At 36.2% G+C, this 72089-nt stretch overlaps 5 protein-coding genes across 5 annotated transcripts in view; 2 read left to right on the forward strand and 3 right to left on the reverse strand.

Annotated features, from left to right (window-relative positions):
• Positions 1-3935: 3935 nt before the first annotated feature.
• On the reverse strand, positions 3936-4820 carry LOC138941646 (stromelysin-2-like). The gene has a single exon (XM_070311487.1). The coding sequence runs from the start codon at positions 4818-4820 to the stop codon at positions 3936-3938; it is 885 nt and encodes a 294-aa protein (XP_070167588.1).
• A 17969-nt stretch (positions 4821-22789) lies between these two features.
• LOC138941647 (uncharacterized) lies at positions 22790-30859 on the reverse strand. The gene is made up of 9 exons (XM_070311489.1): positions 30605-30859; positions 30400-30462; positions 30117-30320; positions 25192-25513; positions 24258-24402; positions 24097-24176; positions 23873-23950; positions 23251-23313; positions 22790-23145 (listed from the first exon to the last, which is right to left on the reverse strand). Exons 1-9 carry the CDS (start codon positions 30824-30826, stop codon positions 22844-22846), a joined length of 1479 nt encoding a protein of 492 aa, XP_070167590.1. The 5' UTR covers positions 30827-30859; the 3' UTR covers positions 22790-22843.
• A 3583-nt stretch (positions 30860-34442) lies between these two features.
• On the forward strand, positions 34443-39689 carry LOC138941648 (uncharacterized). The gene has a single exon (XM_070311490.1). The coding sequence runs from the start codon at positions 34443-34445 to the stop codon at positions 39687-39689; it is 5247 nt and encodes a 1748-aa protein (XP_070167591.1).
• Positions 39690-48622: 8933 nt separating this feature from the next.
• Positions 48623-53869, reverse strand: LOC138941649 (uncharacterized). Its single transcript, XM_070311491.1, has 2 exons — positions 53268-53869; positions 48623-53069 (listed from the first exon to the last, which is right to left on the reverse strand). Exons 1-2 carry the CDS (start codon positions 53867-53869, stop codon positions 48623-48625), a joined length of 5049 nt encoding a protein of 1682 aa, XP_070167592.1.
• Positions 53870-56838: 2969 nt separating this feature from the next.
• Positions 56839-72089, forward strand: part of LOC138941650 (uncharacterized) — an 18455-nt gene continuing 3204 nt past the window's right edge. Inside the window, exons 1-7 of the mRNA XM_070311492.1 lie at positions 56839-57131; positions 59518-59776; positions 59867-59929; positions 60417-60620; positions 60791-61112; positions 61187-61331; positions 62994-63070. Coding sequence (XP_070167593.1) covers positions 56839-57131; positions 59518-59776; positions 59867-59929; positions 60417-60620; positions 60791-61112; positions 61187-61331; positions 62994-63070 — 1363 coding nt within the window. The remainder of the gene's footprint in view (positions 57132-59517; positions 59777-59866; positions 59930-60416; positions 60621-60790; positions 61113-61186; positions 61332-62993; positions 63071-72089) is intronic.

Below are 72089 nucleotides of genomic sequence, written 5' to 3' on the forward strand. Positions count from 1 at the left end.
GCATTATAAGAGTTTTATAAGAGCCTTAAACTATGCATGGTATGCGGACTATCCGTCGATCGATATTCTTATCCGCCCGCTCGATAAGATTAAGCCGGACAAACAAGTTGGAATGTTGCGAGGCTACGATATAGCTGTCCTTCTTGCACAGAGATCCCTACCAGCGGCGCTTCCACTTGCCGTTGCTCCCGCCCATGGGTCTCCCACCAGCATCAGGAAGCCTAAGGCAAAAGCATAGGAAGAATATTCCACCATCTACAATGAGGCGATCCCACTGCAGCATCTCTCCCACCAGCACTTGAAGACCGGATGAGCTCAGTGCAAGTCCGACGTCCAGCATTACTATTCGCAACGGCAAACTGTTAACACGTTTACTATTATCGAGCTCCGAATTCCTTTGTCAAGCGTCAGTAATCCGGCGTTACGCGTCGTCAAACTTCTGTACAAGTGTTTAAGACTCTTAGATATACTCAGAAACGGAGTTTACCAGCCGCTAGCATAGCGACTGTAATAATAATAGAAATTTAACGTTGAGTATAAATAAAGTGATTCTTTTTATATTGCAACGATTCATAATTATTTAACGACCGGCCATTCCTACATCCTCGATCGGCCGTAGTCCACTGTAGTCAGCAGACGCAGTAAATTCTTTGGAGCCTTCGGAAGACCATCCGTAAGAGGAAATCCAGTGTGTTTAGAAAACATCATACAGCACGTATTTAGATACAAAAATCTGGTGAGTCAAGGTAATACCGATTTCACAGCGACAAGTTATAAATCTTCTGGTCCCCGGTAGACCCGGTGAATGCAGTGTGACTGAAAAAGAAACAAAACATCTTAAGAAATAATCATTTTATTCTATTTTAAATACTTAAACTCTAGATTAAACACAGACTCACTACTACTATTATTTCAATTGATATAGTCACGTTTTAAGAGATTACTTAGCATTAGTAATTCAAATTAATATTTTTTTTATTAACTTCGGACACTGAGACGTGACATAGTCTCCATTCTTTTCTATAATGGTTTTCCACGATCTATAAGCTTGTCGATTCCATTTTTGAAGAAAGAACATGGTTTTTTTTGAAAAAAGTTTGTAAGGTGGTTCTCGACAGCTTCTTCGGAATTGAGATTCTTGCCATTTAAACTATTCTGCAAAGACCGGAACAGATAAAAATCTGAAGGCGCAATATCTGGTGAATATGGCGGGTGCTGCAGAATTTCCTATTGCAACTCCTGCAGTTTTCCTGCAGCTTATTGCTTTCAGTCAGAAGATGCGGCACCCTTGTATCAAGCTTGGAAATGTATCCAAGCTTTTTTAAATGACGAAAAGCGGTTGAATTATCGATGTTCAGCCTCTCAGCAATATCCTCAGTTGTAATCCTTGGGTTTCTTTCCTCTAAGGCATGCACAATGTCATCATCAATGCCAGAAGGCCGTCCAGAGCGGGGTTGATCCTCCATGTTGAAATCACCATTTCGAAATCTGCCAAACCACTTTTTGACTGTTCGGAGAACAGGAGCGCGATTCAAATAAACGCTTTGAATATTTTTTTGTGCAATCCCAACACTCACGCCTTTCTGAAATTCATATAGCATTACATGCCGCAAATGCACCTTTCGTTCTTCATTTTTAATGATTTCTCTTATGCACAAATGGACTTATCTGAACAATGTCTGACGCTAAATTGACATAAGACAACGTCATCTATTCGGTATAAGCAACAATTACCACACGAAAACAATAGAACTCCGCCGTGCAGTAACTTAATGCCATCTATGAAAATCGGACACGAACTTATGCAATCATCCAATATTTTCAATATTAGTGAGTGATTTTTTCGGTATTAATTAATATATAATTATAATTAATATATTATTAATAAATATGCATATTAGGTTACACCTCACCGATGACTTTGACCTTGACATATGTTGTCAAGGACATAACCCTGAGTAACTTTTCCTTATAACTTAACTGGCGGTCTCTTATAGTTTCTGAGATATTGAATATTGAATATTGAAAGAGCATGGAGAGATACTCGTGCTAACATTCCACGATATGGCACTCGGAAACAACATTATGCTGGTTATATTGCAGAATTTCTTTTTAAACGAAAATTTGAATTGAACGAACGGATAAAAGCATTTTTTGAAATAATGGCAAAACATTATCCACCTTCTCTGTAAGAAAAGATAAAATATATATGTTCTTACAGGCAGTTTATTATTTTTATTCATTTTTCCTTATTGCAGCAAATAAATAATGTTAACTTTTTTTATTGCATGCAACAATTGTTGCATGGATGAGAACGTATATGCGTGGACGCAGTGAGTTCCGCCCCCCCTACGGGGGGGCTCCACTTCCGGAAAATATAACCTAACCGTACCTTTTTCTGATTTAAAACTAAAATTTGGTTTGGGTTAGAGTAGGATAGTAAGGCCAGTTTTGGCTCAGTTTGTGTTGTGAGTGTGAGAGAGAGGTTACCGTTGGGGAGGAAGAGAGAGAGATAGTTTCGGAGCAGAGTGTAGGCGCCCGAGGGATGGAGATCGGGCTGGGCGGGTGTATGGGGGGGTAAGTAGGGTGAGAGGGGAAGCGCGGCCGGGGGGAGCGGTGGGTACGAGTCGCCGAGAGCGCTCGACAGAGGGCGCTCGGGGGGGTGGCGGTTCCTCCCGATTCGACCTTGATGCGACTCGTTCTTTAGGGGCGCGCGGCGCTTCTAGCGCGCGATCCGTTGTCGCGATTCTTTAGGAGGGCGCGCCGCTTCTAGCGCGCGATCCGCTGTCGCGATTCTTTAGGGATGCGCGCGACGCTTCTAGCGCGCGATCCGCGAGCGGACGGCGGGCGCCCGGCGTCGAGAGGGCGGGGGATCGTCGGTGGGCAGTCGAGCGGACGGAGGGGCGTCCCTCGTCGCTCTCCTCTTCTCGAGGCGCGCGTTAGCGGCGATACGAGCGCGCTTGTCGCTTTAGCGAGACGGCGAATCTTCGATAGGTCGTGGAATAAAGAGACATCGTCGTTCTAGCGAAAGAGGAGAAGTGTTTTTATTGTTTTCTTTTACAATATTTTTAATATATTAATAATACGATAATACGAGTACGCGGATAAGCGTATCACGATTCCCCGAAGAGCAGAGCCTGCAGCTCGCAATCGATCAGATCGTATTTAATATAGTTACGACGGTGCTCTTCGATACGGCTAGACGAATTTTAGGCGTTTCGAGACGAAGTATTCGGAGATTGTTGAGTTTGCCGAATCGTAGCGTCAACTGTCCGATATGTATCGGTGTCAGGCGCGCCTCGTCGCGCTCGTCGGAGCGAAAGTGCGACAGAAGCGTGGGTCGTAGATTGAGCAGTTCCTTCCACGTATCCGGCGTTAGCGAGATCTCTTTGCCGTGACAATCTCTGAGGACGATTTCTACGAAAGAGGGTCGGCTGACGTTAACGCTGATTTCCAGATGTTTATATGCGGTTTTGGTTAATGGATAGCGTCTTCCTAAGATTCTGAGCGGTCGCGCGACCGAGACGTCCGCGTCGCGTCTTAGCGTCCGATCGCGATCTCGTCTAAAAATAGATGCGAGCGATGAGAGAAACGGTGCTAGCGAATTATTAGTTCGAATAAATGTTTGATAGTCTTACCCATTGTCCATTTTAGCTTTTTTAGCGTATTCCGCGCTATCTTCGCGATCTCGCTCGGTTAGCCTCGATCGATCGTCGAATGAGTGTTGTTGCTGCGGTTGTCCCCCCATTGTCGCGTACATCGTCGCTCGTTCTTTCTCGTTTGTTCTTTCTCGCGCGTTAGCTTCGGTGTTCTCCGTCAATAATGAAGCGCTTAACGGATGGACGGTCTTTATATACTCGCGTAAAGATCGCTTCTTCCCCTTTCGCGCGCTTTCTCTTATATATTCTATTTTAAAAAATAACGGTAGGGTTGCTCTAGTCGTTCTCATCGTCGATCCTCTCTTTCTCGATCGCGTCGCCGAGGCGATAGACGCGACTAAGGAGATCGCGCAATTGCCTTAGCAGTCCATCCGTAGGACACTCGATGCCGAGCGCGCGTAGATCGGAAGGACCCGCCGAGGTTACGATATTCGTGAATTCGTTGAAGGCGTAGAACTGACGTTTGGCGAAGAAATATAGATTACCATCGATGTATCGGAAGGCCGACGTTATCGCGGACGGAATTCCGGGAAATATATTTTTTAATGGAGTGTGTCTAACGACTATCATGTGACATTCGTCGATTTCTGCGACTTTATCATCGTCGTATATAGCGTAGGTTTGTCCCGTGTGCATATTTATCGCTGCGTTGATTTTAACGTTTCGGGGAAGTCCGATATCGTGGAGATATCTCGGCCAACCCGATTTTAGCTTAAGACTGGGATATTCCGCGAGGTAGATCGAATCGTTCGCGAATAGCGCGAGATCGCCCGAGGGTCTTTGATACGCGGCGGATAGGCGCGTGAAATTCGCCGGTAGAAACGTCGCGTAATCCGTGAACGTCATGGGTCTACCGTAGCGTTTCTCGGTCATGTCGACCGACCATACGTTGCGGCGATTAGCTATATATAATCGATGATTCATTATCAGCGCGGCGTCCACGCGCCGCAATGCGCAGAGATCCGCGCGCGCTGGGTCGGTTGGCGCGACGCTCGTCGTCGCGAGCGCCGCGGTGGTCGCGGGAGTCGCTGTCGAATAGTTTCCGTCGTCGTGAGATCCGTACAGATTCTGTATAGCGAGAATGTCTTCTATGCTCAGCATAACTGGAAATTGATTCTCGATGTCGGGTATATACGGGAACATTATAGAGTCATTGCGCATGCTGTGCTGTAGACCCAATGCGTGGCCGATCTCGTGCGTTAGCGTTTGTAGCAGGTGATGCGTGTCGGGAGGATTCTTGTTTAGATACACGTGCCACGGTTCGGAATCGTCGACGTGTATCTCCGATGTGAAGTCGATCGTTCCAGAGGGAAAGAACGCGTGAGCTAGGGCTCCTCTCGGACCGTCGAAGGCCGCCGGGCAAATACCGACGTTCCGACGATTGGCGTAAGTGTGCGCGCCCGTTCGATACGATATCAATATATCGGGGCGTAACGGGTCGCGCGCGAAAGTTAGCGACGAGTTCGCCGCCCATAACGCGAACGCCGTTTCGGCCGTTCGCGAAATTTCCTCGCTAGCCACCTGAAAATTCCACGCGAGACGCGTCTTCGGCCATTTTCGCGCGATCGGGAATGTCCGCGAGACCGCATCGCGGTTTGCGCATAAGGTGAAGCGTAACGGCGTCTAACGCGCCGTTTCCCGATAATTGATAGTATTTTTGAAACAGCGATAGCGCGCGACGTAGAGCGTCGCGTTATCGGACGATAGCGATCCTCCATCGTCCTTTAGAAAACCGTACGCGCGCAAGAAACGGAGCCTCGATCCTCTCCGAGTCGAAGGGCGCGGCGACCGTCGCGGCGACAAGCATCGTCGCTAGAACGAGAAGAGCCGTCCTCGCGTTAGTCATCGCGCGAAGCGGGGAAGACGCGGTAAACTATCGAGAGACGCCGGGCGCGATTGATTCGCGCGTTCCGCGAGACGCCTATTTTTATCTTCGACGAATAACGTGGGTGGAGGAGAGGGAAACGCGCCTCTTTCGACATCGAGCGTTCGGAATGCGCGTTATCTAACGGACGCTCGAGTTCCTCTTTTGTTATTTCTATTTTTATTATTCGTTTGTCCTCTAAGAAGGACACTCGATGAGCGATTAAAGATATCCCTTTCAACGATGCGCGTTATCTAACGGATGTTTTTTGTTATTTCTATTTTATTATTCGTTTGTCCTCTAAGAAGGACATTCGATGAGCGATTAAAGATATCCCTTCCAACGATGCGCGTTATCTAACGGATGTTTTTTGTTATTTCTATTTTATTATTCGTTTGTCCTCTAAGAAGGACACTCGATGAGCGATTAAAGATATCCCTTTCAACGATGCGCGTTATCTAACGGATGTTTTTTGTTATTTCTATTTTTATTATTCGTTTGTCCCCTAAGAAGGACACTCGATGAGCGATTAGAAATACCTCCTTCCGGCGACGATAAATTAGAGATACCTCCTTCCGGCGACGATAAATTAGAGATACCCCTTAGATGCCCCCTAGATACCCCCTTCCGGCGACGATGATCTCATTGTTCGCCGAGTATTCGGAATGCGCGTTATCTAACGGATGTTTTTTGTTATTTCTATTTTATTATTCGTTTGTCCTCTAAGAAGGACATTCGATGAGCGATTAAAGATATCCCTTCCAACGATGCGCGTTATCTAACGGATGTTTTTTGTTATTTCTATTTTATTATTCGTTTGTCCTCTAAGAAGGACACTCGATGAGCGATTAAAGATATCCCTTTCAACGATGCGCGTTATCTAACGGATGTTTTTTGTTATTTCTATTTTTATTATTCGTTTGTCCCCTAAGAAGGACACTCGATGAGCGATTAGAAATACCTCCTTCCGGCGACGATAAATTAGAGATACCTCCTTCCGGCGACGATAAATTAGAGATACCCCTTAGATGCCCCCTAGATACCCCCTTCCGGCGACGATGATCTCATTGTTCGCCGAGTATTCGGAATGCGCGTTATCTAACGGATGTTTTTTGTTATTTCTATTTTTATTATTCGTTTGTCCTCTAAGAAGGATACTCGATGAGCGAGTAGAGATACCCCCTTCCGGCGACGGAGCGGTCGCGGAAGGAAGACGCGGTGCGATCGATAAATCGTACCGCGACATCCGCGCGTCGATTTTTATAAAACGCGAGATCCTTTCGAGAAGCGTCAAAGTATTCTCGCTCGCGAGATAACGAAGCGCGAAACGGTGGAGCGCGAAGTGGCGAGAGTTAAAATCGGTCGCGAACTGTTCGATATGGAACGAATCGAACAGATAATTAACGCGGCCGATTATATTAATGTAAACGGAGATTTAATCGCGATAAAGTCCTACGTTCTGGGAGACCTCGCCACGGATTTGCGCGCGGAGGCGCAAGGTGTTATCGAGAAGAGTCCGGATTCGTTTAGACTCGCCTTTCAGTTGAACGAAGACGTAGATATCGCGCGTTTAATGTAAGTATTCGATCGGAATTATAATAAATTATAATGTTTTAATAACGTTTTACTTTTACTAACTTTTACTTTTACTAACTTTTACTTTTACTAATTTTTACTTTTGTATTTTAGACAAGAAATAGAGGGCTGTATAAGAACGGCGCGAGAATCGCTCTACGATTTAATAACTAGAACGAGGACTATGCTCGCACAGGCGCAAAGCATTCATAGCGCGTTGCGCGACGCTCGCCGACGCGACGTCGCACGAGCCCCCGAACGGTTCGACTTAATCGGTCGGCTTCACGAGCGCGAGTGCGACTTCGCCATCCCCGAGTTAATCGGTCCGCTTCGCGAGAGCGAGCGCGACTTCGCCGTTCCCGAGGTTAGGCGAGTCGTCGCATCGCCGATCGACGAGGAGCCCGAATCGCGACCGATCGGCGAGGAGCCCGAATCGCGGTCGATGGAGGACGAGGCCGAACCGGCGACGGTCGACGAGGGTGAATCGCGGGCGGGTGTACGATTGGCGAACTACGAGCCCGAATCGCAACCGTTCGACACGGAATAATTTTACGCGTTAATGAAACGCATTTGTAAGATATGATTTTTACGAATAAGCGCTATACGTTAAGCGAAGCGTCGACTCTTTACGCTTCTTTTTCCTTCTCCCGTATACTCTCGCTCTCGCGCTTCTCGTAGTAACCATCTGTGTCCGCATTAAGTTTGTAACGGTAGGACCGTTACTACGGGCCTGACCTGTTGTATCCAACAAATATATATATGTCTATACACGGCTTGCTTATTCACCCAGCCCTACCTGTCCCGCCGCCGCCTCTCTCAGCATGCGCTCTCGCTCACAGATACACACGCTCTCGCTCTGCATGCGCTCTCGCTTCTCGACTCGCGCTATCTCTCTCACGGTCCCCACGCAGAATCGACCCCACTCCCGGGCCGACAGTAGAGTGGGAGGCCCCGGCCGGGTATATAAGCCCGTCCGGCCGAGGAATCGGGACCAGATCCCGTCCTGCCATCCAGCTCCTAACACCGATCTAACCAGTACCTAACACCTCTTAGGGCAGAGGTTGTACTCAGCCCCGCCGGGTTGAACCGGCTCTCTATACCTCGGGAGTGGTGCACTTGGACACAGTACAATTGGACACGGTGCAAATGGACACGTTATAAATGGACACGAGATTGTGCACACGGTTCAATTGGACACAGTGCATTTGGACACAGTAATTTTGGATACAGTAGCTTTTGGACACATAAGAAAATACGCATCGTTTACTTGGACACCGCTCAATTGGACACTGTTCATTTGGACACCGTTCGTTTGGACACAGAAAGATGCGCACCGTTCATTTGGACACCGTTCGTTTGGACACCGTTATTTGCCCACCGTTCGTTTGGACACCGTTCATTTGCCCACCGTCCGTTTGGACACCGTTCATTTGCCCACTGTTCGTTTGGACACCGTTCATTTGCCCACCGTTCGTTTGGACACCGTTCATTTGCCCACCGTTCGTTTGGACACCGTTCATTTGTACACAGAAACATGCGCACTGTTTGTTTGAATATGTAACAGATGGAGAGAAATAAAAATCATTTTGGGAAAATATAATCAGTATTCTTATAACACTTTACCCTTACGGAAAAATACACTCAACTTTTGGGTGTTGACCATTAAAAAAACATCAAAAAAAACCTTCAAAGTTGGGTGTGATTTCGGACCATTGATTGAAGGTTAATCTTTAAATGATAGTTAATTGATGGTTAACCTTCAATTAATGGTTAATCCTTAAAAATGACGGTAACCCTGAAAATAAGAATCCTCAAATGAAAGTAACACCCAAATGAGAGTAAACCCCATATTTGAATGTTCTCAATTTGCATTCGATAATATATGCAAAATCATCATCAGATGCGGGATTTATATACATATACTCTTATTAGGGTATTACTCTCATTTTCATTTCAGATTCCCTAAACAAAGTAGTAAATGAATGATAAAAAAAATCAACTCTGATTTCTTATTTTTAATTACATCTTTCAAAAATTCAACTTTTATTTCTCTAAATACGATGGAAAGTATAATTTATAAAACAAATCATATAATATCAAATAAAATATATCAAATAAAATAAGACGTAAAGTATTTTGTATACATTTAAAATAAAACTTGTATTTAAAATCTAATCTTGTATTTAATCTAATTTAAATAAAAGAAAAATAATCTTTTCGATTTTTTTTAAAGTTTGCTGCAAGTTTTGTACTTATATATATATTATAATAGGCATTGTATGTTGAATCAATCATATTAAGCTTTTTCTGAAGTCGAGACTTTTTTGAAGTTCCGTGCGACATTCTTACATTTATTAGTTACTGCAGTATTGAATAACTGTTCCGCATTGTTCACATTTTTAAATGTGAGTAGTACATAATCTGTAAACAAATATATAAATTATTATTAAAATTTTATAAATTCATTTTAATTTTAACGTAGTTTTCTTGCACACAAATACTTCTTGTTCGCAGTATACATATGTATTAATATTACAGTGTTAATACAAATTAAAAAGAATAGCAATTAATTGATTAAAAATGCGATAAATTAAAAAGAATCCTTATAATGTTTACCTTTTATTGCATTAAATTTATGATCTTGGTCCAAAGGTTTTTTTTTCCTCTCTATTGAACTTTCTATTGATTTTATGTTGTTCTTTTTTCCTGTTCTAGATGAACACGCAATCTCTTGTGTTGAAAACAAATGACCCATTAAATCGCAGGTCATTTTATCAATATCAGAAGTCCGAATTTTCCGCATAATACTTTCCGGAATATTGACTCCTCGACTAAGTGATATCATATTCTATATAACAGATGATAACAATAAAATATAGTGAAAACTCTCAAAGAATTAAAAATTGCAGATAAATTCTCATTTTCCATTATAAAAAAATATACGAAAATTTGCATACATTTTAATTTTGCACAAGATACGATCAATTTACAGCGAATATATAGTACATACCTTGTCTACACAAGCATTATTCGCACTTTGCGGATTCTCTGCAGACGATGCCATATTTACTTTCACATCTGTTTCGACTTTCTGCAAAATACATAAACATACAGAATTTCAATTTGTACATACAAGATATTAATTTATAACAAGTAATACATATACCTCTCACTTACACAAGTCATATCATTGACAATTTGCAAACTTTTTGTAGGCGATGCAATATTAATTTTGACATCTGTATCAATCTTGACTTTCTGTAAAATATTTTCATTATTGCACAAAATTATTTCATTTTTATTAATTGACGTATCAATGGGAAGAACTTTCTCAACATTAACCTCATCATTTATTTTCTCATTATCTTTTTCTAATTGCTGCACCTGTAAAATGTATATTAGAAAATATAAAGACAAACATTTTCATAACTAATAAAATAAACTTTTAATAGATGTATAATTTATAATATAAGTGATATTCTTACCAAATCATCAGAACGGACAATCCTTACATTTTAGGTTAAATTTTCAATACTTTGTAATTTTTGTATCACCCGGTCTGCTACAGTTTCTATTTTTGTTATTTCTGTAATAAAATTTGTATTAATTTATAATAACAATTATATTTTGAATGTATAATGTTTATTTCGTTTCATCGTTCACTACTGTATTCATTAAATATTAGATAACCCGGGAAAAAATGGCCCATATATAATTATATATGAAATATGCTCATATATAAATATATACAAATATATATGATTATATATAATTATCATATGATGTATATATAGTTATATATAATCCTGTATGATGTAATATATTGTCATATATAACCGTATATGAGATTATATATATTTATATATAATTTTATACAATTATATATATATTTTATATATAATTATATATGAGCATATTTCATATATATTTATATATAATTATATATAATTATATATAATTATACATGGACTTTTTTTCCCGGGAATATTTATAGTTTTTATACTTTTTAATACTGAGTTTGCTATTAGACTTTCTTGCTGTTGCTGAGTACCATTCATATTGAACGTTTTTGTTTCTTCCTTTTTGTTCGATGGCTTGTAATTTTCATCGTCAGATGAAATTAATGTTCCGTCTTCATCCGAAGAAGTACACCACTAAAAATGAATGACATTGAAAAACAAAAAAATAGAATGAATATAATAAGCACATTGGATGCTTTGTTATTTTAATGCATTGATTCGTGAATCTATGTGATCAAGCGATGGTCGTATGTGACCATAAATTGCACAAATATCGCAAGTTTGCAGCATGCAGATAAAAGATAGTAAAAGACATTTACTTACATTTTTTATATAAGATGTTTGTTTTTTTAGATTAGGCAACATATTTTGTTGTATCAACGCTCCAGCTTTCATTTTAGATCGTTTGTTAATCTGTAAAGATCGAGAATATATAAAAATATGAATATACTAATATAAGTATACGAATGATTTATAATAACATTGACATTTAATCATTATATTTACTTTCAATTCAGTTTTTCGTTTTTTAGTACATTGGTTATATTCATCATCATCAGACTCATGGTCATCAGTAAATGATTTTTTCATCAATTTCTTTCTATTCACCCTTACATGGATTTTTAATATTAAATTTCTGTATTTCTAATAACTGTTGATGCATATCTGTCCATTCTAGAAAAAACAATGTTCACCGAGTATCGATGTTATTATTGCAATTACATGAGCAAATTTGGTTATATTGTAAATTTTCTAATAATAAGTAGGCCTCATCAAATATTCTTGAACGCGTTCACTCGCTCATTCACTCGTCCGCGTCGGCTTGCTTATTCGCATGCAGTGTGATATACTCGATTCATTAATGCGAACATCGGAGCCCTTATTAATTATAAGATTTTAGTTGCTATATAAGTAACTTTTATTTTACAGAGATTTTATAAGTTAATTTCTATTTGGTAAAAATTTATATTTGATTATATAAATGTATGCATATGCATTATATAAATGTATGTATTGCATATATATATACCTCCAAATGCAAAAATTTTGATTACCGTCGTATTCCAATCTTTTTCTGTTAACGTTTTAATGATTTTTTTTCATTTTCATCGCACTTTTAATTTCACAAGAGGGCCATGATATTTGAACAGAGTTTCCTTTATTTACTAGTTCTTGTAACATTTCATCGTTGTACTTTATTGTTAACCATTCTCTAAATCCCACAGCGATACTATTATTTTCATTGACGAATTCGACGAGCAAACAATCATTGTTATTCATTATATACAAATAACGATGAAATCTCAACTATATAAAGAACCGAGAAGAACTTCCAAAACAATTGCACGATGCCGACTACCGAAGTACCGAGTACTGCCGAGCAATGTTGTTAGATGGGCCCCTTTTTTGTGCACGTACGACAAATCCAGTATCAGTAAAATGCTTCGAGTAATAAAAAGTTATATATTTAAAATTAAAGTTTTTACAAATGAAAAATCAAAAACCATAAGAAAAAAAATAAAATTTTTACAAACGATAAAACAAAGGCTATAAGGAACCCTTTTTCACTCGATCGAAGCATTTTATTGATATCGGATTCGACGCATGTGCGCAAAAAAGGGGGCTCATGTAACAACACTGCTCGGCAATACTCGGTATCTCTCGATAATTGGCATGAAATTATTTTGCAAGTTTTTGTCGGTTTTCTTTATGTTTAAGATTTCATTGTTATTTGTACATAATGAATAATGATGATTGTTTGCTTGTCGAGTTCGTCAATAATTTGTGTCCCGATCACGTGTTTGTTGGTGAATAGTGAAAACTGAAAACCGGATCGTTATTATAAAATATACAAACGCTAAAAGTGACAAACAAACAGGTGTATTAGCTACGCAATGAACAGTTATTGCAAGTTGTATTGCAAGTTATAAGTTATTCAGCGTTTTTCATATTTACGAATTGTTATGAATAGTAGAGGACTACATATAGAAAATATCTTCAAGATGCAAGAGAAGAAGTTCCAGCAACAACTATTCAATCTCGACGAAGGAACGAAATACAAGCTGAATTGATTTTCAATAATCAGGTATACTTATAAAAAATAATAGGATTATAAAATTATATATATAAAACAACCTCAACATGGATATTTATTTTATATATATAAGAAATATTTTAATTTATATAACATATAAGAAATCTTTTTGTAAAATATAGCACAATATTTGCTAACAAATTATTTCAAAAGTCAATCAAAAAGTTTGTTTATCCGCATTTAGTTACTTTTTATGAAATGTTTTTATTCGGCTTTGTTTTTGTCTAAACAGTGTATATTTTCAACAAATTATGTAAGTATCTAATAATTTGACTATATATTTATTGCAGGAAAAAAATAATGCAGTAGAGAATATAATTGGCATGCACGATGAAGCGCTTCAACAGTTTGAAGAAATTAATGAGCATTCCTCAATAGATGAAAATAACAGTAGCGATGATGAAATCTATAACAACCAAAAGTTAATAATGCCAATGATGAAGAAAATATTTTTGATGATGCACATGGTGAAGATGGCAATAATGAAGAAGTAAGAATTGGATTACTCTCAATATAAATTATGTTTACTATACTACTGCTAATTTTTTTGTGTTAGAAAAACCGAATTTTTGTACTTTGTGTTAATTTTAACATTTCCTTTAAAGCAATTAATGTATGAAATTATATGATATTATATTATGATATACTTTTAATTTAAACTACATGTGTTTTTATGTATGAAATATTTCATATATTTTATTAAAATTTCATATAACATCTCTAATTACATTTTGCTAATCAGAATGGAATTTTGTAGATAATTTTAGAAAACAATTTCTTTGCAGATGAGGCAACCGATTTATGAAAACTGTCCATTAACCCAAGATGAAAGTGATCTCCTTATCATGAGCTTTATAATCCGTCATGGCTTAACAGATCTAGCATTTGATGATCTTCTAAATTTAATAAATTGTCATCTTCCAATTACACTAAATTTTTCTCGGCACTTATTCTTAAAAAAATTTCCGAAAACCGCAAACATGAAAACAATTTTCTATTGTCCGGAATGTTTTGTGGAATTAAATTTTGAACAAATGACTCATATTAATTGTACGTCTTGTAATACATGGTATATGAGAATTGATTTAGTACGTGGTGGGCATTATTTTGTACATTTACCGTTAAAAGATCAATTACGTAATTTATTATCAGGACCGCTTTTTTATAAATTGCAAAGAAGTTGTGCAGAACAGTCTAGTATACTTTCAGATATAACTAGTGGGGAATCATATCGAAGACTGCGTAGAAATGGAGTTATTAGAGATTATGATATAACTCTTCAGTGGAATTCTGACGGAGTGGATACTTTCAAATCTTCAAAAGTATCCATGTGTCCAATCCAAGTGGCAATCAATGATTTACCGTATTGTCTACGTAAACATCTTACTTTCAAGTATCTGGTGTTCAGCAAAAAAACCCGTAATGGATTTATTTTTGAAACCGTTCGTAGATGACTTAAAAGATTTACATGAAAATGGTTTTCATTGTTTGCCCTGGTTTAGATGCACCTGTTCATGTTAGAGTACATACAATTGTTGCACCTGTTGATTCAGTTGCACGATGTGCACTTCAGAATGTACATCAATTTAATGGTAAATTTGGCTGTTCATTTTGCCTATGTCCAGGTGATAGAGTGAAAGTAGGAAATGGTTACGCTCGTGTATATTTGGAAAAAGGTAAAGCAAGAACAAAGAATCAACATTTAAAAGATTCTCAAAAAGCGGTTAGAAAAAAAAAGGTTGTTCGTGGTGTAAAAGGCATGTCTCATTTAATGTTTGTACCTGGTTTTGATATTATACAATCATTTCCTCCGGAATATATGCATTCCATACTTCTAGGTGTGGTAAAATCCTTTATCATCGTTTGGTTTACAAATTGTCATAATCCTTCGTATATTGGTACAAAAAAGGATATTTTTGACAAAAAATTAACTTCAATCCGATCACCAAGTGAAATAACACGGACACCAAGATCAATCAATGATATTAAAGTTTGGAAAGCTTCCGAATTAAAAAATTTCCTTCTTTATTATTCTATGCCATGTTTAAAAAATGTACTTTCAAAACCTTACTATAAACATTGGTCGCTTCTAGTTTTTGCAATATATAAGTTTTTATGCGAAAAAATAACAAACGAAGATTATGTACAAGCTGAAAGAGCACTTCAAATATTTGTTGAACGAATTCCCTTACTATATGGTGCAGAATGTATGAAATATAATGTTCATCTATTACTACATATACCAAAATCAATTAAATATTTTGGTGCTTTATGGGCTTGGTCAGCATTTCCTTATGAGAGTTATAATTATGTATTAAGGAAAATGTTACACAGTTCACAATTTGTTTTGAAACAGATTTGTAAATCTTATTTAAGATTGCAAAACATAAAATATAACGACACATTTAATAAAAGAAATTGCAATCAAGAAGGGAAAAAATTATTTAATCATATGTTAGGTCATAATAAAAATAAATACGGTCAAGCGCGAAATGCTAATAATGATATTGTGAAAATTATTGGTACTGGAAAAAACATACTCTTAAATTTAGTTGAAAAAATTTCCATACAAGCTTTGATTAACGAAAGGATTGAGAACAATAATGGGAAATCGTATCAGCGATTTATATACAATGGTATCACTTATCATAGCAATTCTTACAACAGAATGTATAAACGGAATAATAGTATAATACAAACAGAATTAGATGAATTAATGACGATTAAATCAATTATTTCAGTTATTTTAGAAACTGGTGCTACTGCATTTGTAGTTGGTGGTAATTCGATTGAAATATTAGAAGATATAACATTATGCTCGCATTATAATATCTCATCAGCTTGTTTGTGACAGACTGTATCTCAAAAACGAGATACCTCATAGACACCGGATCGGACGTCAGCGTCTACCCACACAAGATGATGCAAAGGAAACAGCGAGAAGAGGCCTATGAACTCTACGCAGCAAACGGCACAAAAATCGCAACGTATGGCTACACAACAATAAAACCCAATTTCGGCCTACGAAGGGAGTTCCCATGGCGGTTCATCATTGCCAACGTCACGCAACCGATTATAGGATCAGACTTCCTCTCGCATTACCACCTGCTCCCGGATATTCGAAGAAGGAAATTGATCGACGGAAAAACCGGACTGATCGTGTCAGGAGCAACCAGCAATGGCGAGACAGGCTCCATAAAAGCAGTACGGAGCAACACAAAGTATCACCACGTAATATCGGAGTTCCCGAGCATAACACAACCAACGGGAATGAGAAAGACGGCAAAACATACCACAAGGCATTATATAAAAACAACAACAGGACAACCCGAAGCATGCCGTCCACGCAGACTAGCACCGGACAAACTGCAAGCCGCAAAAGCAGAATTCGACCTGCTGTTACAAGAAGGAATCATACGACCATCGAAAAGTCCATGGGCAGCACCACTACACATGGTTCCCAAGAAAAGTAATGCATGGAGACCATGCGGGGATTACCGAAGGCTCAATGCAAGAACAACGCCGGACCGATATCCAATACCGCATATCGAGGACTTCGCACAAACATTACATAACAAGAAAATCTTCACGACCATCGATCTTGTGCGGGCATACAACCAAATACCCGCACACCCGATGGACATAGCAAAAACAGCGATAACAACACCGTTTGGATTGTTCGAATTCGTATTCATGCCGTTCGGCCTACGAAATGCAGCGCAGACATTTCAACGCTTCATAAACGAAGTGTTACACGGGTTGGATTTTTGCTACGCTTATATAGATGACATACTCATAGCATCAGCCACGCAAGAGGAACACGAAGAGCACCTACGACAACTCTTCACAAGGCTAGACGCATATGGCATCCAAATAAACACGAGCAAATGCATCTTTGGGGACAACGAAGTAAAATTCCTCGGCTATCTCGTTTCGGAAAAAGGAACAAGACCTTTACCGGAAAAAGTAGAAGCCATACAAAGTTTCCCGAAACCAACCAACGTCAAACAACTACGACAATTCCTGGGAACAATTAATTTCTACCGGCGATTCATCCCAGGGGCCGCAAAGGACCAGGCCACGTTAAACGACGTACTCAAAGGTCCAAAAATGAAAGGAAAAATTCCGATCATATGGACAAATGAGTTGGAACAGGCATTCGACAACTGCAAGAATAGCCTCGCTAGAGCCACTCTTCTGATACATCCGGACCCGTCAGCAGAGCTAGCGCTGGCAACCGACGCATCGGATACAGCAATAGGAGCGGTACTACAGCAACGGACACAAGAAGGATGGCAACCGTTGGCATTTCTGAGCAAAAAACTCAACCAAGCGCAAACAAAATACAGCCCATACGATCGAGAGCTATTGGCAGTGTACACGGCAATTAAACATTTCAGACACATGGTAGAAGGAAGACAGTTTACAATCTACACCGACCATAAACCCATCGTATACGCCTTCAACCAAGATCCACTGCGCAGCTCTCCACGACAGGCTCGCCACCTCGAGTACATAGGACAATTCTCCACCGATATCCGACATGTATCCGGCAAAGACAACACAGTAGCGGATGCACTATCAAGAGTAGAGGAGATACACAAAACGGTCGGAAACGAAGAATTAGCAACAGCACAGAAAGACGACGAAGAGTTGCAAATAATTCTAGCCAACAATCAGGGACTGAAACTAACCAAGATACGGATTCCTGGCACTGCGACAGACATCTATTGCGACACAGCCACACCGATAACACGCCCATACGTGCCTAAACCACTAAGAAGGCAGGTCTTCCAGGCCCTGCATGGCTTAGCACATCCGGGAACTAAAGCATCGGCAAAATTGATCTCGCAACGATACGTCTGGCCCCAAATCCAAAAAGATTGCAACATATGGACAAAAATCTGCGTGCAGTGTCAACGAGCAAAGATAACAAGACACAACACGGCACCACTAGGAACGTTCCAGAAACCAACAGCACGGTTCGAACACATACATATGGACATAGTCGGACCGCTACCACCATCGAATGGATACAAATACTGCCTCACGATCGTAGACCGGTACACACGGTGGCCAGAAGCTACACCAATACCGGACATCACGGCAGAAACAATCGCGAAATATCTGTTCAAAGAATGGATCACACGATACGGGACACCAGCAAGGATCACAACGGACCAAGGTCGACAATTTGAAGCCGATCTCTTCCGACGCCTTGCACAGCTAACAGGATCAGCACATCTCCGAACAACGGCGTATCACCCGGCAGCAAACGGGATGGTCGAACGCTTCCATCGACAGCTCAAAGCAGCAATAAAGTGCCACCAAACAGATGCATGGACCGAGGTACTTGCAATGGTGCTAATGGGCATACGGGCAGCACACAAAGAAGACCTGAACGCCACAGCAGCAGAATTAGTCTTCGGGGAACCAATCCGCCTACCCGGACAATTCCTGCAAGACCAAGGAAGGACACCACAAACAGACCAAAGCGACTTCGCCGAGCAATTACGAAGAGTAATGCAAAAGTTGCGACCACAGCTTAAGCGACACGGACAGACAAATACGTTCGTATTTAAGGACATGAACAGCACGCCAAGAGTATTCGTACGACATGACGCACCTGCAGGGGCACTACAGCAACCCTACGACGGGCCGTACGAAGTACTCAACAGGGGCGACAAAACATTCAAGCTACGAATCAGAGGGAAGACAGTGAACGTCTCCATAGACCGGCTAAAACCAGCCTATACTCTAACAGACCACACAACAGCTGAGAACCCCAGCACTGAGACAACAAAGGAAGCCATCCCAGAAGCCACACGAACAAGAAGTGGACGACAAATACGACTACCAGTCCGATTCGCACCACAATAGGAGGGCTCTAAATCAACCAGGGGGGTCCTGTGGCGGTTCGATGAACCACCACAAGATCGAAACGACCAGGGCGACGACGCGCAGGGCACGCGGAGCTCGCGCGCAGGAACAAAACGAGCAGCAAGAGCTCACCGCGACGCGGCGACCATCGCGAGCCGCTACCAGTAAGTGGGATCCGTTGAGTGGGGTTTATAAGGCCGCGCAGGAGGCCCAGACGCAGAGTCGTCGCTCAGCTGACGGAGAGCATATCCCGAAGCAAAAAGACACGTATAGAGCGGAGGAATCCGCCGCCAAGCATTTGTCCACAGGAGACTGACACCGAGGGCAAAAACACAACGCAGCCTTCCACGGTCCATACCGCCGCCCAAATCACCGGGCAACGAGCGGACAGGAGGAACCGAGAGTCGACAGTCGCCGGAGCCGCTTCCAAAGGAGAGACACGTAGGGTGGAGCCTACGTCCTTGGAGGCTAATCCCGCTGGACTTGGAGCCGCCTCGACTAACGCGGCCCACACGGTTCTTCCTCAAGACGTGGGACATACGCTTGAGACGCTACACGTCACCCAGGGAAGCCTGGACAGCACCACCGCTGTTATCGCCGCTCCCCGCTTCACCAACACGATCGGTGACACGGGAGACGCAGACGCTACCACCAAGCCGAGTACATCGAGGCGTCCAAGCAGCGCCGCCTTCCAGAGTCGATCAGGCATCACAGTCAGACAGCGACTGGGAACCTACCACCCGCGTTTCCAGCACGCAGACGGATCCGGAAGACACCGCACGATCGACAGCGACAACCACTGAACTTAAGCCGAGTTCACGGCAACCAAGTCCTCGACCTAAGGCCTCATCCACGAGGAGTCGGAAGACGCCGCAGCACGAACTTAAGCCGAGCTCACGAGCACCGAGCACTCAGCCTAAGGCCTCGTCCACAGGGCATCGAAGGCCATCGAAGACCGCGCGGTACGAACAGTGGGGACCGCTGCAACAAACTCGCTCCACACCATCCATCACGTGGAGAGAAAGGCTACCGCGATAACCAGCTCTTGTAAGGGCTCCAACAAACAGGCCCTTTTCAGGGCCACCAAAAATAAGACGTAGAACACTGTAGATTGGCAATCAAATAAATAACACTAGTCACTCCACTTACGAGTCGTCAATTCCAAAACCACTCCTTGCGAATAAGCAAATTAGTTGCCGTACACACGAACGGCATCAAATATATATATGTATGCTTATATTGTAATGTTTATATTATTTAAAAATATTGCACAAAGCTATTATTTAAAAAAAGTGTGAAATTTACAAAATATGTATAAAATATACATAATAAATAACATGAATTCGTCAGTAGAAGCAACTAATTCTGTATTTATTATTTGTTCAAAAATTACCCTCAATTCATATAATAATAATATTATAATCCTTCCGAAATATAATATAATTAATTATAATTAATATAATTATATTTACAATTAGTATTTACAAATTAATAACATTCAAATCTCAATTTTAATTATGGGTATGTTAAAAATTAATATAAATATTTATTAAAAATTATTAAATAAATTTAAAGTTATTACTTGTTAGGTTTTAGTTTTATTTTGTATTATATATTATTACAATTATTGTATTAGTCAATTATGTGCAATTATATATACATCAGCTACTAATCGATATTCGACATCAATGACGGCCGTCAATCGATACTTAAAGAAAATTAACACAATGGGTGTTTTCCAACAAAGCAGATGAAACAGTGTTAATACACAGTATCACACGATTGGCTATCAAATGGAATTTTAAATTTCTTCATTTGACAGCCACTCATGTGATATTGTGTACACTATGTGTCATCTGTCTACCTTGCTGGAAAATACCTAAACGACACCCAACGATGAGGGAATTATCATAACACTGATCAAATCGACACTAAACATTGAAGGTTAACACCAAACAACACCCTACGATGAGGGTCAACCTTTAACCTATACTCATCATTGAAAGTTAAACCACAATTTATATCATACTTTGATGGTTAACACTCAATCTACACTTAAATTTAAATGTTAACCTTCAACTTTGATGACAAACACTCAACTTATTCACAAATTTGAGTGTTAACACTCAAATTTGATTGTTAACCATCAACGTTTAGTGTATTTTTCCGTAAGGATATACTGGTAAATCTATGTAAAATATGAAATCGTGAAAAGGAGATACATTTGAAGGTTATAATATCTGTCAAAATAAAATATATTCATACTTATATATCTCTCTAATTGAAAGATACTGATGTCATTAATTTTACATTGCTTTTAGCACTTCGTTTAGCCTTTCGCTTTTTGGATATCATATTGTGAAGAGACAGATAAAAGATGATATAATTTGGGTATAAGGATGGGTGTAAAAAATTTATCGGGACATAAAAAGACATTATATAGTTTTATTCATTCGATAGAAAAGATGTGTTATTCTTGACCAACTTTTATTTTGTAACTGTTTTACGGATAACAGCATTGGTATTACATATTTAGATGTTATAAAGAATGAATATTTTACGATATTTATACCACCATTAAAAAAAAATGTAACATTCGTAGAGCGCTTGGCATTATAATTGAAATAGTTTAAAAAAGAATTAAAGTATTTTCGGCACCACATACATTATTTGTACAAAGTAAAATCTCTATATGTTAATTGAATCATATGTAATGACTTAAAGTAATTGGAAAAACTATAATTACTATAATAGTATGTATTTTGAAAGATACAAACGATTACTCTAAAACATGAACAGGAAACAAATGAAAAATTTGTTGTTATCAATCAACTTGTAGCAAAATGTTCGAAACGGTCGGACAAAACAAATAATACGCATCATTATAGCAATGACATTCAGATACATTTACATTTGATTGATATCGCGTTTTCTACTTACGTTTATTTAGATAATACTGGTGTATCAGTATTAAATGTTTATACGATACGATAAAACAATGTTTTACGATGTTTATATCAATACTTTATAAAAATACAAAATAAAATCACAACGTTCGATATAATATGTAACAATATTATAAGAAAAAAAGTTAAAATATCTTTGGCACAACATACATTTACACAAATTTAATCTCTATATGTTATATAAATAGTATCTTTTGACTTAGAATAAATGTAAAAGCTGCAATTTCTATAATCATACGTCTTTTAAAAAATACAAACGTTTACTCTAAGACAAACAGAAAAAAAATAAAAAATGTAACGTTACGAAAATGCTTGTAGCTAATTGTCAAAAACAATCGGATATAATAAATTATACGCATCATGTTCACAATGACATTCAGGTACGACAATATGTTTATACATCTGGTTAATATCACGTTAACCGTTTGTCATCATTTTTGTTACATAAGATCGGAAGAATTACCCACCAATCGACCAATCAAGAATCGACCAATTTCCAAATTCATATTGTTACATTTTAAACTTATTGACATATTTGTAACTCATTTTAATGCCATTGACATCGCAGTTTTTAACTAGTTATTAAACTAAGTTATTAACTCCGCCCGTAAGAAGACGCGTAACTAAATTATATAAATATCAAAATATCTTTCGAAAGTAAATAAAATTGCATCTCACTCTATGTCTATCACAAAATAATTTTTTCCTCATAAAGTAATATACGGCGTTTTTTTAACTCTTAGACTTAAGTCTGTTTTTACGTAAAGATATGTTTGAATCATATTTTATGGTTTTCTGACTCTTACATAGTTTTCATATATTACATTGCATATCGGACATCGATTGGCTTCGAAACGTTCGATACATGGGGAGCAACAAGCGAGATGACCGCAGGGTATGAAGACGTGTGTGCGCTCGTTAACAAGACACACCGTACAAACGTCTATGGAAGATTTTTCTTCTGAAGTAGTTTGATTATCCTCCAGATTCCAATTCACAATATGGAACGGAAGGTCTTCTGAAGAGGCATTATTGTCAATTAAATATAAATATTCATCTTCCGGCACCTCGTATATCGATTCATCATCTGTAGGGAAATGAGGAAAATTAATAATATTGTATATACGGATCGAAATTAATTTGAATCTATCTTAAAAAAAAAACTTGAACTGCTATGTAAACTGCAAGTTACTTGGTATTTCAGTAAAATTATTGTCTGAATTAGAAGTAATATTTGTTTGAGGTTGCTCGTGTGCTATTGTCTGTATATCTGAAGAGTTTTGTCTATCATTATCTGAAAACAAATAATTTTTACACTTTTTTATTCAAATATTTATTATGTAAAAGTATGAACAATATATATACAAGAATTGTGAACAATGTTTTAAGGTTTGAAGAAAAGTTTCCAGATATTTGTAAAATGATTATTATTATGAATTATTATTATAAATTATTTTGATAAAATACTTTTATTACTTGGAATCGTTCCAGATACATTCTGTATCTCTCTTTGTACGTGTTGATTATGTAAATTTCTATGTGTGGATCGAGATCTGCGTTTGATATTTTGCCTTCCTGAAACAAATAAAATAATCTTTTAAGATAAGTGTGCACTATAAAATTATTATAAAATTAAAATTTTTTATTAATTTGCTGTTTATATTTTTAATTATATTAATGTATATATATAATATAATTTCAAAAATTTAGCAAAGCGTTGGATATTTTTTTTGGTAAAGTATTAAAGAAATTTGAATGGATTTGATAAATATATTCTGAAATATAAGGAAAATAGATAAGGCAATAATATTTACTTGTCTGGAAGATTTCGTTCAAATTATCCGAGAACAACTCCATGTCTGCAATATGTTCATCATTTGTTAATGTAGCATCTGAAAAAAAAAACAATTATATGCATTTTCGAAATAGGTCTGTCGTGGTAATAAATAATTTTATTTTGTTTTAAATATCAAAAATTGTAACACTATAATATATATCTGATCATAAGTATGTTATATTGTAGATGTAGTATATTTACCTTCCAATGATGCCAATTGTTCCATTTGAAATATATTATTGTTCGTGGTAAACATTAATAAAAATTCTTTCAATGACAATCTTAAGAAAATTAAAGTTTCAACATATAATTATTTATTACTCAATTCGATACATAAATAATTACCAAACAATAAAAGATACCTTTGATTAACAAGATCCTTTTGTGCATTTATAATTTTAGAATCAAATTCTCTATTTGCCCTTGTGCGAAGTCGTCGAGGTCGAACACCATTGTTTAATCGACGTAAATCTAATTCTTGATCAGTAATTAAATGTGACAATTTATCTAGAAAAAGGAGATAGAATAATGTTAAGATATAAAACGAATTAAAAAAACATATAACTTATTAACAATGATACAAGAAGAAAGAGAGTATATCGTAATGGATAACTCAGTAGTAAAAGCCGTCGTTCTAAAGAAAAGAAAAATCTCGTTTCTAAATGTGGAAAAATGCTACGTTTAATTTTGAAATTAAAGCCACATTTGTACGTCAAATATAACATATCGCACATGTGTGACACGTGCTTTATGATAAAAATGCTTTAACCATAGACCAGTGTCACGTATACAGGGTGTCCTAAAAATAACGGACTTCCTCTTAATGGCAGATTCCTTAGAACATTTCAAGACGAAAATCCTAATACAAAAATATCGAGGCTATAATAGTTTTTAAACGGGAAGCGATTATATTTTACGAATGACAGCGCTGAGATTTCGCGCGCTCAGGCACGACGAAATAACAAGTGAAAAAAGTGCTCTGAATGAAGCGCCTTTTTTCTCCTTGTTATTTCGCTGTACCTGAACGCGCGAAATCTCAGCCCTGTCATTCGTAAAATATAATCGCTTCCCGTTTAAAAACTATTATAGCCTCGACATTTTTGTATTAGGATTTTCGTCTTGGAATGTTCTAAGAAATCTGCCATTAAGAGGAAGTCCGTTATTTTTAGGACACCCTGTATAATACTGTACATTGTAAAATATTTAATTTGCTTATTTCATATAATATGTGCATGAGTATAATCGCGTACGTATTATAGAATTTCTTAATAGAAAATATTTTAATATAAATATTACCTAAAAACGTCCAAACGTTAATATTCCTCGTTCCTAATTTTTGCATTGCAATATTATGAAAACTTTCTACTATGTTGTTAGTACGTACAGGACAACGATAAGTACTAATTTTCGATGCCATATTTGACCAGGTAAGTCTCAGATATGATATGAATTGTAAAATATCTGGATATTCAGTAGAAAGTAGGTCAGCTTCAGTTTGTATTATTAATAAAGCTTCTTGAAACATATCTGGTGGTAACAAAGGCAATGTCATAGTCATTGAAAGTACCATTTTTGGAATATTTGAAAGGCGTAATTTTGCCCATTTACGCAGTACAGCCTAAAATAAAAAAATTTAATTTAATATAATAAAATTTTTCATATTTGTTACGACTATGATCAATCAAGAGACTAATGTGTTTTTGTCAAAGTTATCGATTCAGCACATTTGTAAAATTGTCTGAACCTTTTTTTTTACTTGAACATAAGTAGTTGTAAAATTAACATTGACAAAATCATGAGAAAAGATAGATTAAAAAAAAAGATTCGACGTCAATGTTGGAACTATTTATTGATTGTTCGAATAAAAGAGAAGTGTTTCGACAATTTTACAAGTATGCTGAATCGTTCATAAATGTCATTTTGTGGATTTGTTTTTCTATACTAAAAAAGAACTCTATTAAACTCTATATAATGTACATGTGTGTGCGCGCGCGCGTACATACATATAAATACACACACGTGTGTACGTATATGAGAAATTTTTTGTTTTTTTCGATATATATATGTATACATACACGTAAGAATTTTTTAGATTTATGAAAATTAAAAAATTTGTATAGTCTTTCTTTTTGTTTCACTAATTAATTTAATCTATTTCTCTATTTTTTCCTACAAATATATATTATTGACAAGTAAAAATTGATAATTGTTTAAAGATTTCCAAAAAATGTCCAGAATATGCATACATTCAAGTGGTTGAATGCTTGCGGATGAAGTGAAATAGATGATGTTTTGCATATTTGCATTTGTTCATTTCGATCCTAAAGATGTCAAAAGAATCAATAAAAAAATAAGATTAAATTTTGGAGCAATCTCTTCAATAGCTGTTCTAAATCCAATAACATCGATCATTTATAAAGAAAATAAATCGTCAAATATAATAAAAAGGAAGTTGCACGACAATAAATGCGAAGTTTACTCAATAACTTTCGATGGTGCTTCTTCAAATATAAATATGTGTACCATCTTAAGAGCTAATTTTTATTGTGGACTTAAATTTAAGCCTTATTTCATTAATCCAATAATAAAAGAAAAAAAAACGTTTTGTTTTTTTTTATTTTTATCACATGATAAAATTAATGAGGAATATATTAGAAGATAAAAAAATATTAAAAACCCGAAGTAGGAAAATGATTGAATGAGATCATATTAAAAAATTACAGAAATCTTAAAATGATGAGAGTTTAAGAGCAGGAAATAAAATAACCAACAAACATATCAATTATTAAAATAATAGAATAAATATGTGATTAGCAATGCAAACCCTCAACGAAAGTGTCTATAAATTTATTTTTTTGATGAATTTACCTCATGAAAATGTAAGAGCTAAGTTAAAAAATTGTTTCGAGAAAGCTTATTTTTGTTTACAATTTAATAATATTGGTGAGATATTAAACTGCAAAAATAGATTTCAAAACGAATTCAATGCTCCTTTAACGAAAAATAACTATTTGATTTTACAAATGCACACTGATAAGTTTGAAGAATATATTAATTCATTATGTGTTAAAAATGGTATACCTATTTCAAATATTCATCATAAAACTGGTTTTTCTTGGTATTATTTGTTTAAGTTTCCATTATTTAAAAAATTAAAGACTTTACAACTGCCATATTTATTAACATATAAATTGTCTCAAGACTATTTAGAAACTTTCTTTAGTGCAATAATCCGTGGAGGATTCAAATAATCCAAGTGCTTTACAAATTGAAAGTGTTTATAGGCGTTTGTTAATTCATCATGAGCTACGCGAACTTAAAAATGGTAATTGTCTATTTGATGAAATAAAAATTTGGCACATTACATCTCACTTAAAAAACTTCAAATATCTCATTGGAAATCTAGAAAGATTGAATAAAACAATTAATTTTGATCAATAATATGTAAAATCGCTATGGGATTTGACCCCATATGTCGATAACGTTGTTCAATATATTGCAAGATTCATATCTCACAAACTTTCAAATTGTTAATTGCAATATAAATGAAGGTCAATTAATAGGTACTCAAATACCAATATTGTCTATGATTACAAATTGATGACCTTATTTAATACCGTTAAAGAATGTTTGTTTAATTTGTCGCATATCAGAAAAAATAATTAGAGAACGTTTAAATCAATTTAAAAATTGATAGTAAAAATACGTTACTTAATAAGATTTTTAATAAAATAGGTATTCCATTTTCAAATGAAACGATGGATAATCATGTACTTACGCAGAATATATTAGATAATCATCGCACTCAATTATGTAAATATATGTATAACAGAATTATATATTAATATAAGATTATTTCACGAAGCCAAGAAAATATCACAAAAAGATAACTATCTCCAAACTAAATTTACTAAACTTATTTTATTTAATAATCAGTAATGTAATCTATATTTATATTTACCTTTTTATACAAAAAATAAAAATTTTCTTGTGAAAGATATTGCTATCAGTTTACTTTTTTTATGTTATTTATAGAATTTTTGCAAAAAAATCAATTGTACATGACATACATGATAAAAAAAATATTTTGAACTTAAAATTGAAAATAACAGGTCAAATAAGTTTCTGAGAATTTTTTATATATTTTTTAACAAAATTTCACTTTAAACGGGAACCCCTATTTTTCATTGATTATTCTTGTAGTTTATCTTGAGAGCTTTTTAAAACACTATAATAAAATATTTTTTCATTAAGTATTTTTCGAGTTATTTTATATCTTAATCTGACACATCTTGATATAAAAAATAAAATATCTCGTAAAATATTTAGTTTTCGATAATTTTACCATAATACTTTTATGTACAGAATAATGAGACAAATCAATTGTTTAAAAAAACAAATAATTGTTTAAAAAAAACTTTGTATGTAAGTATATTTTCTTAAAAATAATTATTTTTTTTATACCAATTGTGTTATACAAATAGCGTTTTGAAAAAGTCTTAAGAAGAGTTATAAGAATATACAATAAAAAATAAGGGGTTTCATTAAAAAAAAATAAAGTTGACCTTGAAATGACTTCTAAATTTGACCTCAAGATCAAGATCAAGATTACCATCAAGTGCCCCACATTGAACCCTACTACTTTTGTATTTAACATTTTTTTCTATATCTCACTCCTTCCGAGATATTTCAGGGGTCCGGGACTTTTTCCTACCCTGTATAATATAATGTATATATTTTACTTTTAAAAAGCTTCTTTCTCTTCTTCGATGGAATAGCAGTTTAACGCAGAATTTAATGTTAGCGCGTTGTCAAGCGTTCCTTCCATTACACCGATTTTTAAACACAATTTTGCGTAACTGTATCTCATTAACTATTGAACCAAATAATTTAAAACTTGCACCACGTGTTGATTATTGAGTTGTGAATAACCTCCTACAATGGCAACACAAACGAATCAAACATTCGGAAATGCGAAGCGAGACTCGAAACTTAATTGTTCGACAGTGTATGTATATATACTGGGTGGCCCATTTTAATCCATCTAGTCGAATATCTCAAAAACCAAGCCCGGAAGAGAAAAATGTTTCAAACAAAAGTTGTGTGGCTTCAAGGGGGCCATAAGATGGTGACAATGATTTGACCTTGGAAAATCATTTGAAGGTCATGTAAAGGTCAACTTTAAAATCTTAAATGAAAACCCCCATTTTTATTTAGTATTCTTGTAGCTGACATCGTAAACTTTCCAAAACACTATAAGAAAGTATTTTTTTATTAAGTACTTTTTGAGTTATTTTATATTTTAATCTGACATATTTTGATATAAAAAATTAAATATCTCGTAAAATATTTAGTTTTTGATAATCTTACCGTAATACTTCTATGTACAGAATAATGAGACAAATCAATTAGTATAAAAAAAAAATTGTTTTTAAGAAAATTATTTACAATGTATTTTTTTAAACAATTATTTGTTTTTTTTGCACTAATTAATTTGTCTTATTATTCTGTACATAGAAGCATTACGGTAAAATTATCGAAAACTGAATATTTTACGAAATATTTTATTTTTTATATCAAAATATGTCAGATTAAAATATAAAATAACTAAAAAAGTACTTAATGAAAAAATACTTTATTATAGTGTTTTGGAAAGCTCTCGATGTCAGCTACAAGAATACTAAATAAAAAATGGGGGTTTCTATTTAAGATTTTAAAGTTGACATGACCTTCAAATGATTCTCCAAGGTCAAATCATTGTCACCATCTTATGGCCCCCTTGAAGGCACACAACTTTTGTTTGAAACTTTTTTCTCTTCCGGGCTTGGTTTTTGAGATATTTGACTGGATGGATTAAAATGGGCCACCCAGTATATGTACAGATTTATAGCGTTCTTCTATGCCTTCCGGTTCTCACACATCGTATACTTATGATATACAGGTTTACGGGATCTACAATTTAACGCCGATTTCGAACGGCGTTATAAGATAATGGCCAAGAACTATTCTATTTGCCTTGCTATTCCATCGAAGAAGAGAAAAAAGCTTTTTAAAAGTTGTCTAGTTCTGTCGGGAATTGAACTAGAAAAATTCGGTTTTGTAGCCCAGTACTCTGTTTACTATGCCACATGCTTCGCTTATACACGCGCGCGCGCGCGCACGTCTAATATACTATTATATTAATGAATGGTTATATGTATCTAAAGAATGATTATTTATACCTGATTGAAATGGAACCAACATCCAGTTAAGTTAGCTCTAGGAAACTTCTTATTTAATGATTTTACTGCAGCCAGTTCAAAATCGCTCATAACGAACTTAATATTTTGTTCAAGTTGTGGTATCAGTTGTGTAATTTTGTTCCACAAAGCATTATACAAAGTTGTTGTACGTGTATCACATAATACGAATAATGTTGCAATACCCTGAAAAGATTAAATTATTTATTTTCGTTATCCATTTCTGATGCTTAAAAAAACTGAATGATTTAAATAAATATCTGACCGTATCCATGTATCGTATATGTACAGAATAAAGTTGCGCAATATGAGGCTTGCGTGGGAGAACCTTAAAAAAGATACATAAAATAATTTTTATAATTAGACTCAATATTGCTCTATATGTTACCACAATCTTGGCGTATTGTTACAACATTTTATAAAAATTCATATAGAATTTCTTAATTACAAAAAGAGGCAGTTATACTTACAGAAAAAGTTCCATCCACATAGATTTCAGTAGTAGAAGATAATGCTTGTAGTAAATAATCAGTTGATAAAATAATTGCAGTTTTCCCATCCGTTGTAATTATGTTTTCTATATAGATATTTTGCATAATGCTAGAGTGTATTAAAATATCATATAATGATGCCAAAGTCTCAGGTACGGACGGCCGGTTTTTTATACGTTCACGATGCATGCTACATCTCATAGATGCAAAACTCAAATATTGTGCTGCATCTGGATTATTAGAAAGAAAAGAGATATTATAAATATAATGCACTATTAATACAAAAACCGTAATAAAAATCATACAAACATATAAATTGATTAAATTTTATAATTTTTGAATGAGTTTTATTTATTCATTGTGGCTAACAGTGATCAAGTACAATAGAAAAAATTTGTATTAAATTTTTACATATAAGATTTTAAAAATAATATAAAATTGAGTAGTAACATGTTAGAAATTGGTTTAGCCAAAAAGGAAGACATAGAGTATATTACTAAAATAATATTTTAGGCAATATCAATAGAAGTAAACAAACAAGTAAAATAAACAGTTGTGATATAAATAAAGATAAGAAATTTAGTCAAAGTTTCTCATTTGATAGTAATATATGTCTTAATACACACAGACTCAACTGTTTCTTTACTGTTAAATAATAAGTAAAAAAAAATACGCCAAGTATATAAAAAAATCCCAACTTGTACGTAAAAAAAGTTTGATATCTATCCTTAAAAAATAACTATAAAAAAATTTTTTCCTTGAAAAATAATTTTCATAAATAATAAAAAACTAAAAAATGCTTTTCCTGTAAAAAGTAACTCTAAAAGATAAAAATCAAAAATCAAAACTAAATATGAAATCAAGTTAACTAGCCAAGTACATAGAAACAGTTTAGTTTGTAATTTGAAATAATATTTGTTTGATAAAATCAGTCTTGCATTTATAGAAATATTATAGATTTTCTCGAGAAAATTTAAATGCGCTTTTTTTATAGAATTATGTTGTTATGTCCCCCCCCCCCCTCCCAAATAAATATTATATATAATATATAAACTAGCACAATTATATTGCGGATTTTATTACAAATGGTACATCATAAAAGTACTTAACTCTTAATGCAATAACGTCGTTCACATCGATTAATTTCGAGTTTAAAAGTGCCCCCGGCCAAACTGATCGAGTTTTGTTGAAATTAATCATAAGCTTTACCAGACCTGTAACGAAAAAGATTAAAATTAAAGTGACATAAAAAAGCTTGGCGTGCCCGAGTCGCATTATAAGTCATTTATTTTTATTAATATATTGATAATGATTTCTGATAATTAACATTGATAATGATTTCTGATAATCTTTTGGAAATTTTTATTTCAGATCGGGCACGCCAAGCATTTGTATGTCACTTTAATTTTAAACTTTTTCGTTACAGGCCTATCTGGTAAAGCTTATGATTAATTTCAAAACAACTCGATCAGTTTAGCAGGGGGCACTTTTAAACTCGAAATTAATCGATGTGAACGACGTTATTACATTAAGAGTTAAGCACTTTTATGATGTACCATTTGTAATAAAATCCGCAATATAATGGTGCTATTTTATATATTATATATAATATTTATTTGGGAAGGGGGGACATAACCACGTAATTCTATAAAAATAAAGCGCATTTAAATTTTTTCGAGAAAATCTATAATATTTCTGCTATAAATGCAAGACTGATTTTATCAAACAAATATTATTTCAAATTACAAACTGAACTGTTTCTATGTACTTGGCTAGTTAACTTGATTTCAGATTTAGTTTTGATTTTTGATCTTTTAAAGGTTTTTATCTTTTAGAGTTATTTTTTAGAGGAAAAGCATTTTTTAGTTTTTTATTATTTATGAAAATTATTTTTCAAGGAAAAATTTTTTTTAAGTTATTTTTTAAGGATAAATATCAAACTTTTTTACATACAAGTTGGGATTTTTTATATATTTGGCGTATTTTTTTTTACCTTTGTGAGGTTTTTTTGTGGGATCTCATTGCTTTTTGTAAAAATTTAAAATTTAACATTTTTCCTGCAAAATATAAAATACTACATTATGCAGTATTTATATGGATGCGATTTTTTTTTAATTTATTCAATAGAAAGGAAATTTTTTTTGAAAGGGAATTATATAAACAATACATATTTACAAAACTTATACCATATTGAATATAAGTATTGAATACAAAATTATAAATGATCTTAAGTATCAAGCACTTATCTATCTTATTTTTATAGATAATTTTAATACAGAAATTAAACTCTATACAAACCGTATAATCCATAATAATAATATAACTGAATAAATATCAAAATATAGAAAGCAATAGGAAGGAAATTGTTTTTATTACGAAGGTGGACTTGTTTCTTATTCATACATTTAATATGGATATGACACAAGTCCATTCTCTTGAATAAACGCATACATTTTAATAGTATATAACTCCTTCTAATAAATGATATAAGCAAAAAAGATCAAATATTTTTTGCATTTATTGATTTATTAAATATGTTTATATATCGCGGAATAGTGCAAGGAAGGGAAGTGATTTCTTCTAATCAATTTCATATTAAGCAAAGTTGATTATACTAGCAAAACTGAGCAAATGTTTACATTTGAGTAAATCTGTGCATTGTCAATTAACATATTTGTCATAAATACATTGTTGAAAAATGATTATGGAAGATTTTCGCTGACTATGTGTTCGAGAAAGTAGGAGTTTTATAAATTATATTATTAATTTTGCTTCTCGAACGTTCTAAAGCTAGACGTTACGTTCGAGGCTTTGTTTTCATTCCGTTTTTGTGGTTTCTTCGTATCGTTCGATTCTGACAAACACCTCGTTGTCGATAGCCGATTGGCTCTCGGAATCGAACGATCGAAATTCCGTTTTTTGTAGTACACGTATCGACCAGGACTATTGTACGTGGATCGCAGAGAAGGGCTTTTCGTTAAGACACTTCGTCGCAAGCCTTCACCGGGAGCACACCTAACGCCTAAAACTCATAAAGTTATAGTTAAACGATAATTCGCGTGTCCGCTCATATCTTGCTGTCGCGTGCGATTACCTAAGACGGTCCGGGAGTTGGTGTCGAAAGGAATAAACACTTTTCAACAAACTAAACCCGCTCAAGTCATTTACGTCCTATCTCTCCGATCGGCGAAACAAATAAATTCTGTTAATGTGGACGTGTAATTCGAAGGCGCGGCTACGTTAAATGGTCCTTCGAGCCGGATTTTGGAAAAACAGATAGTGATTCGGTAATCAGTTCGCGGAGTGCGAGTGAGAACGCTGACACGCTAAGGTAACAGCACTTATAAAAACTATCGCGAGAAAACTATTGCATTCCTTTGCATTATTAAAGTTGTGCTCTTAAGCACAACGTATCATTATTATTTGCGCCCTGCGTAATCCGCAGTGCCGCGCAAATCTCGCGCTTCTTAGCGCTTCGCACAGCTTAAGTGCAATCTTTGTGCTCTTTAGCACTCCGCACCTCAAAGTGCGTCCTGCGTAATCCGCAGTGCCGCGCAAATCTCGTGCTTCTTAGCGCTTTGCACAGCTTAAGTGCAATCTTTGTGCTCTTTAGCACTCCGCACCTCAGAGTGCGACCTGCATAATCCGCAGTTACACATAGTTGTCGCACGCTTTAGCGCGCTGCACAGTTAAGTGAAAAATTATAGTGCGTCTTCGCACATCCGCGTGCGACGGACCAGTCGTCACGCTTCAGCATCTCTACAACCAAAAGGTGGTAAATTGTTGCTGAAAGGTTTCATCTTATTGGCCTACCGTCATGACGGACTCGCTGCAGGGCCTCCTCATCGAGCAATCTATTACAATAAGCTCGATGAAGCGAGTGTTCCCCAACTTTAAGAAAATGGGCAAGGCCAACGTCACGCAATACAAGGCGAAGAGTCGACTGGACGCCTTGGAGACATTATGGGAAAGGTGTCAACGTCTCAACGTCCAGCTTCAGCAAATAGCAACGGCCGACGAACAGCGTACAGTCAAATACTTCACCGAGAAGGAATTCTTTGCGGCCGAGGACGTCTACCACGAAGCGGCGGACTACCTCGCAGACGTGATAGGTAAATTCTCCCGGTGCGACCCGACTGCGGCATCATCGGTAAGCGACATTTCATCTCGCGAATTGTCTGGTGCGGTTTCATTGCAATTACCACGAATCCCGTTGCCGAAATTTTCCGGTAATTTCGCGGAATGGGAAAACTTCCGCGGAATATTCGAATCGCTCGTCGCCTCGAAAGAATCGCTGTCGAATACGCAGAAATTACATTATTTAAAAGCCAGTGTCACGGGCGAAGCCGCTGTATTAATTAATCATGTTAAGATTGCAGACACAAATTACGATGGTGCGTGGAAATTACTTATCGAAGAGTACGATAATCAAAACGCGATTATTCATGCGCATATTCATGCTTTCGCTCATTTGCCTATTATGAAAACGGAATCCGCTGTCGAACTCAAAGGTTTACGCGATACCGTTGCCGCGTCATTAGCCGCGTTAACAAATTTAGGCAGACCTGTTGAAAAATGGGATGACTTATTAGTCTATATTGTTTCGCAAAAATTTAGTCCACGCACACGTAATGAGTGGAATCTGCAACGCGGTAAATCAACCGCCTCTCCGACGTATGAAGAAATTCGAGAGTTTATGACGCTGCGAATTCGAGGACTAACCGATCATTCTAAGTTAAATGCCGATACTTCGTCTCCTAAAAATAAAGGCTCTAATCGGGCCTCGGTGAATAATGTAGCCACCGAAAAATGTTTGAATTGTTCCGGCAATCATAATTTGATGTTATGCGACGAGTTTAAGCGTAAATCCGTCGAACAGAGAACTCAGTTTCTCAAATCACACAAATGTTGCTTTAATTGTTTAAAGGTCGGCCATTTCCCGACCTCATGCAAGAGTAAAAAACGCTGTAAATTGTGCCGACGAGCACATCATACGCTCTTGCATCGTGACTCGAATATACCAGTACAGAAGATTAGTGAAAATTCTGTTTTGGAAAACAAAACGCTTAACGCTCAACCGAGCGGCTCAGCCGCCTCTGAGATAAAGAACGAGACCGCCGTCGCTTCCGTTCAAACGATTCATTCGCCGCTGAAAAATCCGCCGAACGTGTTACTAGCCACCGCATGGGTAATACTTCGTACCATCGAAGGACGTAAATTTAAAGTTCGTGCGTTGTTAGATCAAGGCTCGGCTGTTAGCTTTATCTCGGAATCGTTGTGTCAAACTATGCGCACGAAACGTTCCCGCGCGAGCCTCCACGTACAATGTTTCGGCGAACGATACAGTGGCGTAGCGAAATCTCAGGTGTCTCTTACTCTCGAGTCTTGTAATGGGCGAGGTTCCTCAACCTTTTCTTTGACTGCTTTCGTATATCAAAAAATTACGTCATACGCTGGCTCAAAGACTAAAACTGTAGATTATTGGCCGCATTTACGGAAATTATCTCTCGCGGATCCGGATCCGTTTAGCAATCATCCGATCCATCTGCTCATCGGATCAGATTTATATGGATCGTTATTAAAGCAAAAGGTAAAACATGGTCCGACCGGAACTCCGACGGCCCAGCTTACTGCTTTAGGATGGATATTATCCGGTCCTACCGGCACTTCTAATTCAATTACCGGTTCCGCGACTTCATTAAATTGCGTAACAATTCCTTCGCTTGATTCTCTCCTTCAAAAATTTTGGGAGATCGAGGAAATTTCTTCCGAACTTCAGCTGTCGGAAGAAGATAAAAAATGCGAACAACATTTTATCGAAACACATCAGCGTGCCGAAGACGGCCGCTATATAATATGGTTACCATTTAAAACCAACCCTCCGCTCAATATAGGATCTTCGCGCGAAACTGCCGCGCTTCTTTATTCGAAATTAGAACAACGCCTACGAAAAAATCCGGATCTCGCGAAACCCTATCATTCTTTCTTAAATGAATATAAATCTATGGGTCATATGGAACCTGTCTCCAACGAAAATCCGACGCTTAACCAAGCGGTGTATATACCGCATCATCCGGTACTACGCGAGTCTAGCAGCACGACGAAACTTCGCGTAGTATTTAACGCGTCGTGCAAAACGAGTAATGGTTCTACATTAAATAATCATTTAATGACCGGGCCTAAATTACAACGCGATTTGTCCTCAATTATCCTTCGTTGGCGTCAGTTTCGTTATGTGTACACCGCCGATATCGAAAAGATGTTTCGACAGATCCGCGTTCATCGAGACGATGTCGATTTTTTGCGGATTTTTTGGCGATCTAATATTAATTCTCCGATACAATCTTATCGATTGCTTACAGTTACTTACGGTACTGCTCCAGCTCCGTATTTAGCCATGCGCGTTATCAATCAATTAGCTATCGACGAAGGTCATTCTTTTCCAAAAGCACAAACAATATTACAAGATTTTATTTACGTCGACGACGTTCTATTTGGCGCCGATGAAGTTCCGTCGCTAAAGGAAAGTCGCGATCAGCTTACGAAATTGATGGCGCGAGGCGGTTTTCATTTACGCAAATGGGCTGCCAATTCTATAGAATTATTAACAGACATTCCTCCGGGAGAGCATGAACTCGCTATCGCTCGTACATTCGATAAGGACGATACGCTTAATGTGCTCGGAATTGAGTGGATACCACGAGAAGATTCGTTTCGTTTTCAAATTAAGTCACCTTCGGTCAATATGAATACGAAACGTTTGATACTATCATTTATCGCGAAATTCTTCGATCCATTGGGATGGGTTTCTCCGGTAATAATCACCGCGAAAATTATGATTCAAGAACTGTGGCTAAGAAAACTCGATTGGGATTCTCCTATCGCGGCGGACTTGTTAGAGCCCTGGAAAAAATATTGTGCGGAATTCATAAATTTAAAGGAAATTCGCATTCCGCGATGGACTGGAATGCATCCGAAAAATTTGGCTATCGAGTTGCACGGGTTCGCCGACGCGTCTAATCGCGCGTACGCCGCTGTCGTTTATTTAAGAATTCTCCGATCGCTCAGCGAGTTTTCAGTAGTCTTAATAACCGCAAAATCAAAGGTAGCGCCGATTAAAACGATTAGCGTGCCGCGTCTAGAATTAAATGCCATAGTCTTATTAACTCGATTGCTAGAATTCGTGCAAAAATCGTTAAATTTGCAGCATATTCCGATGTACGGATGGACAGATTCTTCGGTCGCGCTCGCATGGTTACGAGGCCATCCATCAAGATGGACTACTTATGTGGCGAATCGTGTATCGGAAGTACAAACTCGGCTGCCGTCGATTAAATGGAATCACGTCCCATCTAAAGAAAATCCAGCGGATTGCGCGTCGCGAGGTTTGTCACCCGCTGAACTCAGCGATTTCGAACTTTGGTGGGCCGGCCCTGCCTGGTTGCGTTCCCCTTCTACCGCGTGGCCGATCCATGATAAATTAAAAGATCAACTTGAGGCCGATCGTCAGATAATCGAAACCGAAACGCGAAATACGATCGTTTGTCATGCTCAACATATTCTGGAGTGGCAATTACCGAACGAAGTCTCTACATGGAAGAAGTTAATTCGAGTCACGGCACGCGTGCAACGTTTTATTAATAATCTAAAATGTCGCGCGACCAATACGAACGTGAATACGACGTGCTTGTCCGCTGCCGAAATCAAAGAAGCTTCCTTGTTTTGGCTCCGTTACGTGCAACAACGTCGTTTTCCATCCGAAATTCAAGCGTTAAACGATAAAAGTTTACTGCCAAGATCCAGTTCTTTGTTATCGCTTAACCCCTTTCTCGGGAAAGATAAATTAATTCGCCTCGGCGGGCGGATTGACAATTCGTCACTCAGTTATGATGAACGGCATCCTATAATTTTACCGAAACATCGAATTTCGGATTTATTAATAGCTCAAGCTCATAAAGCCTCTCTTCATGGAGGCACTCAATTAATGTTAAGAATTTTACGCCAAAATTATTGGATAATTTCAGCGCGCACCAGTGTAAAATCTCTTATACGTAGTTGTGTAAAGTGCGTACGCGAACGCGCACGTACCTCGCAACAGCTGATGGGGAATCTCCCCCAGCCCCGCGTCACGCCTTCGGCTCCGTTCTCGCACACAGGCGTCGATTACGCCGGGCCGATGAATATTATTCCGTCAGTCGGCCGCGGTCAACGATCCAAAAAATATTATGTTGCCGTTTTTATTTGTCTCTCGACAAAGGCCGTCCATTTAGAATACGTAGATGATTACGCTACTAACGGTTTTCTCTCCGCCTTTCGGAGATTTGCAAGCCGTCGCGGTCTTCCATCCGACATGTACAGTGATAACGGCACTAATTTTCAAGGCGCAGACCGCGAATTAAACACTACCTTTCAGCGACTTGTCGCCGACCCTCAAATACAAGACGCTATAGCTAATGATAACGTAAAATGGCATTTTATACCTCCCTCGGCTCCGCATTTCGGCGGACTTTGGGAAGCCGGTGTCAAAGGATTAAAGTTTCATTTGAAACGAGCGATTGGTTCCCGAACATTATCGCAGATCGAGTTCGCTACGCTGCTGTGTCAAATCGAGGCTTGCCTAAATTCCCGCCCGATTTCCGCGTTACATGATGATCCGAATGACTTTTCCGCGTTAACTCCGGGTCATTTTTTAGTCGGTCGCCCGTTAGTAAGCCCGCCTGAAGAATCTGTTTTAGATATCGATTCGAATCGGCTGTCTCGATGGCAGCAAGTGCGTGCGATTTTAGAGCAGATCTGGCGTTCTTGGTCTTCTGATTATTTGCATACATTGCAACAAAGGCGTAAATGGCGAGAAAACAAACCGGAGCTCAAAATTAACGAGCTGGTACTGTTGAAAAATAATTTGGCACCTCCTTCGAAATGGGAACTTGCCCGAATATTAGACGTACATCCGGGATCGGATGGGCATGTCCGAGTAGTTACATTGCGTACTGCCAAAACCACTCTAAAGCGACCAATAACGCAGATCTGTCAGCTACCAGTATCAAGTGACACTGGCTCTTAAATTAATTTGCGTTTTCTTTTTGCGTTAATAATTAAGTTTGACTTTAATTATCGTCACGCTCTGTATATGTACATATATCTATTATAAGAACGCCTATGTAAATAACCCTGTGCTAAGATTTACTGATTATGTTAATTCATGTATTTCGATTGAATCACCTACGATCTTTGTCTGTACTCTTCTCCTATTATTGTATGTGGAAAAATTTGCTGTAGAGCTCTTCGGACCGTCTGATCGAGAATTATCATTAAGTTGCCGTGTATCGATTATGATGGTAGGATTGAACTGGTTATTTCGTAACCTACCCGGTATACGAGGCGAGCGGGATGTTCGAGAAAGTAGGAGTTTTATAAATTATATTATTAATTTCGCTTCTCGATCTTTCTAAAGCTAGACGTTACGTTCGAGGCTTTGTTTTCATTCCGTTTTTGTGGTTTCTTCGTATCGTTCGATTCTGACAAACACCTCGTTGTCGATAGCCGATTGACTCTCGGAATCGAACGATCGAAATTCCGTTTTTTGTAGTACACGTATCGACCAGGACTATTGTACGTGGATCGCAGAGAAGGGCTTTTAGTTAAGAGACTTCGTCGCAAGCCTTCACCGGGAGCACACCGAAAGTCTAACGCTCGTATAGTTTTAGTTAAAACGATAATTCGCGTGTCCGGTTATATCTTGCTGTCGCGTGCGATTACCTAAGACGGTCCGGGAGTTGGTGTCGAAAGGAATAAACACTTTTCAACAAACTAAACCCGCTCAAGTCATTTACGTCCTATCTCTCCGATCGGCGAAACAAATAAATTCTGTTAATGTGGACGTGTAATTCGAAGGCGCGGCTACAATCGGGTTTAATAACATCCGTAGTTCTAAGGCTGGTCAATCACAGTTATTCCATTCTTCAGAGGAATAGCTGTGATTGATCAGTTTTACAACTACGGATGTTATTAAACCCGATTATGCGGCATCTACAATAGATATTTTAAGCCCTAAGCCTTAAGAAATTGACCAATCACAATCAAGTATGAGAAAAATACTCGACTATGATTGGTCAATTTCTTAAGGCTTATGGCTTAAAATTTCTATTGTAGACGCCGCATTAGAGGTGACGTGTAAACGTAATCTATGCATGCTTATATGAGAGGTGCGTTCAGTAGAACCAACCGCTTATAGCAATTGAACGTAATTGGCTCTTACTTTTAGAACCAACAAATCAACGCAAAGAGTTGATAAGACGACAACTCGGCAATTGTTCTACTGAACACAGCCAATAAATGCAGTGCAAGCGCGTGCGGTTTCCCGCGATTTTCCCGCAGAATATATAACTTTTTACCTAATATGCTCATGTCGTTACGTGTCTGAAATGCTCTTATCGTAATACCGCTTTTGTCGTAAGTAATTGGGCTCATGTTATATCTCCAACTAACTTATAATTGGAAAGAAGATATACCAAAATACTTTGCAAAGAATAGCATCATTCTTCACTAAATATATTTTTGCCTGTCTACGTTTTGTTATCAAAGTAAGTAATAAAGTACCGGTGGTACTCTAGGAAGAATTTTATATTTGTTATATAAATGTATTTAATTATAGTATTAAATATATATATATATATATATATATATATATATATATATATATATATATATATATATGTGTGTATATTCACAAACAATACTTTTTGTAGGAAATTACCTTCTTTGAATAATTCGTTATATGAAATATTTAATCAGCATATAACTAATGCTTCTGTTAACATGGTTAGATTATTTCAAAAAATTGAAAACAATATAATTATAAAGTTACTCAATACTATATTGTTACAATACACTACAATATAAATTCCACTTATTTACAAAAAATTTATGCTACTGCAAATTTTATTATATTTTATATTTTGCTCAATCTTCAGAGGCATTATTTGTAATTCTAATAGAAGACCTATATATTAAAGACTTTTTAAGTAAATCACTTAGTATTTAAAGATACATGTTAACTGAGGACTGAGTATTAGCATATTTTCTATAATATGAAATGTTTAACTGGCATGTATTTTGTTTCATTATATAATAGATGCAAGTTCTTCCTGGAAGAAAAAAGGGATCAAATATTTATGTATATGATGATCATTTGTACTGTATGGATAATCGCTATGACAATGTCTTTCGATGTAACATACGGAAGACAACAAAGTGTCCAGGCTACGTCATTCAGGATAATAATAGAGTAAACATGTTGAAGGAACATAATCATCCAAAGTTACCACTCATCAAACAACAGATTGAAATGAAAGAAGAAATACTAAGACTCTCTCGTGAAACTCATATTGGACTAAAAGAAATCTTTGATTCAGTTTGCAGAAGGTAAAATTATTGTATTTCTTCCATATATTTTATCAAAATTTCTATGATTTATAACATAATGATTTTGCAATTTTATGATATATTGACTTGATTGTTTTAAGACATCTTTAGTAGCAAAATCTTATGATCTAGGAATATATTATCTCTGATATTTTAAATATGTTAATATTTCGAGTTTGAAACCTGCTTACATCTTTAGCATCCTGAGTTTAAATTTTTGGTAGTGTTTCAATTTCTTGATTTTGTGTATTTTGTGGAAGAAGACAATTTGTATATCAGAAATATTGTTATTAAATGGATCACATAATTTTATAATATCTTGAACAATTAAATTTTATAGCTTTGATATATTTTCAACATCTTGATCTTGATTTGAAAGTTTAAGACTTCTCTTAGCAATTTTCTTATTAACTGAAATTTTTAATAAAATGGATTCTGTATAAAAATCTATTTGTTGATATATGAATCCTATTGTTGATTTATAAGTCTCTATTGCATAATTGTTTGAAGAAATTACTATCAAAAGACAAATGTTTTTAATCTTTTTAGGAATTTCTTTAATACAGTTTTGTGTTGAATTATTATTTATAATGTTTGCATCTTTAATGTTGGATGCATCCACTATTTTTTCAATAATTCTAACTTCAACAGGTGCAATTTCATGTTCCGCATTTCTTAATTCAAATAATTATTTTGAATGTTTATTAATATATGTACAATTATCCTACAGTGTACTTTTATTTACATTTGCATCACTTTTATAAATATATACTTCTTAACATATTGTTTTTTATTCACATCAAGCGATGCGGCAGCGTCGCGACGCTAAGTATATAAAAAAAACGTTTCGGCTTGTCAACGGTTTGCCTATGTTGTCTATGTACAGGGGCCGCGACGCTACCAAGTAGCTTATCCGGAGTTTTACGTCTAATAAACTTTCGATTAAAATTCCTCAGGAACCAAGCCGTTAATCAAAAATCACTTTTCTTATACAATGTGGATGCAAGCTTTCTATTGCGACCAGTTTGAATAAGATTAGTGCAGTCAATCCTGAGGAATGATAATCGTATGCCAGAAATGACATTTTTCGTTCTTCATCATTATCATAATAAAATAAGTTTCAGACTCTCACGTACGTATGCTCGCACGCACACACGCAAAGCGAGTTTGTCCCTCACGGCGCGTTTGCAGCGCTCATGTACGATTATTCGCTTGAGTGTGCAAATACGCCTTGAGAGACAATGTGTATGTGCGTGCATACGTATATGATACGTATCAAGCAGTACGCGACAAATACTGTAGATATTAATACATCCAACTCTTGAAAAATCCTTTGTCTTGCAAGGCAACCACTGAAACAGCGTCATCTATTAATCTGAGGTGATAAACTCTTGCTTCATAGAGTGTTACTGGGTGGGTAACAATGTAAATGATAAATAAAAATACGTATATAATTGTGAGATATTTTCTTTAATTTAACATTTTTTGTCATAATTAACCTTTTCTTCTTACTATCATTAATTTTATTAATATAGGCTTTTAATAAAACGTTAAAATATTTGTCTAAAAATATTTTATAACAATCGTTACATATACACATATTTTCCTTAATATTACAATTTGATATTAATTTTGCTTTAACATTTGATGTACTTTCGTTAAGATAAACTTCAATATTACTTTTAAAACATAATATAATCACGAACCACTTAACTACGAGACCAGCGTTCTCCTCTACTAAAGAAATACTAACAACTCAGGCCACGTGGTAGCGCTAGTGCGCTGTATTGCCTGTTTTTAATCGAAGTTGAACGTATTAATATCTACAGTATTTGTACGCGGTAGCATCGCGACGTCAAGGTATAATAACGATATAAGGTTAATGTTCGCGACGTCAAGATATAATAACATTATAAGGTTAATGTTATATTTGAATCTGCTGCAGAAAATATATTTGGTCCTATCGAGTAAGTAGATTGAAATTTTGTATATATATCTGCTTATACATATATGTCTGCTTATATATGTTTATTTATTGTTTTATAAGTATATTATTTCTTGATTATATCTGAATATTATCTAAATTATAGCGCGTATTTGCAGGATAAAGCAAAATCAATCAATCCTTTCAAGAAGGCCGATATACTTTTAGCTGGGATTTCTTCAACTGGGATTGCATACAGTATAAGACCGTATGCAATCCCAGCTGAAGAACTTTGCTAAACAACGTAATATATTGGGTTATAGAGATTTGGTAGTAACAGACAGTAAGTACAATATAGTAGCACATATAAAACATTCAGTAGCACATATAAAACCACCCAGTCAGCCAGGTCTGTTCTAACAGATATTGCCAAATGCTTGCTACAAATTATTGTCAGCGAAAAGGCTATAAATTTGGTACAAGAGTTGTTATTACCGATTAAGCTGGCAGATTGCCGCCAAGAATAAAGCAAAGCTTGCTAACATAACTACACAGCAAATTGGCGACAGAAACCGAGCAAAGCTTGCTGACATGACTGACATCAGATTGTCGGCAAAAACTGAGCAGGATCTAGAGTGCGCAATCTGATGGCAAATTGGCAGCAAAAACCGAACAAAATCTGCAGCTTATTACAAAGTATTATAAAATAGTTCAGTCGCTTGTCGCTATGCGGCGCGTTATTCATTATCTATACCCGTATTCAAATTCTTGTCATGAGTGTATATAAAGCCTACAAAATGCTAATAATATTATAATATATATATTTCTATCAATTCAATTTTTGACATAATTCTTATATAGGAAATTCAGATATTGAATTGATTTTTGGCAAATCGGACAGATAATTGTTCGATTTTCACTTATTCAAAACAATTTCTGTCCAAAAAGATCTTTAATTTTATAAATTAAGTTATTTGAATTTACTTATATGTTTTAACATATTAATATATGATTTTATATAATGTCTAATTATCTAATGGTCATTTTATGACCAAAACTTATCATCATTTTGTTACTTAGGGTTAAGGCTTTAAATCTATTTAAATATATACTTTTATATGAATGGCCAAAAGCTGCAGAATTTGTTCGGTTTTTGCTGACAATCTGCTATCAGATTGTCTTGCGCAGATCTTGGTCGATTTTTGCCATCAATTTGGCGTCAAATCATGTCAAGCTTTGCTCGGTTTTTGCCGTCAATTTGCTGTCAGGTTATGTCAACAAGCTTTGTCACCAAAACACAAGCTTAATGCGGACACAGATGGCACTGGATTTGTTACCAAGTTTTGAGCGTATTTGATGCCAATTTGGCAACAATTTGTTATCAAATTGTTTACTGGGCAGATATGTAAATTAAATTAAATATTAAAATTCTGTTCTTTTCATTGCACACAGATAGAGGGAAGTGACCATAAAGCACTTAACTTCGGATGGACATAAAAACGATTAATAACTGTCGAAGTAAAAGAAATATTTACTATTTATAATGGGGTAAGGGGAATCCTTGCTCTTATGTTAAGTGATTGAACTGAAGTTGAATTCAATGTGTTGAATAGCTTGAAATTTGTGAAACACGAATACCGAAAATAAATTTAAGCTATAATTTTAACTATATAATTATAACTATGTAATTATAGTTTAAATTTATTTTCGGTATTCGTGTTTCACAAATATCAAGCTATTCACATGTAATATTATAATAGCATGTTGCAATGCGAGATATATACATAAGTTTTATGAACATTATCAGAGAGAAATCACTGACATTATTACATTTTTGATAAAATCGTAGGAATTTACAAGTTTTACTTCACAACTATATAATCAAAAATATAATAATGTCAGTGATTTCTCTCTGATAATGTTCATAAAACTTATGAATATATATCTCGCATTGCAACATGCTATTATAATATTACACGTATGCAAAAAAAGCCAAAGTATTCATACGTAGTATTTATTTATTATTCTCAAAGTGGATCTTACTGCAACAAAATTTTGATCGTTTTCATTTATTAATCTGTTTATGAGTATACATACATAGTATGTATACTTTGGCTTTCTTTATACATATAACTATATTACATTATTTAAGAAACAGAAAAACCTATGATAATTATATATCACATTGCACAACATGCTATTACAATATTAGTTATACATATGCGAAGAAAGCCAAAGTATACATACGTAGTATTTATTATTCTCAAAGTGAATCTTATTGCAACAAAATTTTAATCGCTTTAATTTATTAATCCGTTTGTCAGTATATATACGTAGTATATTTTGGCTTTCTTTGCATACATATTGAAAGACAGAAAGACGAATTAAGTGTGACTTGAAAAAAACTATATTTAATTATATGTTTGTGTAAAATAAAAAGGACAATTATAATTTTTATATATATATTAAATTTTTATTTAAATATTATACCTATAATTATATTTTATAAAAAAAGAGAAATAAATGTATTTAATACGTAATTAATATTTTTAGATTATTTACAAATGGCTAAACAATGAGTTGCATATCTACGTTAATATAGCAAAACATATCTTGGGAATTCTATCAAAAATATTACATTATATACAGTTGGATTGAAAGCATCACAATTATAGCGTCATAGAGCTTGAAATAGGAATGTTAAGCATTAGTCAAAGAAGAGAAATAAGGTAATAATTTTGTTTATAAATTATATAATAAAGGTTATTTATTTTCTTAGACTAAATTCTCTAAGGACAAGACTTATTGTTAATCTATTTAACTTGTTTTGATATAATGGTTGAACTTATTTTTTAAAACATGAAAAATGTGGAAATTGATTATTTGGATAGAGCTGCCTTTTACAATATAATGTTATCAGAGAACATTAGAATATCTGTCATCAACAAAAAGTAATTCAAATTTGAATCAAAATGAGGAGGAAGTTTAGTATCACTAATCAATTCTTCCTCCTCATTTTGATTCAAATTTGAACTACTTTTTGTCGATGACAGATATTCTAATACTCTCCGATAACATCATATTGCAAAAGGCAGCTCTATCCGAATAAACCATCAATTTCCACATTTCTTATTGTTCTAAAAAATAAGTTCAACCATTATGTCAAAAAAGTTAAATAAATTAACAATAAATCTTGTCCCTAAAGAATTTAGTCTAAGAAAATAAATAATCTTTATTATATAATTTATAAACCAAATTATTACCTTATTTCTTTTCCTTGACTAATGCTCAACATTTCTATTTCGGGTTCCAATTCTGACGCTTTCAATTCAACTGTCTATGTAATATTTTTGATAAAATTCCCACAAGATTTATTTTCTTATTTAATATAACATGCAACTGATCGCTTAGCTATTTGTAGACCTAAAAATATTAATTACGCATTGATTACATTTATATATAAAATCTAAATAAAGATTTATACATTTCCAAAACTAAACGTTACGAATAATTCCAGATCCACAAAATATTTGTAGATTATAGAAGTGCTTTGATATGATTTCATCATTTCATTATTCTTTATGCTAATTAAAAATGTGTATTTAATGCTGTTGTTTTTATGGTATTTTTGGTAGAATTCTCATAAGATTTATTTTGCTATTAACATAAACTCATTGCTTAGCCATATTTATGTTAACTTAAAAATATTAATTATGCATTAATTACATTTATGTAAAATAAAATAAACATTATATACAAATGCGCGTTTGCGAGTATAATTATTAACTTATCGTTTTCGAAAACATAGTGTAGCCGCGCCTTCGAATTACACGTCCACATTAACAGAATTTATTTGTTTCGCCGATCGGAGAGATAGGACGTAAATGACTTGAGCGGGTTTAGTTTGTTGAAAAGTGTTTATTCCTTTCGACACCAACTCCCGGACCGTCTTAGGTAATCGCACGCGACAGCAAGATATAACCGGACACGCGAATTATCGTTTTAACTAAAACTATACGAGCGTTAGACTTTCGGTGTGCTCCCGGTGAAGGCTTGCGACGAAGTCTCTTAACTAAAAGCCCTTCTCTGCGATCCACGTACAATAGTCCTGGTCGATACGTGTACTACAAAAAACGGAATTTCGATCGTTCGATTCCGAGAGTCAATCGGCTATCGACAACGAGGTGTTTGTCAGAATCGAACGATACGAAGAAACCACAAAAACGGAATGAAAACAAAGCCTCGAACGTAACGTCTAGCTTTAGAAAGATCGAGAAGCGAAATTAATAATATAATTTATAAAACTCCTACTTTCTCGAACATCCCGCTCGCCTCGTATACCGGGTAGGTTACGAAATAACCAGTTCAATCCTACCATCATAATCGATACACGGCAACTTAATGATAATTCTCGATCAGACGGTCCGAAGAGCTCTACAGCAAATTTTTCCACATACAATAATAGGAGAAGAGTACAGACAAAGATCGTAGGTGATTCAATCGAAATACATGAATTAACATAATCAGTAAATCTTAGCACAGGGTTATTTACATAGGCGTTCTTATAATAGATATATGTACATATACAGAGCGTGACGATAATTAAAGTCAAACTTAATTATTAACGCAAAAAGAAAACGCAAATTAATTTAAGAGCCAGTGTCACTTGATACTGGTAGCTGACAGATCTGCGTTATTGGTCGCTTTAGAGTGGTTTTGGCAGTACGCAATGTAACTACTCGGACATGCCCATCCGATCCCGGATGTACGTCTAATATTCGGGCAAGTTCCCATTTCGAAGGAGGTGCCAAATTATTTTTCAACAGTACCAGCTCGTTAATTTTGAGCTCCGGTTTGTTTTCTCGCCATTTACGCCTTTGTTGCAATGTATGCAAATAATCAGAAGACCAAGAACGCCAGATCTGCTCTAAAATCGCACGCACTTGCTGCCATCGAGACAGCCGATTCGAATCGATATCTAAAACAGATTCTTCAGGCGGGCTTACTAACGGGCGACCGACTAAAAAATGACCCGGAGTTAACGCGGAAAAGTCATTCGGATCATCATGTAACGCGGAAATCGGGCGGGAATTTAGGCAAGCCTCGATTTGACACAGCAGCGTAGCGAACTCGATCTGCGATAATGTTCGGGAACCAATCGCTCGTTTCAAATGAAACTTTAATCCTTTGACACCGGCTTCCCAAAGTCCGCCGAAATGCGGAGCCGAGGGAGGTATAAAATGCCATTTTACGTTATCATTAGCTATAGCGTCTTGTATTTGAGGGTCGGCGACAAGTCGCTGAAAGGTAGTGTTTAATTCGCGGTCTGCGCCTTGAAAATTAGTGCCGTTATCACTGTACATGTCGGATGGAAGACCGCGACGGCTTGCAAATCTCCGAAAGGCGGAGAGAAAACCGTTAGTAGCGTAATCATCTACGTATTCTAAATGGACGGCCTTTGTCGAGAGACAAATAAAAACGGCAACATAATATTTTTTGGATCGTTGACCGCGGCCGACTGACGGAATAATATTCATCGGCCCGGCGTAATCGACGCCTGTGTGCGAGAACGGAGCCGAAGGCGTGACGCGGGGCTGGGGGAGATTCCCCATCAGCTGTTGCGAGGTACGTGCGCGTTCGCGTACGCACTTTACACAACTACGTATAAGAGATTTTACACTGGTGCGCGCTGAAATTATCCAATAATTTTGGCGTAAAATTCTTAACATTAATTGAGTGCCTCCATGAAGAGAGGCTTTATGAGCTTGAGCTATTAATAAATCCGAAATTCGATGTTTCGGTAAAATTATAGGATGCCGTTCATCATAACTGAGTGACGAATTGTCAATCCGCCCGCCGAGGCGAATTAATTTATCTTTCCCGAGAAAGGGGTTAAGCGATAACAAAGAACTGGATCTTGGCAGTAAACTTTTATCGTTTAACGCTTGAATTTCGGATGGAAAACGACGTTGTTGCACGTAACGGAGCCAAAACAAGGAAGCTTCTTTGATTTCGGCAGCGGACAAGCACGTCGTATTCACGTTCGTATTGGTCGCGCGACATTTTAGATTATTAATAAAACGTTGCACGCGTGCCGTGACTCGAATTAACTTCTTCCATGTAGAGACTTCGTTCGGTAATTGCCACTCCAGAATATGTTGAGCATGACAAACGATCGTATTTCGCGTTTCGGTTTCGATTATCTGACGATCGGCCTCAAGTTGATCTTTTAATTTATCATGGATCGGCCACGCGGTAGAAGGGGAACGCAACCAGGCAGGGCCGGCCCACCAAAGTTCGAAATCGCTGAGTTCAGCGGGTGACAAACCTCGCGACGCGCAATCCGCTGGATTTTCTTTAGATGGGACGTGATTCCATTTAATCGACGGCAGCCGAGTTTGTACTTCCGATACACGATTCGCCACATAAGTAGTCCATCTTGATGGATGGCCTCGTAACCATGCGAGCGCGACCGAAGAATCTGTCCATCCGTACATCGGAATATGCTGCAAATTTAACGATTTTTGCACGAATTCTAGCAATCGAGTTAATAAGACTATGGCATTTAATTCTAGACGCGGCACGCTAATCGTTTTAATCGGCGCTACCTTTGATTTTGCGGTTATTAAGACTACTGAAAACTCGCTGAGCGATCGGAGAATTCTTAAATAAACGACAGCGGCGTACGCGCGATTAGACGCGTCGGCGAACCCGTGCAACTCGATAGCCAAATTTTTCGGATGCATTCCAGTCCATCGCGGAATGCGAATTTCCTTTAAATTTATGAATTCCGCACAATATTTTTTCCAGGGCTCTAACAAGTCCGCCGCGATAGGAGAATCCCAATCGAGTTTTCTTAGCCACAGTTCTTGAATCATAATTTTCGCGGTGATTATTACCGGAGAAACCCATCCCAATGGATCGAAGAATTTCGCGATAAATGATAGTATCAAACGTTTCGTATTCATATTGACCGAAGGTGACTTAATTTGAAAACGAAACGAATCTTCTCGTGGTATCCACTCAATTCCGAGCACATTAAGCGTATCGTCCTTATCGAATGTACGAGCGATAGCGAGTTCATGCTCTCCCGGAGGAATGTCTGTTAATAATTCTATAGAATTGGCAGCCCATTTGCGTAAATGAAAACCGCCTCGCGCCATCAATTTCGTAAGCTGATCGCGACTTTCCTTTAGCGACGGAACTTCATCGGCGCCAAATAGAACGTCGTCGACGTAAATAAAATCTTGTAATATTGTTTGTGCTTTTGGAAAAGAATGACCTTCGTCGATAGCTAATTGATTGATAACGCGCATGGCTAAATACGGAGCTGGAGCAGTACCGTAAGTAACTGTAAGCAATCGATAAGATTGTATCGGAGAATTAATATTAGATCGCCAAAAAATCCGCAAAAAATCGACATCGTCTCGATGAACGCGGATCTGTCGAAACATCTTTTCGATATCGGCGGTGTACACATAACGAAACTGACGCCAACGAAGGATAATTGAGGACAAATCGCGTTGTAATTTAGGCCCGGTCATTAAATGATTATTTAATGTAGAACCATTACTCGTTTTGCACGACGCGTTAAATACTACGCGAAGTTTCGTCGTGCTGCTAGACTCGCGTAGTACCGGATGATGCGGTATATACACCGCTTGGTTAAGCGTCGGATTTTCGTTGGAGACAGGTTCCATATGACCCATAGATTTATATTCATTTAAGAAAGAATGATAGGGTTTCGCGAGATCCGGATTTTTTCGTAGGCGTTGTTCTAATTTCGAATAAAGAAGCGCGGCAGTTTCGCGCGAAGATCCTATATTGAGCGGAGGGTTGGTTTTAAATGGTAACCATATTATATAGCGGCCGTCTTCGGCACGCTGATGTGTTTCGATAAAATGTTGTTCGCATTTTTTATCTTCTTCCGACAGCTGAAGTTCGGAAGAAATTTCCTCGATCTCCCAAAATTTTTGAAGGAGAGAATCAAGCGAAGGAATTGTTACGCAATTTAATGAAGTCGCGGAACCGGTAATTGAATTAGAAGTGCTGGTAGGACCGGATAATATCCATCCTAAAGCAGTAAGCTGGGCCGTCGGAGTTCCGGTCGGACCATGTTTTACCTTTTGCTTTAATAACGATCCATATAAATCTGATCCGATGAGCAGATGGATCGGATGATTGCTAAACGGATCCGGATCCGCGAGAGATAATTTCCGTAAATGCGGCCAATAATCTACAGTTTTAGTCTTTGAGCCAGCGTATGACGTAATTTTTTGATATACGAAAGCAGTCAAAGAAAAGGTTGAGGAACCTCGCCCATTACAAGACTCGAGAGTAAGAGACACCTGAGATTTCGCTACGCCACTGTATCGTTCGCCGAAACATTGTACGTGGAGGCTCGCGCGGGAACGTTTCGTGCGCATAGTTTGACACAACGATTCCGAGATAAAGCTAACAGCCGAGCCTTGATCTAACAACGCACGAACTTTAAATTTACGTCCTTCGATGGTACGAAGTATTACCCATGCGGTGGCTAGTAACACGTTCGGCGGATTTTTCAGCGGCGAATGAATCGTTTGAACGGAAGCGACGGCGGTCTCGTTCTTTATCTCAGGGGCGGCTGAGCCGCTCGGTTGAGCGTTAAGCGTTTTGTTTTCCAAAACAGAATTTTCACTAATCTTCTGTACTGGTATATTCGAGTCACGATGCAAGAGCGTATGATGTGCTCGTCGGCACAAATTACAGCGTTTTTTACTCTTGCATGAGGTCGGGAAATGGCCGACCTTTAAACAATTAAAGCAACATTTGTGTGATTTGAGAAACTGAGTTCTCTGTTCGACGGATTTACGCTTAAACTCGTCGCATAACATCAAATTATGATTGCCGGAACAATTCAAACATTTTTCGGTGGCTACATTATTCACCGAGGCCCGATTAGAGCCTTTATTTTTAGGAGACGAAGTATCGGCATTTAACTTAGAATGATCGGTTAGTCCTCGAATTCGCAGCGTCATAAACTCTCGAATTTCTTCATACGTCGGAGAGGCGGTTGATTTACCGCGTTGCAGATTCCACTCATTACGTGTGCGTGGACTAAATTTTTGCGAAACAATATAGACTAATAAGTCATCCCATTTTTCAACAGGTCTGCCTAAATTTGTTAACGCGGCTAATGACGCGGCAACGGTATCGCGTAAACCTTTGAGTTCGACAGCGGATTCCGTTTTCATAATAGGCAAATCAGCGAAAGCATGAATATGCGCATGAATTATCGCGTTTTGATTATCGTACTCTTCGATAAGTAATTTCCACGCACCATCGTAATTTGTGTCTGCAATCTTAACATGATTAATTAATACAGCGGCTTCGCCCGTGACACTGGGTTTTAAATAATGTAATTTCTGCGTATTCGACAGCGATTCTTTCGAGGCGACGAGCGATTCGAATATTCCGCGGAAGTTTTCCCATTCCGCGAAATTACCGGAAAATTTCGGCAACGGGATTCGTGGTAATTGCAATGAAAACGCACCAGACAATTCGCGAGAAGAAATGTCGCTTACCGATGATGCCGCAGTCGGGTCGCACCGGGAGAATTTACCTATCACGTCTGCGAGGTAGTCCGCCGCTTCGTGGTAGACGTCCTCGGCCGCAAAAAATTCCTCCTCGGTGAAGTATTTGACTGTACGCTGTTCGTCGGCCGTTGCTATTTGCTGAAGCTGGACGTTGAGACGTTGACACCTTTCCCATAATGTCTCCAAGGCGTCCAGTCGACTCTTCGCCTTGTATTGCGTGACGTTGGCCTTGCCCATTTTCTTAAAGTTGGGGAACACTCGCTTCATCGAGCTTATTGTAATAGATTGCTCGATGAGGAGGCCCTGCAGTGAGTCCGTCATGACGGTATGCCGATAAGATTGAGCCTTTCAGCAACAATTTACCACTCGTTGGTCGTTGAGATGCTGAAGCGTGACGACAGTCCGTCGCACGCGGATGTGCGAAGACGCACTATAATTTTTCACTTAACTGTGCAGCGCGCTAAAGCGTGCGACAACTATGTGTAATTGCGGATTACGCAGGTCGCACTCTGAGGTGCGGAGTGCTAAAGAGCACAAAGATTGCACTTAAGCTGTGCAAAGCGCTAAGAAGCACGAGATTTGCGCGGCACTGCGGATTACGCAGGACGCACTTTGAGGTGCGGAGTGCTAAAGAGCACAAAGATTGCACTTAAGCTGTGCAAAGCGCTAAGAAGCGCGAGATTTGCGCGGCATTGCGGATTACGCAGGGCGCCAATAATAATGATACGTTGTGCTTAAGAGCACAACTTTAATAATGCAAAGGAATGCAAAGTTGACTTCGCGCACTTTATTTTCCCGGAAGTCCTTTCAACGCACTCGCGTTATTATTTACGGCAGCGGAATGCGGATAGATGTTTTGATATCGCGCACCGTCTCCGTCTCGCGATAGTTTTTATAAGTGCTGTTACCTTAGCGTGTCAGCGTTCTCACTCGCACTCCGCGAACTGATTACCGAATCACTATCTGTTTTTCCAATATCCGGCTCGAAGGACCATTTAATGTAGCCGCGCCTTCGAATTACACGTCCACATTAACAGAATTTATTTGTTTCGCCGATCGGAGAGATAGGACGTAAATGACTTGAGCGGGTTTAGTTTGTTGAAAAGTGTTTATTCCTTTCGACACCAACTCCCGGACCGTCTTAGGTAATCGCACGCGACAGCAAGATATAACCGGACACGCGAATTATCGTTTTAACTAAAACTATACGAGCGTTAGACTTTCGGTGTGCTCCCGGTGAAGGCTTGCGACGAAGTCTCTTAACTAAAAGCCCTTCTCTGCGATCCACGTACAATAGTCCTGGTCGATACGTGTACTACAAAAAACGGAATTTCGATCGTTCGATTCCGAGAGCCAATCGGCTATCGACAACGAGGTGTTTGTCAGAATCGAACGATACGAAGAAACCACAAAAACGGAATGAAAACAAAGCCTCGAACGTAACGTCTAGCTTTAGAAAGATCGAGAAGCGAAATTAATAATATAATTTATAAAACTCCTACTTTCTCGAGCACCGATTATGCGGCATCTACAATAGAGATTTTAAGCGCTAAACCTTAAGAAATTGACCAATCACAATCAAGTATGAGAAAAATACTCGACTATGATTGGTCAATTTCTTAAGGCTTATGGCTTAAAATCTCTATTGTAGACGCCGCATTAGAGATGACGTGTAAACGTAATCTATGCATGCTTATATGAGAGGTGCGTTCAGTAGAACCAACCGCTTATAGCAATTGAACGTAATTGGCTCTTACTTTTAGAACCAACAAATCAACACAAAGAGTTGATAAGACGACAACTCGGCAATTGTTCTGCTGAACGCAGCCAATAAATGCAGTGCAAGCGCGTGTGGTTTCCCGCGATTTTCCCGCAGAATATTTAACTTTTTACCTAATATGCTCATGTCGTTACGTGTCTGAAATGCTCTTGTCGTAATACCGCTTTTGTCGTAAGTAATTGTGCTCATGTTATATCTCCAACTAACTTATAATTGGAAAGAAGATATATCAAAATACTTTGCAAAGAATAGCATCATTCTTCACTAAATATATTTTTGCCTGTCTACGTTTTGTTATCAAAGTAAGTAATAAAGTACTGGTGGTACGAGAAATTTTATATTTGTTACATATTAATGTGTTTAATTTGAGTATTAAATAAATATATACATTTTCATAAACACAGTATCTTTTTTTTAGAAAATTAATTTAATTGTATATTTTGTTATATGAAATATTTAATCAGCATGTGACTGTCTCTGTTAATATGGCTTTCTAGACATGTTAATAAATTTATAGAATAAATTGCACAAAATTAAACGCAATATGACTCTGTGATTATTCAATACTATATACTGCAATACGAATTCTGCTTATGTGCAAAAAAGTTGTATACTTCAAATTTTACTGTGAGTACTTTCCAGCTACGGAACACAGTGATACACTGTGTGACACAGTTATACAATATCGATTTATAGCTGGTACGCTGTTTCCAATCTATATGTTCAATATGTGTCTATATCAACGATTTGTAATAATAATTTAAACTCGCAGAAGGTATTTTCGCTGTAAAAGTTAGTATTATCCAACAAAAATTTTTTATGAGTTATTAACTTCTTTATCAAATATGTAGAGAAGAGATTAAAAACTAATCAAATTATGTAAATTAAGTAAAATACAGTTACAATTTTATTTTATTAACAGAATTTATAAGTTTTATTAATCAATTGAGTGACGACACAGTCGAACACATCATTTTAGCTGTGTACGAGTGTATTGACTTGTGTCATAGTTGGAAAGCATTGAGTTGTACACTGTGTTACACAGTATCACCTGTGTACGTTGCTGGAAAGCACTCTGTATTTTATGTATTGCACTATTTTCAAAAAAGAATTGTTTATTTGTAATTCTATGGAAGAATTATGTGTAAAAATTCCTAAAAGAAATAATAACAGTTAACAATTGCATTTAAAAAAAACATTGAAGATTGAACATTTACATATTCTGCATGATTGAAATGTTCTTTTATATCATGATAAATGTAAATACAAATAGTAATGAATGCTAAAAACTATTCTGAACAGAATGCAATCATTATGCTTCATTAATGATAGTAAGGATATTTATGCCATTAATGAATGTTGTGACATTCTAAGAATTTATAAGGAATGTTTATAGATGTTGCAAAACTATTAAAGATTTCAACATAAACTAATTCTCCACAAATTTTTATTTTATTTTTCCAAGTTATATTTTTAATATTAATATTTTATTTTTTTTATTATTTTCCAGATGGAAGAAATATGTGGAAATAAAACTGGTACCATTATTTATGTTTACAATGATTATACTTACAACAAGGATTCTCGAAATCCGAATATTTTACGATGTAATACTCGTCGATCTTCGAAATGTTCTGGCACTCTTAAAGTTGATAAGGATGGCAAAATACATTTAGTTCAAGATCATACTCATATTGAGATAAAATGGAAAGTAAGACAGTCTATCATGAAACAAGAAATGTTGCAACTTTGTCGAAATACAACTTTACCATTGAAAGAAATATTCGATAGTGTCTGCAGAAAGTAAGTATTTTGCTAGTTTTTTTAGCATATATTATCAAATCATTGTATGTCCACCTATTGTGGTGAACATATAATGTTCCAAAATTTGTAAAGTGTGACAGTGCCCCGAAAAGTCATAACATCATAACTTGTGAGCCACGACAATTTTCCGAAAAATCATATAATTTTCCAACATCTATAAACACTACTATGCACTTATTAATGGAATGATTCTCCATTCTTCTACGTTGCGACTATCCACCATCAATCCTGATTACTCAATTGGACTATTTACATCATAATTGATATAAATCGAAAGTTGCTGGGTATTTACTACATAATAAATCGGTACTTCCACATTTCTTTATACATATGCACACACACACGCGTCCTACACACACATACACACACGGGCGCGCGCGCACGCACGCACGCACGTACACATGTATATATTACATATTAATACATGTATAATTAATACAACATACATACACGCATATATCGGAATTATGATTTTTCGGGATGTAGTTCTATTTTTCAAGTTCCGGCACATTTTTTCGGATCATTACATGCCCACTTTTGTTGTGACTAAAACAATGATTAAAATAGAATAATGGTGTAAGAATAATAGAATATAAGTTTTTCAAACAATCTTTTCAAATAATCAATATATTTTTATGAGCTTTAAGTTTTAAATACAATGTAGATTATATCTTGTCGTTTTGCAATTTTAAATATCTTTATAAAATATATATACATATAATATAAATGATTTATTAATAGATTTTGTTTGTAAGATTTTTTTATCTGAAGAAGCACATAATATTAATATTTGTAATACTGTGAAAAAGTTTATAACACTTTATTTTTTTGTTTTATTTGATTAGTTGAAAAGTACTTAAACAAAGTGTTCAAGATTGAAACGTTGAATTTAGTCGATAAATTTAAACGGTAAATTCAACCGGCAAATCTGAACGGTAAAAGCCGAAATCAAAACACGAGCGAGAATAAACATCGCCGATCGGAGTGTGATCGCATGATCATAACAAAGAAAAAATGTGACAAACACCTAGATTCTCGAACGTTCGGTGTCAAAAATATCCTATTATGAAAATCGGTCGATCGCGACTCTTTACCGTCGTTAGTCAGTCAGTCCTCGACGACGATTCAAGCTGATCGAAACTCGCCAGTATATTTCGCTCTGCGTCATCTTCGCTCGTGTCGTTTATGCCTGTGTCGTTAGGTTCGCGCATTTCTTGTCGTTTAATTCGCTCGTGTCATATACGCTTTCGTCATTCTCGTTGTAAATTCTTAACTGACATTCTCGCATACGATCGAGCATAGAACTCAGTGTGAAAGACACCTCATTTTCTTTATTATTACCTGCTTTATACTTAGTGATTTTGTGATTGTTAAGAATGTAGAGTCCGAGAGTCGATGCTCGTTAACCGTATCACGAATGTCCTCTGCCTCGCGCTAAACCATCCGGCGTCCGCGTGTAAGATTTCCGTTTTTGCGAGGACTTCTAGCAAGAAGCTCTTCAAAATTTCCGAAACGCGGAGAAAGGCAGTTCGTCAAAGGATATTGAGAAGATTTCCGATCGGAGTCGCAGAATACGTGTCGTTGCTCGCTCCTATAGTTATTCAATAAACGATAATTTAAAACAACTTCACGCGAGTATCCTCTTAAGCCTCCTTATCCTCTAGTGGATCTATGGATTCGCGTTACACGCCGCTTCACGCTCAATTCTGAGCGCATCTCAAATCAAAGATTCGGGCGATCCCGTCGGGGTCGACTCCCGAACACATAAATAAAAAATCCTTATTTACACATCAAAGTAGAAAACAAAAATCGATTGCTAATACAATTGTATTGAATGTTTGTACAATGTTTTGTGCTATTGTTTCTTTTTTTGATAAATAGCATGATTAAACCATGACATTCTATTTCTTATATAAATATATGTGTGTATTCTACAAAGAAATTAAATAAAACGTTAAGAATCAAATATTATGATTTTTTTACAGAACAAAAATTAGCCTACGAATAATTATGCTATAAATCATTTCTTACAAAGTTAATGAGAACAAATAAAAGAATATTTGAAGATATATTGTACATTTTAGCGGTTACAGAAAAAAAAAATTATTTAATATTGAGAGTTTATTTATCGTTTAAGAATGTGGTACTATCTTTCATAAATAAAAAACAAAATAATTTAAATACATATTTGCGATATTCTACCATATGATGTCTATGCTATCTGTTTAATTTATTTTTGAATTTCATATGCTCCCATTTAATTTTAGATATGAATTGTATATATCACTCTTTGTCCAGATATCTTTCAATTCTGTAATAATTTATGATTGTTGCTTGTAGCTTATATTTGTTGCTTGTAATACAGATATCCTGAAACAGCCGCAACATTGTCATACACAACATTGAAAACTACATTGTACCGTGAAAGAATCAAACTTCGCCCAAGTTTACCAAAAGATATGGAGACTCTTGCTGTGAATTTATCAACGTATGGACCTCTTGAAAGATTTTACAAAGGAAATGTGACCTGCAACGATGGAAAGAAAGCATTAATATTTACAAGTAATGAGCTGTTGCAAGAATTACAAAAATCAACAGAACTTTATGTGGATGGCACATTTAATGTAAGTTTTTATATCTTACAATATAATATATTATTATTTTTATATACTAAAAAATAAAAGTGATACATTTAAATAATGTGAATCTTTTAGATTGTGCCACGTGTACCATTAATGAATCAAATGTATACACTGCATACCCGATATGTGAATGTAGTAAGTATTGAAAGTTTATAGTAACATAGCATGTATTGTCAGCTGCAGTTTATTACAGTTACATGTATAAATATTATTCAATAAACAGCACAAAAGAGAGCATGGAAAAATTATAATAAGGAATTTATTTCATTTTTTTCTATCAACTGCTTATTATAATATAATATTATTTTAACAAGTATTGATTTCATTCTTTTAAAAAATGGACATAGAAAATATCAAGTTAATTCAAAAAGAAAATCTAATTTCATATATATTTTATATGTACATTGTGAAATTAGAAATTATGTAAAAATAAAATTCTTTTGATTTCTTATAATGAATTTATATATGCCTTTTAAATGGCTGCTTTTTTTAAGTAATAGTGAAATCATGAAATTCAAACAACACCAATAATTCTTTATATCTCATACTCTTATATATTTAAATACATCGTTTAATAAATTGTTTTAATAAAAGGGATACTGTAGTCCGTTATATTTTGCAGGGTGTTGCTATGATGTTTATCTTGTGTGAAAGTCGTTCTAGTAATATGTACAAAGCTATTTGGAATAAAATTATAGAATTAGTGCCAATGCTTCAACAAAATTTAAAGTTTATAATGAGCGACTATGAGATGGCAGCCATGAAGGTGATGAATGAACAATTTCCAGCAGCAGAGGCACACGGATGCTGGTTTCACTATAATCAAGTATTATAATTTTATATAATAATTTACTTTTTATGTTTTGTATTCTATAATATTTACATAAATCAATCATTATAATACATAATACATTATGATTGTAAATGTTTTGTAACCCCAAGGGGAACAATAAAGATTATTATTTTAATACATAATACATAAATATTCATTTACAGGCACTTTTGCGTCACTGGCGGCGATTAGGATTAATGGATGCACCAAGAAACATTTTATCAATGACTATGACTATGGCATTGGTTCCTTCTGATTATTTTGAAAAAGCACTTTCTTTTATACAACTCGAAGTTGATCAAATTTCTCATGAATATCCTGCTGTTAATGATTTTTTAACATACGTACGCAAGACTTGGTTACCATTAGCATCAAAAGTCAGTGTTTATGATTGTCCTGTGAGAACAAATAATATAACAGAAAGTTTCCATAACGTAGCAGGAAGAAAATTCGGCAAAACTCATGAAAACGTTTGGAGTTTCTTAGGTAATGTTGCTATTAACACTATTTTTTATTTTATATTAAAATGAACAAACTAATAGCAAATATTCTACTTATAGATAATCTACGAAAATTGATAATTGATGAAGAACTAAAACTAAAACGTCTCAAAACAACTGAAACAGGTGGGCATCGTACAAGTATTAAAAACAAAAACCGAGATAATAAAATACTGGAAAATCAAAAAAATTTTGCAGCAGGCAGGTTAGTCAATATATATACACTATATTACTTTATCTTTTTTCTGCCAAGAAGGAGACTTGTTTTATATTTTTGTGTTACCATATTCATTTATCCATATCTTAATTTTTCATCTACATTTTTTATATAATATTACCTTATTATTTAATATTTGCTAATCTACATAGACAATCTCTTAATAAACTCATTATTATCTTTTTATTTTAATTTATTTAAATAAAAATATAATTATTTATTTTATTTGAATTTGCGCTGTTTTATCTTTTTTATTCTTAATATATCCATAAATTTAAACTTCTGTAACTTCTTTCTTTGCCTTTTTAGCTTGAGTTTTGGCCAAAGTTTTCTTAACATTTTTCTCTCCATTTGCACTTTCATCTTTTGTTATTAATTCCCAGCAAGTTGAATGAATAATAAATTAAAATAATTTCTTCAAGTATGATAAATAATGTTATTTAAAATTGTTTTACTACCCATACTTTGCTTGCAAAAAAATTGTTTATATAGAAATTAAATAATTTTATTGAAACGAAGATTGAAGTAAAAAACTAAATGCAAATATTTTTGAATAAAAGTAATTTCACGAAAAATGTTTAGATAAAAGATATATAGACAAGAGAAACATTATATATATTTTTGTATGTTATTGAACCGATAAACATATTACGTTTAAAATTTATATATATAACATTTATATTATATAAAATTTACCATATCAAAATATACACTATTAAATATTAATTTGATTTTGACTTTATCCCCGATAGTTAAAATTTTACGAATTAATATTATGGAATGGACTTACTGACATTTCTTTACATAAATGTACTTTTCTCGTAACGTTGCTTATAAAAGTACTTAAAATAAAGAAGTAAATTCTTTACGAAATAATTCGCATTTTTTGCGAATTATATGTGTAATATGTATAATATATTTAGTAATGTAATATTTCAAATAGTAAATATTCCAAAGTATGATTTTTAGTGACCGTGTTTCGTGTATAGATTCCATACTTTTTAGTGATTTTATTTTAAAATTGTTTTTTTAAACGAAAAAAGTTGGCTCATATAAGCAAAAAGCTTTATTTACAAAAAATTTAATTATTTATTGTAATTTTTTTGCAAATTATTTTTTTTATAAATAGTATTTTTTGTAAATTATTTTTGTATTATTTATATCTATTGATTTTTATCATTATTTTATTTATGAAAGCATCGTAAAAAGCAAAGCTACTGAAAAATTAATAATTTATGTGAGTTTTCGTTTAAAAAAACAAATTTAAAATAAAATCGCTAAAAAGTATGGAATTTACACACGAAACACGGTCACTGAAAATCATACTTTGAGATATTTACTATTTGAAATATTAAATTACACATTTTATGTAAAGAAATATCATAAGAAATCGATTTGTCTAAAAAAATAGATATGTGTGATTTAATTTATAAAATTGTTCTTAGAGTGATTTATGGTAAACGTTAATTAATATCAATATTCCCCATGACCCTTTAGAATAACTTTTGTTAAAAACAACGAAATATGAAGATATTTATATTAATTTTCATTTTTAGCATTTTACATTTGTAATGCAAATTTTAATATTGCTTTGCTTCTCGTATTTCTATATATAATACTTAACAAAACTGTATTTTTCATTTCTTGTAGACTACATCTCAACGATTTCTTACGTTTCTTCAGCGACAGATGTGGAAATATTCTGAAGGATAAATTACTTTCTAAAGGTATATATATTATCAATAATGAATAAAATTTGGTATTTGAGGCTTTCGCGGGGTAGAGAAATATTTATTTTGATTTTCGGTATAGCGCTGCGTCCTTCGTGAGTTTGTTTCCGTTTCATGAGCATTTCAGTTCACTTTATCAGGGAGGAGAGCAATCTGATACTCTATACTCTATCTATAGTATCAGTTATACTGCTCATTAGTTATTAATAATAGAAGTTTCAATGTTCATATTAGCAATGTCACCTCCGGTGAGCTTGACCTTGACATGACTTTGTTATTAAGGTCTTGTCTCTGAATAATATTCAAAAGCCGATATATCGACTATCAGTCACTCAACAATTTAACATGTGTTATATTGCATTTACATTGTTGAATGAGAAATATAATATATATGTAATATGTAACTGACTCATTGTCAGTGTTTACTGAGAAGGTTTTATGCGTCTCTCATTGTTTACTACAAACTTATTAATAAAAGAAATTTCATAAATGAAGCGTACATTTCCGATACTATCTATATTTAGAATACACAGTGATCATTTAGATATTTAAAAGATATATACTGTTTATTGAAAAATTAAAAAGTATATGCGCGTGAGCGGGATGGAAGGCTTTCGGTCCAATCCCTCAAAAAATCTAACTTTATCCCACTTTATCCTTATTACATTTATTGATTTGTTGAAAAAATTATACATTTACTGTACGTATATTTTAACGACCAACCAACCAATCAATATAATGTAACAAGGATAGGGTGGATTAGGATTAGGTTTTTTGTAGAAGGAGGTTGGCGCTCCACCCTGCTCACGCACATGTATTTTTTAATTTTTTAATAAATAGTACGTATTTTTTAAGTGACCAAACAATTACTGTGTACTTAAATGTACCGTATCAAAAATGTACGCTTCATTTATGAAATTTTTTTTGTTAATAACTCGGTAAAACTGCATAATAACGGACCCAGCTCCAATAATCTTGACCTTGACATATGTTGTCAAGGTCATGACCCTGAGTAATCTGCAAAAGATTTTAACCGTCGCTCGTTTTTTTATTAAAAAGTTATTAACAAAAAAAGTTAACTAAATAAAACGTAATTTTTCTGATACTATGTACATAAACTTTCCTTAAATATATCCATTAAATATGTTCAAAATCGAAACGTTGAATTTAATCGATCGAATTCAACGGCAAGTTTCGCTGACAAATTCAAACGACAAAGAAACGACATCAAAACACGAGCGAGGGTAAACACCGTCGATCAGCCGATCAGCGCGTGAACGCGTGATATTCGAAATGAAAAACTGTGACAAACAGCTGGATCTCGAAGGTTCGACGTCGAAAAAATCTTGTTGTTCCCATCGGCAGAGCGCGAGTTTCCGCGGTCGGTCGATTTAGTCTGCGTCTAACGACGTTTCGAGCCGGTCGACGTTCATCGAGCTCGATCAACTTTCTTTCTCTATTCTCGCTCGTATCGGAGTTACAGTGGCTTACTCGTCTCAAAATCAAATTGGCTCGCATCCGATCGCGCACATATTCTCACGGCGGTCAATTCGGGAAAACCTCACGCTGTATTATTTTCTCTTTTCGTGCTAAGACATTGTGAAAGTTAATTGTTTGGAGTCGAGAGTTATCCGCATCGCAAATGTCCTCTGCCTTGCGCTAAATTCCATCCAGCGTTCGCGGTCAAGATTTCCGTTATCGCGAGAGTTTCTAGCAAGAAGCTCTTAATCAAAATTTCCGAACCGCGCAAAAGGGCAGTAATTAACAGGACAATCAAGATATCCGTCGGAACCGCGGAATACGTGCCGTCGCTCGCTCCTATTCTTCTAAATAAAACGAAATCAAAATAATCTGCATTCGAATCTTGTCTATCAACACCTTATCCTCCAGCAAATCCACTGATCGTTACACATCGCTTCTCGCTCATCTCTGAGCGTCTCTATACAATTTCGGGCGATCTGTCGTCGAGGTCGACTCCCGAACAATGTCCATTAAATATATCCAATTTTCCTTAAATATATCCATTATTATGCAGTTTCACAAATAACTCTTTAATAAATAGTGAGAGATGCATAAAATCTTTGAATATTGAACTCAGGGATAAGAAGTGGTTCCGCTAATGTGAACATTCACTAAAACTTCTTTTATTAATAACTTTTTAATAAACAATGAATGACAGGAACAAGATCTTAATAACATCAAGGTTAAACTCATCGGAGCTGACTTTTATCAATATTTAACTTTGAAACTTGCCATTTTCACGTTTTGTGCCCATTGAGATTTTTAATCAGAAACATAACAACTATAACACATCACAAATTCAAGCAAATTGACCGAAAACATTTGTTCTTATAAGAATCATGTGTGAAGTTCTTTTTCAAATATAAGTTTCATAACTTGTATAAAAACTACATCTGATTTAGGTTCAACTAAATAGATATATACAAAAAAACTTTAGTTTACGTCTTGTAGAGATATTATATTATTAAAATATTGAACACACACACACACGCACGCACGCGCGCACACACGAACACACACACATACAAGGTGTCTCTTGTCTCACAACCTCTGTACAATACTTTAATAGTATATTCTAGAGATAAAATACAATCAAAAATTCTAATACAAAAATTTTGAGGCTGCGATAGTTTATGAATTATAAGCGATCAAAGTTTGCTAATGATATTGCGTGGAGCTTGCGCGCTCAGATCCGTAAACACATACACGCGTACCGATCTCTGTCATCTGTTATTGATTTTACAAATCAGGTAATATTGATTTTTACTGCACATTTTATTATTACAGCTGATTTTATTATTTCTTATGTGTATGAATTGTTGTGCCTCCGGAGAGGCACGGTAGTTGGGATCGTTTGCCGGAAGGAATTTGGGAATTCGGGCTCCGCCTGAGAACTTTATTTAAATAATTCGGACACTTTCCACATTAAATAAATAGATTAATATCAGATTTATTTGTGGTTTGGTTTATTTACAATGTTCCCGCACTTTCGCTCGCGTCGCGTATCACGATAACGGTTATCTTAACGTGCGCGTGTCTAGAGTCGAGTTTCGGTCTCGAGACTCGCCTCTCGCTTCTTCGTGTATATTTCTGCCGACTGCGTGGCTATTCAATATTATAATAATTATTGATACTTGTTTTGACACTCGCGGTTGATAGAGATATTACTCGCGTAAAGGAATAAAGATTGCCCGCGTAATATTAATTAATGATCAAGACTGCCCGCGTAATATTAATGGTAAAGACTGCCCGCGTAATATTTATGGTAAAGACTGCCCGCCGTTCGTTAGCGGTGGGCCTTTTTATTAACTCCCCTTGGTTTCCCAGGAGGGGATCGTTTAGCGACAAGACCATGCGTCGTGTCGCTCGATTTTGCGGCAAGATCCGGATGCAAGCTAAGGAGTTCTAAGTAGGACTTCTTTGCTTGCATTTTCGCAATTTCCTTTCTGCTTTTCGGTAGGACTTCTACGTTGCATTTTCGCAACATCCTTATTCCGCGTGCCTTGGTTTCCGCGTTTTCGTAATGGGTGATTGCGCGGTCGCTTGGGCTTCGCGCGTGGCTCGCGTTGTCAGCGCTTCGTTCGGTCAACGTTCGTAACGTGATCTGTATTCGCGTTACACGTTGAGCAATATCTTATTGTATAAAATAATATCTCTCTAAAATAATATGTATCTAATAATTCGTATATAGCCTTCTCGGGCTATAACATCCCTCCCCCGTAAAAAAAAGAAAAACGGAGGTGTAAAAGTGACGTTTTTCGCAAAACAAACTTATTTTAAAAATTATTTTTTCTTATTCTAATGTACAACATTTTTCCCGTATACAATATGAGATATAATCGTTTCTTATTATTCCTATACTTATCTAAAATCGTGTACTTAGACTTCGTTTTAGTATGGGTTTTGGGAATCTGTAGGACATACGTGGTTCGTCTTCTTCGTATATCCTGACTGACGGTCGTTTTGTATATTTCTTTTTATTTTTTACAATTATATAAATTATTAATATTATTATAATTATTGTGGTTATTCCACTCGTCGCCATAGGATATACGAATTGTTTTTTCGTAAAGAATTTGTCATTATTGTCCTGTAAATCATTGTTTATATCTTTCAATTTACTTCTTATTCTAATTTTCTATAAATTGTTTTAATTTATTTGTATGCATGCGAACCGCTTTTCTTCCTTTCTTAATTGTATAATTCACGTCCGAATTTTTCTCGATTATTACGTACGGTCCGGTCCATAGGGATTCAAGTTTCTTAGATCGTCCGCGTCGGAGCGTCTCGTCGTGTACTAATACCTTGTCTCCGACTTTAAATTTTATTTCTCTAGTATTTTTGTCGTATTGTTTTTTGGCTTTGAATTTTTCTTCTTTGATATGCTCTTTTGCGAGCTGATTCGTTGCCCTTAGTCTTTCTTTCAATTCTTGCGCGTAATCGTCATAATTATATGTTGGTTTAGGCGGTCTCGTCAGTGACGTAGGTAAATCCGCTTGGTGCCCGTAGACTAATTCGAAGGGTGTATACCCCGTAGCTGTATGCGGCGTCGTGTTATACGTAAACATTGCGAACGGTATCCATTCGTCCCAGTCTGTCTGGTCTTCGTTTATGTAGTGTCTTAAATATTCCGCTAATGTTCGATGCGATCGTTCTAACGCGCCATTACTTTCCGGATGATAGGCAGTTGTCTGTATTTTATTTATTTTTAGTAATTTACATGTATTTTTAAATATTTCGCTGAGGAAATTTGTGCCTTGATCCGTTAAAATTTTTTCCGGTATTCCGTGTTCAAGTACAATTTTTGTAACAAATTCCTTGCTAACCGTGTTCGCTTCTTGATTTGGAATCGGTATCGCTTTGCTGAATTTCGTTAAATTGTCTTGGAATGTTAAGAGATATTTATTTCCGTTTGTTGTAACTGTTAACGGTCCTACAATATCTAACGCGCATTTTTCAAAAGGTTTAGTAGGCGTATCCGTAATTATTAACGGTACTTTATTTTTTCGCGATAATTTATTTTTCTGGCACAATTCGCATTTTGCGATGTATTTTTCTACATCTTTCGTTATTCCTGGCCAATTATAATTTAGGCGGATTCTTTTTATCGTGCGTTCAACTCCTTGATGTCCTCCTGTAGGTGCATCATGATATTCATATAATATCTGTTTCTTGTCTTCCTCTGTGTATATTTTTTCTTCGTCGGAGTTTGTTTCTTCTTCTATTGCGAGGATTTCTCGTTCTTCCTCTTCTGTTTTATGCGCTTCTCTTGTTACATTGCGGCTCAGTGCATCGGCGTTCGCGTTCGCTCGTTCGGCCTTATGAATGATTTCATAATCATATTCTTCGAGTTTTAATCTCCATCGGATTAATCTTGATCCGGGATCATTCACATTAAATAACCAGATTAATGGTTTGTGGTCGGTTACGATTTTAAATTTCGTACCGTATATGTATGGCCTAAAATGTTTTACAGCCCATACAATTGCTAGTAATTCCTTCTCTGTTGTATTGTAATTATGCTCCGCTCGCGATAAAACTCTGCTGGCGTAAGCAATTGGTCGGTCATTACTTACTTTTCCTTGTGACAATACTGCTCCGATTGCATAGTCGGAAGCATCAGTGGTCACTATGAATTCTTGATTGAAATCTGGATACGTTAGCACTGGCGCCGTCATTAATTTTTCTTTTAATATTTCAAAAGCATTTTGCTGTTCCATTGTCCACTCGAATTTTTCCGTTTTCTTTGTTAATTTCGTTAGTGGCTTGGCTATTTTTGAAAAATCTTCTATGAATTTTCTGTAGTATCCGGCTAGTCCTATGAAAGATTGTATATCTTTTACTTTCTTCGGCGTCGGAAATTCTTTTATCGCGGTTAGCTTTGACGGGTCCGGAGATATTCCATTCTCCGAAATAATGTGACCTAGATAAATTACTTCTTTGCGCAAAAACTCGCATTTATCTGGTTGCAATTTTAGATTATTTTCTCGGAGTCTCTGTAGTACTTCCTTGAGTCTTCTATTGTGGTCCTCTAGGCTCGATCCGTATATGACGATGTCGTCTAAATAAACTAGACATTTAAGTCCTTGCATTCCTGTTAAAATTGAATTCATCAATCTCTGGAATATTGCTGGCGCATTTTTCAATCCAAACGACATTCTATTAAATTCATAGTGTCCGTAGGGCGTTGAAAAAGCTGTCTTTTGTTTATCTTGCTCAGCCATCGGTATCTGATGATATCCTGACGCTAAGTCTAGTGTAGTAAAATATTTAGCGTTTCCTAGCTGGTCCAGTATATCGGTGATATTGGGCAGTGGAAATGAATCGCCTATTGTTAAATCGTTTAGCTTCCGAAAATCTACTACTACTCGGAGTTTAGGTTTTCCGGATGCGTCGGCCTTTTTTGGTACCACCAATAAGGGTGCGTTCCATTGACTCGCGCTTGTTCGGATTATGCCATTTTTTAGCATTTCTTGCACTTGTTTATTTACTTCCGTTTTGTGCTTTTCGGGAAGGCGATACGGTCTCGTGTTCACCGGCGAGGTGTCGGCGCGCGTGTTTATCTCGTGCTCTACCGTCGCGGTGCACGTCAGTGGTTCTCCGTCCAACTGAAATGTATCGTAATATTCTTCGCATATCCGTAGGAGTGCCTGTTTTTCTTCCGTATTTAAATGTTGCGTGCGTAGTAGTTGTCATATTTGTCCGTGTCTCGAGTTAGTATACTTAAAATTTTTTCTTGCTTGTATCGTGTGTATTTTGGATTCGATTTCGCGTTCTATGTCTTCGAGTGTGACGTTCGGCGTTTGTATCTCGACTTCCGTATCGGTTGTATTTATGATACTAACGGGACAAGTATAATCCTTCGGTTCTACTAAGCAGTTTCCAAGGTAGATTCCTGGAGCTGTTTCCTCTGCTCGTACTATTCCTATCCGATTTTGCTTTGTTATCGCTTTTACGATGGTCTCGCTGCGCGGTTTTAGAATTGTTTTGTTAAGCGAATGGAATTTTAGTACGGCGTTTCCTATTTTTAATTGACTTTTATTATAATCGCAAGATACCGAATGTTGTCGAAGGAAATCAATTCCTAGTATTCCTTCATATTCGATCGGAATGTCGTCCTTTACCACGTAAAATGCATGTTTTACCTTATGGTTTCCTATCTTGATTGTGGCGTGCATTTTTCCGATGGTATGTATTTTATACCAGTGAGCGCGATTTTATCTTCGTGTATCAATGCGTCGTCCTTTAAATGTTTCAATTTTATTAGTGAGATGGTCGATCCTGAATCGTACAACATCTGTATTTTTTCGTTTTTCACTTGTCGCATTGGTAATGTTATTAGCAATAAGTCCGTCTTTTTCTTCGCGCGTGGCATATCTTTAATATGCGTAACGCGATACTCAGATGCAGGTCGCGGTTGTCTCTTTCTCGCTTCTTCCTGCTCGTCTTCGCTGCTGCTACTTGCGCTATCGGCGTTTCGGTTTTGTTGTCGCGGTTTCTTTCGATCGCGTATATTTTCGTTGCGCGTTTTTTGCTGATTTTCGACTTTTAGTTTATTTGTATTGTTTTTCGGTTTTCCTTTTAGACTCCAGCATTCGTCGCGGCTGTGTCCTGTTCTTTTGCAATGCGAGCAGTATTTATTTATCGCGTTTATTCGCGAGGGTTTTTCCGGCTTCGGGAGCGCGTATCGGCTGCTACGGCAATCGCGTCCGAAATGTCCGTTTTTTCCGCATTTAAAGCATTGCGGTGTCGGATTTCGACTATTTCGCGAGTAACTTAATTCGGTTTTATTTTTATTAGCAAAACCACTTGTTCTCGCTGTTCCCGGTCTGAGTTTTTCTTCGGCGCTCGCGCCCGTTATCGCTTCTTGGAGCGTCGTATATCGCTGCGCGCGTACGAGCACTTGTAATTCGTCGTGTAACCCGATTTGGAAATTTATTAATGCCTGCGCCTGGATTGTCTGTTGAATCGTGCGTTTGGATAATGCGGAATGCTCTTGTCCTTCGATCATCGAATCGTATAATTTCATCGCTAGTAGATCAACGCGTTGTCCGAAAGAGTACGCAGTTTCATTCGGCTTTTGTTTTAGCGAGTTGAATTCGATCTGTAAATGTGTCGTGCTTTGTTTCGACTGGTAACAAGTCTCGAGTTGCTGCTTTAATTCGTCGAACGTTTGTATATCTCGCGTCTCAAAGTCCTGCATCGCTTTCCCTTTTAATTTTGTAAATAAGATTGCTTGAATTAACGATTCTTCGTCTGTGGGGTTTATGTTCTGAACAGCGTATTTGCACGCGTTTAAAAATTCTTGCAGTTTATGTCGCGAGGTTCCGTCGAACTCGGGGATCATCATTCTCGCTTCCTTTAACGGTAGATAATTCGGGGCGACGCTTCGTCGATTTCTGATATCGCGTCCCGTTCGCCCATATGTTGTTTCAAACGCATTATTATCGTTTTCCCTGTTAATGTCTGTATGGCGGGGTAATTGCGCGTCCGCGCTCTCTAATCGCGTTACTCGTATGTTTAACGAATGGATGTCCGCGCGTATTTCATTTAAAATGTGGATTATCTGTGTATAATCTCCTTTTTCTTCGCGGTTTCTCTCGTGGGGCGGTGTGTGATCCGCCTCCACTATATTTCGGTCCATTTGGTGAATGGATCGTCGCATTCTTTCTATTTCCTCGTCTACCGCGCTTTGTGGCAGGTTCGCGGGAGTGTTTTCTCGCGGATTTCGCGATTCGGCCATATTACTTTCTTGTTGGCTATAAATTTCTTCCGGATCGAATAGATCGCTTTCGTAGGAAGTTAATGAAAATTCGCGCCGTAGGGATACTCTACTTGGAGTTCTACTAATATACGGTCGCGTACGTCTAGTCTCGCGTTGAGTGTCGTCAGTGGGGTCAGTCGTATTACGCGGGAATAGGCTTTCGTCAAAATTGTTAAACGGAAATTCGCGTTCTGTGACGACGTTTTCCGGTAACTCGGGCTCGCTTTCGCT

This window comes from Polyergus mexicanus, unplaced genomic scaffold (assembly GCF_030449975.1).
Source record: "Polyergus mexicanus isolate NDT 795.1 unplaced genomic scaffold, iyPolMexi1.0 SCAF_20, whole genome shotgun sequence".
Taxonomy (NCBI): domain Eukaryota; kingdom Metazoa; phylum Arthropoda; class Insecta; order Hymenoptera; family Formicidae; genus Polyergus; species Polyergus mexicanus.

Excerpts from the sequence above, each read along its gene's own strand:
- LOC138941646 (XM_070311487.1), bottom strand. The coding sequence starts at position 4,820 with ATGCGCAATGACTCTATAATGTTCCCGTATATACCCGACATCGAGAAT.
- LOC138941647 (XM_070311489.1), bottom strand. The coding sequence starts at position 30,826 with ATGAGATGTAGCATGCATCGTGAACGTATAAAAAACCGGCCGTCCGTA. Across the intron at positions 30,321-30,399 it reads ATATACGATACATGGATACG|GGTATTGCAACATTATTCGT; the intron begins GTCAGATATTTA and ends TAATCTTTTCAG. Across the intron at positions 24,177-24,257 it reads AAGGATCTTGTTAATCAAAG|ATTGTCATTGAAAGAATTTT; the intron begins GTATCTTTTATT and ends AATTTTCTTAAG.
- LOC138941648 (XM_070311490.1), top strand. The coding sequence starts at position 34,443 with ATGACGGACTCGCTGCAGGGCCTCCTCATCGAGCAATCTATTACAATA.
- LOC138941649 (XM_070311491.1), bottom strand. The coding sequence starts at position 53,869 with ATGACGGACTCACTGCAGGGCCTCCTCATCGAGCAATCTATTACAATA. Across the intron at positions 53,070-53,267 it reads TGGAAATTACTTATCGAAGA|TCCACGCACACGTAATGAGT; the intron begins GTACGATAATCA and ends GCAAAAATTTAG.